This window comes from Triticum aestivum, chromosome 5B (genome assembly GCF_018294505.1).
Source record: "Triticum aestivum cultivar Chinese Spring chromosome 5B, IWGSC CS RefSeq v2.1, whole genome shotgun sequence".
NCBI classification, from domain to species: Eukaryota; Viridiplantae; Streptophyta; class Magnoliopsida; order Poales; family Poaceae; genus Triticum; species Triticum aestivum.
This window is the reverse complement of record NC_057807.1, coordinates 143,767,240-143,839,328: the sequence shown is the minus strand read 5'-3', so window position 1 is coordinate 143,839,328 and position 72,089 is coordinate 143,767,240. Positions and strand designations below refer to the sequence as shown.

Here is a 72,089-nt window from a genome sequence, read left to right as displayed (position 1 = left end):
ACCGGGGTTACTCGTCGGTGACCACATTCCGCGGCGGTTGCTCGCCGGAGAGGCTCGGGTTTCACATACAAGGGGTGGTTCGGGGCGCGGTCGGTCCCGTTGGAAAGCTGGCAGTGCAGCGCATCTAGGGGTGGTGGCGGTTGGTGCTGGAGTCGCCGGAAGAGTGGCCAGCGACGAGGTTCAGCGGCGGCAGCGGCTCAGGTTCGATCGTGCGCGGGGTTGCAGCTTGCTATCCAGCAGGTGAGTAGCGCATGAGCACCATGGGAGCTCCTGGAGCACTACTGCATGCTCGGACGAGAGCAGGTCAAGCTCAGGCCACGGCGGCGATGCAACTCGGCGACGGGAGCTCTCGGCGATGGCGGAAATCGAGCTAACGAACGAAAATCACCATGGAATATGAGGGGAAAGGAAGAGGAGCTCACAACGATCTCGAAGAATAGCTCGCCGGGCTCGGGGAGGTCCTGGTTCTAGTGAATCAACACATGGCCACCGGCGATCTCGGAGACCCGAGGAGGAACAAGACATCGGGGGCGGTGCTTCGGGGGTCTTCCAGTCGCGTGGCTCGGTGAGGGGGTTGGGGACGAGGTGCAGGAGCTCGGGAACAGTTCGGGGCATCGTCGGGACGATGGTTGTCGCGGCAACGACGAACGGCGGCGATGGGCATGTTCGGTGGCGTCATAGGGAGAGAGCAGAGGGGGGAAAGAGGTCCAGGGAGAGAGGAGATTGGTGCAGGGGGTGCTGGGCGTCTCCGTGGCGCGTCTGGAGGAGTCGAGGAGGCGGCAGGCATGCAGGGAGGAGCTGGCGCGGCTCGGCTATGCGCCAGGCACGCAGCTGCTTCTCCTCCTGGCAGGAGGAAGAAGACAACACTGCCCCTGGTGGGCTGGGCCTGTTGGCTGGGCTGCCAGCTGGGCCGGCCAAGTAAGTGGCCCAGGTGGGCTTCCTATCTCTTTCTCTTTCTTATCTCTTTCTGTTTTCTATTTTTTTGTAGTTGTTTGGGCTTTATTAAAAATACCAGAGCACTTCTAAAAATCCCGAAAATAATTGTGGCCACCTTCTGAAATATATGCAACAGCCCATATTTAGTTTCAGAATTATTTGAGCATTTAAATTATTTATAGCATTTAGATGCCCAAATTCAAATACTTTATGAATTAATTCGAAAATCCAAAATGGACCTAGAAATATGTGCACCATTTTTGGCAGAGGTTTTAAACCAATCCAAAAATGATGAACTTTTCTGAAGGCATTTTGGGTTCATTGAGAATATTTTTTTATTTGAACCTAGTTGATTTGATCTGGTGCTAGGGTTTGAGCAATCCCCATTTCAAGTTAAATAAAATTTAAACATGATGCATGCATGAAGCTAGCCTAATGCAAAGCCAGAAGCTAGTGATGTGACAACTCACCCCCACTAAACAAGAATCTCGTCCCGAGATTCAAGACGTGAGGTAAGAAGTCAGAGGGTCACAAGCTACCACGATCTTCATGATCCAAGGTGCACTTCATAAGAACGTTGATTCGATCACCATCTTTGTCTCGATATCTTGCTCCAGGAACTCTTACCACATGACAACAAGAGGGAAAAGAAACTCTAGAAGGATCGATCTTCTCGAAGATCGAGCAACTCAGGATCAACTCACGGAATGAGACATAGGAACATCTCATGAGCTGAGACACAAAGCACACATCCAAAGGAATGGAGTGAAGCAGATGACGAAGGTTCACTAGGTAGACATCAATTTTACGCTTAAGAAGGTGGTGAACGGTTGTCAACGTAGCGAGGAGTTGAGTTGCCATGATACCATAACAAGATATCCTGGAGGAGGGTGATTCGTAGATTATTACCTTGAGTAGCAAAAAGAATTACCTTTGATATAGAGATCATTGAGACTCTCTAAACCAGCCTAGGGCAATTCTCTAGCGACCATTTGGAGTGGTTCGGATGAATGACATACCCGGACTGGAATGGATGATGTGGATTACCTTGTTGAAGACAACGCAGTGGATGATTTTGCTTATCATCGGAAATGGATGGGACCCACGGTAGAACGGTACATTGGCGGTGCAAGCTAGGAACAAAATGCAAATGCTGGGAATGATTCTGGTAACTAGGGAGAAACTCAACAGTAGAGATTGATTCCACTGTGGGAATGGTTATAGCATAATCGAGGAAGCTGGGAGCAATCCCAGTTAGTGTTGATGATAACACCTGGTGCTTGTGCGTGCTCTCAAGAACTTGAGCATTTCCATATTCATCAAAGTTTTACCAATATCCGTGCCGAGGATCCTGGCAACACATCATACTACCATGATGAATAGTGATGGACGATGCAGATGGAAAGGAAGACAACACTTTCTCAGATTTCACCCTTGCAAAGCCAAGGGAACAAAATCTGGATGATCGACCGAGAGACATTTAACACTCCACTTCTAATATTCTCCTTGATGTACTAGCGTATCCCATTCATAGATATGGTTTGATATCTAGAACAGCAAGTAAAAGGTCATACTTCGGAAACCCAAAATCCATAAGGGACAACTAGGGAGTAAATCCTACGAAATCCCTATGGGGAGGTGGTCAACTTCTTCAACCAAGATACTACAATAATAGGCCTTCCGGCTAGGTGCGTTGGCCACGACATCCACGTTACCAGGTTATAGAGAGACCAATATTATAATTCTTGGAACACGTCCCAACCATCATATCTGCCTGAGATTTTGGTCTGGTTGGTGTCCGAATATTCCAGACTCATCAAGTCTAGAAAGGAAATGGAAGTTTGCAATACAAATCGACGAGACGGTGTTGTGTGATTCTCGGGGAATGAACTGCGATAGCAAGCTCCAAAACATGAGCTGGTTCTGCTACAAATATGTGAACATGTTGTCCCAGACAAACATGATCACATGGTAGTCTTACAACAAAACACTATCGAGTTCAGGAGGAAAACCATCAACGAGGATAACAAAGTCCTAACATAAGTCATGATTCTTAAGAAGGAGCTTCTTCTCCTTGAACAAATCAATCAGTGGCTTGGTGTGCTACGGGATACATATGGAGTGGAGGTAATTAATCTACCAAACCATAGTATACTTTGCACATGCATGACTGACTTGGGATGCTTCCAAAGGAAACAAAACAATCTTTCTCGGATCCATGGCAGCAACTTACACCAAGTGCACGTGAATTAGAGGAAGTCACTTCTCTCTTCCGAACATATATCTCATGAATGGAACACGAAGATAATGCTTACACAAGTTTCCAACACTAGCCTGATGTTCATCATGAATTATGGAGGAGATAAAATGTTGCTGAGGGGCTCAACAACAACTCATCGGATTTTCCATATCACTGGACTTCCACCATTATGTGAACAATGTGATAGTATTGGTCAGACCAAAAGATGTAATGGTGTATGCTCGAGGAATCAACCACGAGTAAGACAACATTACAAATATCATTGGTTCTAACTTGATTTGACGATAGCCCACACTCAAATCAAAGTTTTGATAAGGCAATAGGTCCAACAACTGATCACAGGGACCAATGAAAATATCATCTTTCTTCAACTAACACACAAACAGAAGGATATCTCTTTGGAACGAACTATGTTAGGCAAGCTTTTATCTTCCAACTCTCCAAGTTGTTGTGTAGCTTAACCAACTAGCTCAGGGGTATCCAACACAGATTCTTGGAGAAAGGGATGGCTACAAGAAACCAACTTGATCACGAGCTCAACATAGCGGCCAGGTGACAACCTGGTGATACTTCCGAGAAGATAATCGGAAAATCGCGAACCACCGAAATGTTATTAAGCTCGGGAGCTATCTTGCTTTTCAGGGCAAGACGATATGATCGAAAGAGCGAGAGATTGACACAATCCTAACTCATCGATCGAAGAGTGCACCAGGAAATATGGACTAGGTAGCACGATCAACCTTAGGATGATGATTCAATAACCAACACGCTAAGAATGAAATTATTGTCCATTAACTACCAAGCAACACGGTTGCTAGGAGTATTGATTTCACACATCATAGTTCACTTGTCGGCATTCCGGTTCAACAACACGGGGACCGAGGAATGAATAATGATGGTGAGAAGTATCACTGCATCAAGAATTCATAAGATAAGGTGCAATTCTCACGACAATCCTAACATAAAGGGGGTAATACTCCAGGGTAGAATAGAACAAAAGCTGGACTGGCATTGATCTGCGGAGCTCAACTACTTTGACCCAATCCTGGATATGGATGAGGTACTGGAGTTTGTTTCTCCTAGTCATTCCGGAATAGAATGGCTTGACGGACCACAAGAGTAATAGGCATCAATGAACGAAGGCACGCATACTCTTGACTATCAATTGATAGGCGAAGGTCAGAAGACAACTAAAGAGGGACAACTCAAAGGAACATATGCCTTTCTGAGTTGTGGATGCATGGATTAGTATGCCGAACAAATTCAGCATATTTCTTCCGGATAACCCATGCAAAGAGCTAGGATTGGCAGAGTCACAATATAGAATGGGGAACTCATCGAGAGCACTCTTGTTGTGATCTTTTGGTTCAATGAGGAACTTCTGCCAAGGATGGTTCATGGTATTTGTAAGAATGATATACCACAGACCTTGAAGACTATCACAAAGGTTACTAATATCCTAAAGGTACGAGCAACACTATCAACACGAGGTAAGTAGAGTGAATCTTCGGTCAAGAACCCAGGAATACAATGCCTACTAGCTAAGTGGCATCACGGGATGCTTTCAAGAATGATGGCCAGAATCATCACACTGGGAATACAAAGCATTGCTAGATTACTAGGTGACTCCCTAAGACACCTAGGGTCATAATAATAATTCCAACATATATGTCGAGGCAATAGAATAGCTCAACTCAACAATTAGTGTGATTAACCTGGCCTAAAGGAACATCAAAACCAGAGGGAAAGGATTTTGCAAATGCATCAGATTGTTTAGAAACCTAGGACGACTCAGACAGCATAACGACTGTAAAGGCTCAAAAATATTTGAGACAAGCTACAAAAATGGTGGCATAACCACTCGATCATCATAATAACAAGGTTCTGAGATCAACTATGAATACACGGAGATAGTAGGAACTGAACTGAGGCTTGAATTTACCAATCTTATAAGTCTATGGATTAGTAACATGTGATCCTGATAGAAAGAAGAGAAAGCCTATTTCCTTAACCCCGTAGGAAAGATATGATGACTCAGATTAGAAGGGCATAAGGTAAAGGAGTAAAAAGAGCCTTACGTTCCATCCCACAATCAATTCCCTTATATAACTAAATAGTTTCTAGACTCAACTTCGACCAGTTTGGCTTGGTAATGCTACAAGCAGTCAGGCTCTGATACCAAAGCTGTCAGGACCCCGACTCAAAGACACACCGATCTAGCATGTAACACCTCATATCACTTTGCGGCCTCACGCACGGTATTCCCACATGTGTCGCCTTACCTTGCGCGGGACCGTTTGCGCCTTTTGGCACACATATATGACAGTGTCACTAGCATCCATATGACAAGTGATGAGGACATCAATACCATTGTTACACCCACAACCCCTACTGCTACATATACTGGACCAATTACTAGAGCTCGCGCACGTGAATTAAATTATCAGGTACTTCCGTTTCTTGGTAATGATTCTAATGTTCATGAGAATATGATGCTGCCTAAATTGGATACATTTGTTTTGCTTACAAATGAAGGTCCTATCTTGGAGAAGGATGAACATTGGAGCACGAACAAGCATGGAGATGATGGCATGCGCAAGGGGAACAAGAACGGAGTTACAAGCGATGATTTCAGGACTTTGAAGCCACCATAATGGGTGCATGAAGCCTTGGACGGAATATACAAGATGTCACTTCATAAATTTTGTCCGAGGCTATTCTAGGTGCTGCGTCACCTTATTATTGGGCCAGGCCCATGTAATTTCGAAATACATAAGTATATGCTATTTTTAGAGTCCGTATGTGTGGGGAAACAAGAGATAGGGTTGATTTCGGACCCCTCCACCAAGGGCCACGAAATTCCCCCCTCTTCCTCCATATATACAGCCCTTAGGGCACCGTTTAGACTTTGGGTTTTGTTTAGATTAAAAGTTCGCCATAGCTGCAACTTCGCGTACTTCGTTTGTGTTCAACAACCAGACAAAGGCGTCACAGAACCCCACCTTGATCAATAAACCTTTCATCTTATATTCGCAATATCTAGATTGCAATCTCAGTTTCTTGCTTGTTCTTCATTTGCTCGCAGGAAACAGACCCTCGTGGTCAGGTCGATCGTGCTCCGGCGTGGTCAATAACCTCTCGGAGTTGGTTTAGCGATTGCTAAGGCGCGACGTCCTCGCACGTTTGTAGTCGGATCGTCAAAGTCGACTTCCACCAAAGCGAAATCCATCATCTCATCAAAAGATGGGACACCTTTGCCTCTATCAAGTGGTATAAGATTTTCAGGTTGCTCGGTGAGATTTTACAGTTTTTCGTAGTTTAGATCGAGTTTGTTTCTTCATACCTATAGTCCACGAAAAAGCCAAAAAAATTAGGGTTAGTTCATCCTATCCGAACCAATCTGGGCCTTTGCATAATCTTTTCTGTATTTGCGTTGTTGAATTTGCGGTTGCTTCATCGTGTCAAGTTGCTGGTCTTAGCGTCTAGTCTTTAGAGTTTCGAGTTCTGTTCACGGGTATTCACGTTGCCGCCGCACCATCATCATCGCCCTGCCATATACCACCACTGCTTCTCCGCTACTAATCCGAGTCCATATACCACCACCAATCCGAGTCCATATACCACCACAATCCGAGTCCATATACCACCACCAATCCGTGTTCATATACCACCACCCATCCGAGTCCACATATACCACCGTCATATACCATCACCAGTGCAAGTTCCACCAGATTCATCTCCGCCATTAGTCCTAGTCCGAGTCCAGTATTTGTTCCTTTATCTTTGAGTTCCACAGCACGCGATACTACGAATCTTCAACAAGTCGGATTCCCCAACTTCCGTGCTACCCATACAAGAAAAATAGTTCCAGTTTCAAAAAAAAACTAAGTCTGGAAAATTCTGGCAAGGCAGTTTTTAGGCCATTTGTAGACTTTTTCAAAAAAAAATTGTTGCGGAGCAAAAAAAAAGAGGAAAAAAGTGAAAAAAAAAATCAGAGTGTGCTCCTCCCTTGATTACGTGTCGCGCCGTGATTTTGTTAGTGTTCTAGGCTCGCGTCTCTAGCACGGTCTAGCCTAGGACCAGCACAGTACCGTCGTTGAGCGTTTATTCAACTTTGCATCTCTGAATTGATTATTGTTGACCCTTTTTGCTACCATATTATAAGCCTTCCCAGCTCCACATACATCTACGTCGTGCGTTTGACTCTCCCTGGTAATCGCTCTATCCAAGCTTTGAGAGTTTTGACTACAACGGTTGCCGATCACCACCTGCTGCTGGGTAAGAACTGGTAAGAATTTGAGATTCGCTTGACGGATTTGTGACACCCCACCACCACCATATTCCAGTAGTCTGTAGGATCATATTCTTGTCTGTTTCTATTGCTGCTAACTATGGCAGGAACACAAGCCGACGAGATTGACTGGGAGAACATGACGAACAAGGAGCTTCATGATAAGTTTCATCAAATGTTGGGTCAACAGGTGGAAGACGTGATGGCCAGCTTTGGAAAGGCAATGGAGAAGATGGATGACATTGAGAAGTCAATTGACACCAAGTTGGACGCTAAGTTTGATGAATTACTCAAACGTCTCCCACAACCAGCTCTACGCCGCGATATAGTAGGGCGAGCACAGCGTGTTCCTATTGAGCCAGGACAAAATTCTGGTGCCGCTGCTACTGCTGTTGGTGCTTCTGTAGCTCCTGCTGTTACTGCAGAGGTGGAGGACTATTACGAGGATGAGGTTGATCAAAATCAGAACTACGTGCAGCCACCAGCACCACCACCAGCAGGTCGACCTCAGGTATATATTCGCAATGGTAGGCCTGCACCACCACCTCAGGTACGAGATAATGACCATATTCCTAAACTGAAATTGAATATTCCACCATTTGAGGGTAGATATGTTCCTGATATATATCTTACTTGGGAGTTAGAAACTAAACAATGTTTTACATGTTTACAATATCCCGAGGAGAGACGGGTTGCTGCTGCTGTTTGTGCTTTCACTAGTTTTGCATGTGTATGGTGGTCTGAACATTGTAGATTATATCCTATTCCAACTACTTGGGCTGCTTTGAAAACTGCTATGCGTACTCGTTGGGTTCCACCATATTATCAACGTGAATTGCTTCAAAAATTGCAGCGTTTAAGACAAGGGAAAAATTCTGTAGAAGAATATTATCAGGAATTACAAACTGGCATGATTAGATGTGGTATTGTTGAGGAGAATGAAGCTATGCTTGCACGTTTTATGGGTGGATTAAATAGAGAGATTCAGACCATTCTAGAGTATAAGGAGTATACTAATATCACTTGTTTATTCCATCTTGCTTGTAAAGCTGAACATGAAGTGCAGGATCGACAGGCATTGGCGCGAACTAACTTTTCTGCAGGTCGACCTTCATCATGGACACCGCGTGCATCTTCTACTTCCACTGCACCAGCACCTCCATCAGGTGCCACCTACAGCCGTGATACAAGAAAGCAGGCACAACCACCACTATCTGCCAAGAGCGCACCTGTCGGGCCTGCACAGAGCTCTTCTTCTTCCATGGCATCAACAGGGCACACAAGTGATATTATTTGTCGTCGTTGTAAGGGAAGAGGTCATTATGCGAGAGAATGCAAATCTCAGCGTGTGATGATTGCTACTGAGGATGGTGGGTATGAGTCCGCTAGTGACTATGATGAGGAGACTTTGGCGCTTATTACAAGTGAAGAACACGGTGGAGCTGATTTTGATCATGAGACGCAATACATGGCTCCTGAAGACGCTGACAGGTATGAATGTTTAGTTGCTCAACATGTTTTGAGTGTGCAGGTCACACAAGCTGAGCAAAATCAGAGGCACAATTTGTTCCATACAAAGGGAGTTGTGAAGGAACGTTCTGTGCGCGTCATCATAGACGGAGGGAGCTGCAACAACTTGGCTAGCATGGATATGGTGGAGAAGCTATCTCTCACCACAAGACCACATCCACATCCTTACTACATCCAATGGTTCAACAACAGCGGCAAGGTTAAGGTAACACGTACTGTTCGTGTGCATTTTAGTATCTCTACATATGCTGATTATGTTGATTGTGATGTGGTACCTATGCAAGCATGTTCCTTATTACTTGGTCGACCATGGCAATTTGATAAAAATTCTGTACACCATGGTAGAAACAATCATTATACTCTGGTTCATAAGGATAAAAATATTACTTTGCTTCCTATGACTCCTGATTCCATTTTGAAAGATGATATTAATAGAGCTAATAAAGCAAAACAGGAGACAAATAAGAGTGAAAATCAGATTGTGGCAAAAGAATTTGAGCAACAAATGAAGCCTAATAGTAAACCATCTAGTGTTGTTTCTGAAATTAAATTGAAAAGTGCATGTTTACTTGCCACTAAATCTGATATTGATGAGCTAGATTTCAGCAAATCTGTTTGCTATGCTTTTGTGTGCAAAGAGGCATTATTTTCATTTGAGGACGTGCCTTCCTCTTTGCCTCCTGCTGTCACTAACATTTTGCAGGAGTTCGCTGACGTCTTTCCACAAGACGTGCCACCGGGATTACCTCCCATTCGAGGGATTGAGCATCAGATTGACTTAATTCCCGGTGCATCATTACCCAACCGTGCACCATACCGTACCAATCCAGAGGAGACGAAGGAGATTATGCGGCAAGTATAGGAGCTGCTCGACAAAGGTTATATACGCGAATCCCTTAGTCCTTGTGCTGTTCCTATTATTCTAGTGCCGAAAAAGGATGGTACATCACGTATGTGTGTTGATTGTAGAGGCATTAATAATATTACTATTCGTTATCGTCATCCTATTCCTAGGCTAGATGATATGCTTGATGAATTGAGTGGCTCTACAATATTCTCCAAAGTTGATTTGCATAGTGGATACCATCAAATTCGAATGAAATTGGGAGATGAATGGAAAACGACATTTAAAACTAAGTTTGGATTATATGAGTGGTTAGTCATGCCTTTTGGGTTAACTAATGCACCTAGTACTTTCATGAGATTAATGAACGAAGTTTTACGTGCTTTTATTGGACGATTTGTGGTAGTCTATTTTGATGATATACTGATTTATAGCAGATCTTTGGAGGAACATTTGGAACATTTACGTGCTGTTTTTATTGCTTTACGTGATGCACGTTTGTTTGGTAACCTTGGGAAGTGCACCTTTTGCACCGACCGAGTATCTTTTCTTGGCTATGTTGTTACTCCACAGGGAATTGAAGTTGATAAAGCCAAGATTGAAGCTATTGAGAGTTGGCCGCAGCCCAAAACGGTCACACAAGTGAGGAGTTTTCTTGGCCTCGCTGGATTCTATAGGCGTTTTGTGAGAGATTTCAGCACCATTGCTGCACCTCTCAATGAGCTTACAAAGAAAGATGTGCCTTTTCTTTGGGGTACCGCACAGGAAGAAGCCTTCACGGTATTGAAAGATAAGTTGACACATGCTCCTTTACTCCAACTTCCTGATTTTAATAAGACTTTTGAGCTTGAATGTGATGCTAGTGGAATTGGATTAGGAGGTGTGTTATTACAAGATGGCAAACCTGTTGCATACTTTTCTGAAAAATTGAGTGGGCCTAGTCTGAATTATTCTACTTATGATAAAGAATTATATGCTCTTGTTCGGACTTTAGAAACATGGCAACATTATTTATGGCCCAAAGAATTTGTTATACACTCTGATCATGAATCTTTGAAACATATTAAAAGTCAAGCTAAACTGAATCGTAGACATGCTAAATGGGTTGAATTCATTGAGACATTCCCTTATGTCATTAAACACAAGAAGGGTAAAGAAAATGTTATTGCTGATGCATTGTCTCGTCGCTATACTATGCTTTCACAACTTGACTTCAAAATATTTGGTTTGGAGACCATCAAAGATCAATATGTGCATGATGCTGATTTTAAAGATGTATTGCAGAATTGTAACGAAGGTAGAACATGGAACAAGTTCGTCGTTAATGATGGTTTTGTGTTCCGTGCTAACAAGCTATGCATTCCAGCTAGCTCCGTTCGTCTTTTGTTGTTGCAGGAGGCGCATGGAGGAGGATTAATGGGACACTTTGGCGTGAAGAAGACAGAGGACGTACTTGCTACACATTTCTTTTGGCCAAAGATGAGACGGGATGTTGAGCGCTTTGTTGCTCGCTGCACTACATGTCAAAAAGCTAAGTCACGACTCAATCCTCATGGTTTATATATGCCTTTGCCTGTACCTAGTGTTCCTTGGGAGGATATATCTATGGACTTTGTTTTAGGTTTACCTCGAACAAAGAAGGGGAGGGATAGCATATTTGTTGTCGTGGATAGATTCTCGAAAATGGCACACTTTATACCATGTCATAAAAGCGATGATGCTGTTAATGTTGCTGATTTGTTCTTTCGTGAAATTATTCGCTTGCATGGTGTGCCAAATACTATTGTTTCAGATCGTGATACTAAATTTCTTAGCCACTTTTGGAGATGTTTATGGGCTAAGTTGGGGACTAAACTGCTTTTTAGTACTACTTGTCACCCCCAAACTGATGGACAAACTGAAGTAGTCAATAGAACATTGTCTACTATGCTTAGGGCTGTTTTGAAGAATAATAAGAAAATGTGGGAAGAATGCTTGCCTCATATTGAATTTGCTTATAATCGTTCATTGCATTCTACTACTAAGATGTGCCCTTTTGAAATTGTGTATGGTTTCCTACCTCGTGCACCTATTGATTTGTTGCCTCTTCCATCTTCGGAGAAGGTTAATTTTGATGCTAAACAACGTGCTGAATTGATTTTAAAAATGCATGAGTTAACTAAGGAAAACATTGAGCGTATGAATGCTAAATATAAACTTGCTGGAGATAAGGGTAGAAAACATGTTGTGTTTGCACCTGGAGATCTTGTTTGGTTACATTTGCGTAAGGATAGATTTCCTGATTTGCGCAAATCAAAGCTAATGCCTCGTGCTGATGGTCCTTTTAAGGTGTTGGAGAAAATAAATGATAATGCATATAAACTTGAGCTGCCTGCAGATTTTGGGGTTAGTCCCACTTTTAACATTGCAGATTTGAAGCCTTATTTGGGTGAGGAAGATGAGCTTCCGTCGAGGACGACTTCATTTCAAGAAGGGGAGGATGATGAGGACATCAATACCATTGTTACACCCACAACCCCTACTGCTACATATACTGGACCAATTACTAGAGCTCGCGCACGCCAATTAAATTATCAGGTACTTTCGTTTCTTGGTAATGATTCTAATGTTCATGAGAATATGATGCTGCCTAAATTGGATACATTTGTTTTGCTTACAAATGAAGGGCCTAGCTTGGAGAAGGATGAACATTGGAGCACGAACAAGCATGGAGATGATGGCATGCGCAAGGGGAACAAGAACGGAGTTACAAGTGATGATTTCAGGACTTTGAAGCCACCATAATGGGTGCATGAAGCCTTGGACGAAATATACAAGATGCCACTTCATAAATTTCGTCCCGAGGCTATTCTAGGTGCTGCGTCACCTTATTATTGGGCCAGGCCCATGTAATTTCGAAATACATAAGTATAGGCTATTTTTAGAGTCCGTATGTGTGGGGAAACAAGAGATAGGGTTGATTTCGGACCCCTCCACCAAGGGCCACGAAATTCCCCCTCTTCCTCCATATATATAGCCCTTAGGGCACGTTTAGACTTTGGGTTTTGTTTAGATTAAAAGTTCGCCATAGCTGCAACTTCGCGTACTTCGTTTGTGTTCAACAACCAGACAAAGGCGTCACAAAACCCCACCTTGATCAATAAAGCTTTCATCTTATATTCGCAATATCTAGATTGCAATCTCAGTTTCTTGCTTGTTCTTCATTTGCTCGCAGGAAACAGACCCTCGTGGTCAGGTTGATCGTGCTCCAGCGTGGTCAATAACCTCTCGGAGTTGGTTTAGCAATTGCTAAGGCGCGACATCCTCGCACGTTCATAGTCGGATTGTCAAAGTCGACTTCCACCAAAGCGAAATCCATCATCTCATCAAAAGACGGGACACTTTGCCTCTATCAACAAGGAGCCCAGGCTGACATGGCTAGTCGTGAACCCAAAGTGGCACTAACTTACAGGGACAAGCATACATGACCCAGCGACGAACGTGTCGGTCATCACGAGTGAATCCGGGCTGTAGCAACTGGGCTAGCAGGACTCCAGTAAACCGGGTTGTACCAGGCTAACAGGACTCCGGTAGACACCTCGTGACATTTCCCCAAAGGGACAGACACAGGAACGAAGAAGGACACATGCCGGCCAGCCTAAGTGTTCCGGAGCAGTAGCAAGCTACCAAGGCTCAGTGGAAGCACTAGGAGACATTTCCCGGTAAGAGAGGCTACCAAGAATAAACAACTAGATAGTCAGATCCCACACATACCAAGCATTTCAATAACATACACACAATATGCTCGATATGTGCAAATACAACATGTCATCACAACATGACTCTACAACTCAAGTATCTTATTCAATAGGCTCCGAGGAGTGAGATATTACAAACATGGGTCTCATGACCCAACATTCAGAGCACACAAGTCAAAGCACAAAACGGAAGCTTAACATGTATGAGTACAGACATCTACAAATGAAAGACGCTGAGAAGCCTAACTATCTACCAGATCCTGCCGAGGGCACAAGATCGTAGCTGAGGTAACAAGCTAAACGTCGAAGTCTACACGGAACTACTAGCGAGACTGAAGTCTCTCTGCAAAAAACATAGATTAAGCAAACATGAGTACAAATGTACCCAGCAAGACTTACATCAGATCTAACTACATATGCATCATTATCAACAAAGGGTTGGTGGGGTTTGACTGCAGCAAGCCAGCTTTGACTCGGTGGCTATCCTGAACTACGACTGCAAGTAACTCTTTTGAGGTGGCGCACACGAGTCCACATATTCACCATTTCAATACACCACTATGGATCCGCTCCCATCTCCCTACGAGAACGCCATGCATAGCACTCACGCTTATCTTGCGTATTTTAGAGTATCCACTTTCACTTGTCTATGAACTGTACAGGCAACCCATAAGTCCTTTACCGCGGACACGGCTATTCGAATAGATAATGTTAACCCTGCAGGGGTGTACTTCTTCACACACGCTCTCACCACTTATCGCCGTTTACACGACATGTACTCGGCAACCTTCAAGCGAAAGCCCAGTGAGGGTGTCAGCCACGACCTGACTAACCACACAAGTCTCTCATCCAGGCTTATCGCCTATTCGGGTTCCATCAGCAAGGAGATCCGGCCGGGGTGTCGCTCACGACCCCAAACGAAGTGTGCAGGGTTCCCAAGCCCACCATCTGGGTGCCACTTGGTACACCGTGCCACTGTGCCTAGTCTGTCCCAAGCCCACCTGTATCGGGTGCCACTTGGTAGACTACTAACACCACCTACAAACACCAGAAACTAGTTGCAACTCTTGGACAGAGATCGAGTTGATTAATAAGTCGAGAGGGGTCGAGTTACCGAAACCCAATGTGTGGTAGTAACTGTTCATGGATAGCAACACAGAACTCAGTTCCTGAGGACGGTTTCAATGAGACAACCCACCATGTACTCCTACATGGCCTCTCATAACTACCTTTACCAAATCGTGTTCACACACTTTGCTCACACACACAGTAGGACATGTTCATCACTGTTCCAGTTCATCCCTGATGAATCAGACCTGACTCAACTCTAAGCAGTAGCAGGCATGACAAACAAGCAAGTATGAGTAGGCACAACAGGGCTCAAACAACTCCTACTCATGCTAGTGGGTTTCATTTATTTACTGTGGCAATGACAGGTCATGAAGAGGAAAGGGGTTCAGCTACCGCAACATGTAACAGATGAATCGTTGTTGTCCTAATGCAGTAAAAGAGAGCAAGAGCAAGAGAGTGGGATTGTATCGGAATTAACAAGGGGTTTTTGCTTGCCTGGCATTTCTGAAGATAGTATATCTCTTCATCAGTGTCATCGATCTCATCGTCGGAACCACGTCTACTGAGAGGGGACAATTGCTGGCAACAGAGAAGGAAACACAATCAATGCAATGCAACAATATGATGCATGCTCATGACATGGCAATATGCTGTGATTTGGGCTAATGCAACAGCAAGTCATTTGATTGAAGTGGAATTCAATACTACATCAATTCCAACTCCAAAACTATCATCAAAGTTGTCCTATTCATGCTTCATCCTAAAAAGTGAAGTTAACTTGCTCAAACATGCATGCAAATGGTACAAATGGATAGATTGTATTTTTATGATCATTTTTCATATATAAATATTTCATTTGGAGTTACGGTTGATTTTATAGGAATTTTAGAAGTTTTAAACATTTTCTGGATTTTCCTGATTATTTAGAAATTAAGCTAAATTCCAGAAAAGGAATATTGCGTCAGCACTGCGTCAGCATGACATCATTAGGTCAACAGAGGTCAGCCGGGTCAAATCTGACCAGTGGGTCCCACTGGTCAGCGACACAGTGCTGCCCTGGGTCACTGGCAGGTGGGGTCGGTCAATGGCCACATCAGCAAGGTCAGTGCTGACGCGTGGGCCACTGTGATTAGTTAAAACTAAACAGAAATTAAACTATGGTTAATTAAGGGCGTGGGGCCCATATGTAAGTGGGTCAGGGTTTTAGTTACTAGGGTCATTAGTGGCTAATGGGGGTGCCACGTCAGCGGTCACCGGGGTTACTCGCCGGCGACCACATTCCGCGGTGGTGGCTCGCCGGAGAGGCTCGGGTTTCACATACAAGGGGCGGTTCGGGGCGCGGTCGGTCCCGTTGGAAAGCTGGCAGTGCAGCGCATCTAGGGGTGGTGGCGGTTGGTGCTGGAGTCGCTGGAAGAGTGGTCGGCGACGAGGTTCGGCGGTGGCAGCGGCTCGGGTTCGATCGTGCGCGGGGTTGCAGCTTGCTATAGAGCAGGTGAGTAGCACATGAGCACCATGGGAGCTCCTGGAGCACTACTGCATGCTCGGACGGGAGCAGGTCGAGCTCAGGCCACAGCGGCGATGCGACACGGCGGCGGGCGCTCTCGGCAATGGCGGAAATCGAGCTAACGAACGAAAATCACCATGGAATATGAGGGGAAAGGAAGAGGAGCTCACAACGATCTCGAAGAACAGCTCGCCGGGCTCGGGGAGGTCCTGGTTCCAGTGAATCAACGCGCGGCCGCCGGCGATCTCGGAGACCCGAGGAGGAAGAAGATGTAGGGGCGGTGCTTCGGGGGTCTTCCAGTCGCGTGGCTCGGTGAGGGGGTTGGGGACGAGGTGCAGGAGCTCGGGAACAACTCGGGGCATCATCGGGACGGCGGTGGTCGTGGCAACGGCGAACGGCGGTGATGGCCGTGTTCGGTGGTGTCGTAGGGAGAGAGCAGAGGAGGGAGAGAGGTCCAAGGAGAGAGGATATGGGTGCAGGGGGTGCTGGGCATCTCCGTGGCACGTCTGGAGGAGTCGAGGAGGCGGCATGCATGCAGGGAGGAGCTGGAGCGGCTCGGCTATGCGCCAGGCACGCAGCTGCTTCTCCTCCTGGCAGGAGGAAGAAGACAGCGCTGCCCCTGGTGGGCTGGGCATGTTGGCTGGGCTGCCAACTGGGCCGACCAGGTAAGTGGCCCAGGTGGGCTTCCTCTCTCTTTCTCTATCTTATCTCTTTCTATTTTATTTCTATTTTCTATTTTTTTGTAGTTGTTTGGGCTTTATTAAAAATACCAGAGCACTTCTAAAAATCCTGAAAATAATTGTGGCCACCTTCTGAAATATATGCAACAACCCACATTTAGTTTCAGAATTATTTGAGCATTTAAATTATTTATAGCATTTAAATTCCCAAATTCAAATACTTTATGAATTAATTCGAAAATCCAAAATGGACCTAGAAATATGTGCACCATTTTTGGCAGAGGTTTTAAACCAATCAATTATGATGAACTTTTCTGAAGGCATTTTGGGTTCATTGAGAATATTTTTTTATTTGAACCTAGTTGATTTGATCTGGTGCTAGGGTTTGAGCAATCCCCATTTCAAGTTAAATAAAATTTAAACATGATGCATGCATGAAGCTAGCCTAATGCAAAGCCAGAAGCTAGGGATGTGACAAATCATTCATGCAATTTTGTATAAGGGAGAGCCATGAGCTAACATACTTTCTCTACTTGGATCATATGCACTTATGATTGGAACCCTAGCAATAATCCACAACTACTAAAGATCATTAAGGTCATGAAACCCAACCATAGCATTAAGTATCAAGTCTTCTTTACTCCAATATGCCATAACCCACTTATTCGTTTTCAGGCTGCTGTCACCCCGACAGCCGACAATAAGCAAACCATGAAAGTATTGCAACACCCTACAACGGGGACCCCTCACGTTTGCGTGAGACGGAGGGCACCGTAGGACAGCACCATAAATAAAATATACACTCATACCAACCAAGATCACGATTAACCCATAGGACAAAACGGATCTACTCAAACATCATGGGATAACCATAGATCATTGGGAAATAATATATGGAGTTGAGCACCATGTTTAAGTAGAGATTATAGTGAGGAGAAGGGGTGTTACACCACTGCATAGAGGGGAAGAAAGTTGGTATTGACTGTAGCAAGATTGTTGATGTAGATCGCCGTCACGATCCTTGCCCCAACGAGACTCCGGCGCCACCGAGAGAGAGGGGGAGAGAGCCCCCTCCTTCTTCTTCTTCCTTGGCCTCCCGCCTAGATGGGAGGAGAGTTCCCCCTCTGGTCCATGGCCTCCATGGCGGTGGAGGGGCGGGAGCCCCTCCGAGATTGGATCTATCCCCATGTTCTCTTCTGTTTCGTGTTCCTGTTTTCTGGCCGAAAACCGTTTCTTATATTCCCGGAGATCCATAACTTCGATTGCGCTGAGATTTTAACACGATTTTTTTCGGATATAAGCTTCCTTCCGCCTAAAGTAGAGCCCCAACCGACGTACAAGGTGAGCACAACCCACCATCGCGCGCCTGGCCCCTGGGGCGTGCCCTGGTGTCTTGTGGGGGCTATGGGCCCCGTTTGCATTGATTCCAAGTCCCAAAAATCACATATATTCCATAATAAATCTCCATAAAATTTTATTGCATTTGGACTTTGTTTGATATGGATATTCTGTGAAACAAAAAAACATGCAAAGAACAGGAACTGGCACTGGGCACTGGATCAATAGGTTAGTCAAATAAATCATATAAAATTTTGCCAAAAGTATGTGAAACTTGCATAATATTGGCATGAAACAATAAAAAAGTATAGATACGACGGAGACGTATCAGCATCCCCAAGCTTAATTCCTGCTCGTCCTCGAGTAGGTAAATGATAAAAAAGATAATTTTTGATGTGGAATGCTACCTAGCATAATCTTGATCATATATCTAATCGTGGCATGAATATTAAGACACGAGTGATTCAAAGCAATAGTCTATAATTTGACATAAAGACATCAATACTCAGGCATCCCAACAAACAATCATGTTTTTTAAAATATCAATGCTAAAGAATGCTATCCCTACAAAATCATATAGTCTTGTCATGCTCCATCTTCTTAACATAAAGTATTTATCATGTACTACCCCGGTGTCAGCCAAGCAATTGGTTCATACTTTTTAACGCGCTTCAGCCTTTTCAACTCTCACTCAATACATGAGAAAGGCATGGATATAGCACTATAGCTGGAATAGAGTATGATGATAGGGTTAAATATATAGAAGACAAAAAGCAAGAAAGTCTCACATCGACGCGGCTAACCAATGGGCTATGGAGATGCCCATCAATTGATATCAATGTGAGGAGTAGGGATTGCCATGCAACAAACGCACTAAGAGCTATAAGTGTATGAAAGCTCAACATGAAAACTAAGTGGGTGTGCATCTAATCCTATAATGAAAAATTCTCACTAGTATATGGAAGTGACAACATAGGAGACTCTCCATATGAAAAACATGGTGCTACTTTGAACCACAAGTGTGGAATTAGCATGCCCCTTCTCTATTTGTCTCTTTTTTCTTTTTCTTTTTCTTTTTTTTCTTTTTTCTTTTTTCTTTTCTTTTTATCTTTTCTCCGTCTTTGTCCGGAGTCTCATCCCGACTTGTGGGGGAATCATAGTCTCCATCATCCATTCCTCACTGGGACAATGCTCTAATAATGAAAGTTGATGATCATCACACTTTTATTTACTTACAACTCAATATTACAACTCGATACCTATAACAAAATATGACTCTATATGAATGCCTCTGGCAGTGTACCAGGATGTGCATGATCTAGCGTAACATGTATAAAAATGATGAACGGTGGCTGAGCCACAAATACTATGTCAGCTATATGATCATGCAAAGCAATATGACAATGAATGCTCAAGTCATCAAAACGAAAGCGGTGGAAGTTGCATGGAAATATATATTGGAATGGTTGTGGAAAGGTCATAATAGGTAGGTATGGTGGCTGTTTTGAGGAAGATATAATAAGGCTTATGTGTGATAGAGTGTATCATACCACGGGGTTTGGATGCATCGGCGAAGTTTGCACCCACTCTCGAGGTGAGAAAAGGCAATGCACGTTACCGTAGAGGATAGCAAATTGTGGAAAGGTCAGAGTGCATATATTCCATGGACTCACATTAGTCATAAAGAACTCATATACTTACCACAAAAGTTTATTAGCCCTCGAAGCAAAGTACTACTGCGCATGCCCCTAGGGGGGGTTGGTAGGAGTTAACCATCGCGCGCCCCCGACCTCTACGCAAAGGAAGACAATCAATAATAAATCATGCTCCAAATTCATAACATAACGAGAGACTATACGTGCATGCTTCGGGAATCACAAACCTTAACACCAATATGTTACTAAACACGATCATCCACTAGTACCTCCCACATATTCCATCTCTATATCGCAAAACTATTGCAAGGAATCAAACATATCATATTCAGTGATCCACAAGTTTTATGTAGGATTTTATGACTAACCATGCAATAGAACAATTCCTGTTCACTCTCTAAATAGATAAAAGTTAAGCATGAGAGTTTAATTCTTTCCAGAAAAGACCATGCTCTAATAAATATAAATGAAGCAAAAGAGCATTTGGTTTTCTATGTGAAGAGAAACAGACAATCCAAACTTCAAATGATATAAGTGAAGCACATGAAGCATTCTATAAAGCCATACTCAAAAGATATAAGTGAATTGCAATGAGCATTCTATAAATCAACCATGTACTATCTCATACCAGCATGGTTCATAAAAGAAAAGTAAAAACTAAACACAAAAGATGCTCCAAGATTTACGCATATCACATGAACGAAACGAAACCGTAGACATACCGATACTTGTTGAAGAAAGATGGGATGCCTTCCGGGGCATCCCCAAGCTTAGACGCTTGAGTCTCCTTGGGTATTTACTTGGGGTGCCTTGGGCATCCCCAAGCTTGATCTCTTGCCTCGTCTCCTTCTCCTCATATCAAGACTTCCTCGATCTTTGAACACTTCATCCACACAAAACTGAACAGAAAAATTGGTGAGATCCGTTAGTATAGTAATGCAAATCACTACTCTAAGTACTATTGCAAACCAATTCATATCTTATTTTTGCATTTTAGCTACTATATTATAACTTTCCATGGCTTATACCACCGATAGAATCGATAGTTTCATCAAAACAAGCAAAACAATGCATCAAAAACAAAATATGTCTTAAGCATGATAGTTTGTAGCAATCTGAACATCTTCCATACTTATATAATTCCAAAAATTCTTAAAAATTAGGAAAAATAAAACATTCTTATAGCAATACTATGCAAAAAGTTTCAGAAACTTTTGACATTCCAGTAAAAAAATGTAAAATCGCGCACTACAACCAAAGTTTCTGTTTTTTGCACCGCACATACCAACAAGCAATCTACTCATCCTAAAGGCAAATCTTGGCACATTATTTTTATAATACAATGGATTTGTACAAGGGGGTAATTAGTTTTGCAAGAACTTTCATGAAAATTTTACATTGTTTCCATGAGCATGAACACAAGTGTTAAAGGTCGACCCTCATTTCTCCAATGCATCACCTTTCAATCACTTCTCTTTTTGAAAACAAATTTAGGTCCCCCTCTATATTTTTTGTTTTTAAACTTTATAGAAGCACTCGACAGAAATAAATGACTCTCTAAAACTTCTGGGTTGTCTCCCTGGCAGTGCTTTCTTTAAAGCCATTAAGCTAGGCATAAAGTGCTCAAGTAATGGATCCACCCGGATCCCAAGGTATATCAAAGCCAATTTTAGTTAACAATGATTTGGCATTTAGTAGTGAATACAAAGCAACATATATCATGCAATGACGAAGTTTAACTCTCTTCCTATGCATCGGCATGTCATAAAAGAAGAATTCATGCATATCAAGTAAAGGCCAATGCATAGTATAAGAAATTTCTTGCAATTTTATCATGTTGGAAACATAGAGAGGCGGAGATATAGTTCCTCTCTCATAATAATTGCAATTAGGAGCAGCAAGCACATGCATATTATATTCATCAAAATTATCATGTGCAACGATAAAAGGCAACCCATCAATGTACGTAATAAGTGCAAACTTCTCCGATATTGTGTAGTTTGGAGAATTCAAAAAATAATAGGACTATCATGTGTGGGTGCAATAGCAACAATTTCATTCTTAACATAAGGAACCATAGCAAGTTCATCTCCATAAGCATAATTCATATTGTGTAGTTTTTATTTTCTCAGGATTATCAAAGTAGTGTTTAATATTTTTCACATAACGAGCTTCGAGGGTTTTAGGAGGTTCCCCGTCTCCATGAGTAGCAAGTACAATTTTTTGGTGTTTCTTGTTCCATATCCATAACTAAAGATATAGAACAACTTAGAACAGAAAATAAAAACTACTTAGTGATAAAGCAAACAAGCACACACGAGAATATTCACCCCACGCTATTGCTCCACGGCAACAACGCCAGAAAAAGGTCTTGATAACCCACAAGTATAGGGGATCATTTGTAGCCTTGTTTGATAAATAAGAGTGTCGAACCCAATGAGAAGATAAAGGTAGAACAAATAATCCCTCAAGTTCTATCAACCACCGATACAACTCTACACACACTTGACATTTGTTTTACCTAGAACAAGTATAAAACTATTTGGGAAGAATAAAACTACGAGTACTTTGCAAGAATAAAACTAGGGATAAATTGCAAGGTGATACGTCCATTTTGCATCATGCTTTTATATCAATATTTATTGCATTATGGGCTGTTATTACACATTATATCTCAATACTTATGGCTATTCTCTCTTATTTTACAAAGTTTACCATGAAGAGGGGGAATGCCGGCAGCTGGAATTCTGGCTGGAAAAGGAGCAAACATTGGAAACCTATTCTGCACTGCTCCAAAAATCCTGAAACTCCACGAAACTTATTTTTGGAATTAATAAGAATTATTGAGCAGAAGAAACACGAGAGGGGGCCCACACCCTGGCCAGGAGGGTGGGGGTGCGCCCGCCCCTACTGGGCGCGCCCCCTGTCTCCTGGGCCCCCTGGTGGCCCTCCGCTGTCCATCTTCTGCTATATGAAGGCTTTTACCCTGGAAAAAATCAGGGGCAAGCTTACGGGACGAAACTCCGCCGCCACGAGGCGGAACCTTGGCGGAACCAATCTAGAGCTCCAGCAGAGCTATTCTGCCGGGGACACTTCCCTCCGGGAGGGGGAAATCATCACCATCGTCATCACCAACGATCCTCTCATCAGGAGGGGGTCAATCTCCATCAACATCTTCACCAGCACCATCTCCTCTCAAAACCCTAGTTCATCTCTTGTATCCAATCTTGTATCAAAACCACAAATTGGTACCTGTGGGTTGCTAGTAGTGTTGATTACTCCTTGTAGTTGATGCTAATTGGTTTACTTGGTGGAAGATCATATGTTCAGATCCTTAATGCATATTATTACTCCTCTGATTATGAACATGAATATGCTTTGTGAGTAGTTACGTTTGTTCCTGAGGACATGGGTGAAGTCTTGCTATTAGTAGTCATGTGAATTTGGTATTCGTTCGATATTTTGATGAGATGTATGTTGTCTTTCCTCTAGTGGTGTTATGTGAACGTCGACTACATGACACTTCACCATTATTTGGGCCTAGAGGAAGGCATTGGGAAGTAATAAGTAGATGATGGGTTGCTAGAGTGACAGAAGCTTAAACCCTAGTTTATGCGTTGCTTCGTTAGGGGCTGATTTGGATCCATATGTTTAATGCTGTGGTTAGGTTTACCTTAATACTTCTTTTGTAGTTGCGGATGCTTGCAATAGGGGTTAATCATAAGTGGGATGCTTGTCCAAGTAAGGGCAGTACCCAAGCACCGGTCCACCCACATATCAAATTATCAAAGTACCGAACGCGAATCATATGAGCGTGATGAAAACTAGCTTGACGATAATTCCCATGTGTCCTCGGGAGCTCTTTTCTCATTATAAGAAATTGTCCAGGCTTGTCCTTTGCTACAAAAAGGATTGGGCCACCTTGCTGCACTTTATTTACTTTATTGCTTGTTACTCGTTACAATTTATCTTATCACAAAACTATCTGTTACCTACAATTTCAGTGCTTGCAGAGAAAACCTTACTGAAAACCGCTTATCATTTCCTTCTGCTCCTCGTTGGGTTCGACACTCTTACTTATCGAAAGGACTACGATAGATCCCCTACACTTGTGGGTCATCAAGACTCTTTTCTGGCGCCGTTGCCGGGGAGCGTAGCGCTTTTGGTGAGTGGAACTTGGTAAGGAAACATTCATATAGTGTGCTGAAATTTTCTATCACTTGTTACTATGGAAACTAATCCTTTGAGGGGCTTGTTCGGGGTATCTTCGCCCTGACCAGAAGAGCAAAGAGTTTCTCCTCAACCTACTGAACCTACTGAAAATATTTACTTTGAGATTCCTTCGGGTATGATAGAGAAACTGCTAGCTAATCCATTTGCAGGAGATGGAACATTGCATCCTGATTTACACCTTATCTTTGTGGATGAAGTTTGTGGATTATTTAAGCTTGCAGGTATTCCCGATGATGTTGTCAAAAGGAAGGTCTTCCTTTTATATTTGAAGGGAGTTGCATTGACATGGTATAGGCTATGTGATGATACGGGATCTTGGAATTATAAACGATTGAAGTTGGAATTTCACCAGAAGTTCTATCCTATGCATCTTGTTCATCGTGATCGTAATTACATATATAATTTCTGGCCTCGCGAAGAAGAAAGCATTGCTTAAGCTTGGGGGAGGCTTAAGTCAATGTTATATTCATGCCCCAATCATGAGCTCTCTAGAGAAATGATTATTCAAAATTTTTATGCTCGGCTTTCTCTCAATGATCGCAACATGCTCGATACTCCCTGTGCTAGTTCTTATATGCTGAAGACTATTGAATTCAAATGGGACTTATTGGAAAGAATTAAACGCAACTCTGAAGATTGGGGTTCCGACGATGGTAAGGAGTCAGGTATGACACCTAAGTTTGATTGTGTTAAATCTTTTATGGATACCGATGCTTTTCGTGGATTTAGCGCTAAATATGGACTTGACTCTGAGATAGTAGCTTCTTTCTGTGAATCTTTTGCTACTCACGTTGATCTCCCTAAGGAGAAGTGGTTTAAATATAATCCTCCCATTGAAGTAAAAGTAGTTGCACCTATTACAGTTGAAGAAAAGACTGTCACTTATAGTGATCCTATTGTTCCTACTACTTATGTTGAGAAACCTCCTTTTCCTGTTAGGATAAAGGATCATGCTAAAACTTCGGCTGTTATTTGTAAGAGTAATATTAGGACTTATACACCTCCTGAGCAAATCAAAGTTGAACCTAGTATTGCTATGGTTAAAGATCTCTTGGATGATGATTTAGATGGGCATGTTATTTATTTCTGTGGTGAGACTGCTAATATTGTTAGACCAGATACTAAGATACATAGACCTGTGGTAGGCATGCCTGTTATTTCTGTTAAAATAGGAGATCATTGTTATCATGGCTTATGTGATATGGGTGCTAGTGCTAGTGCAATACCCTATGATTTATATAAAGAGATTATGCCTGACATTGCACCCGTTGAATTGGAAGGTATTGATGTTACTATCAAACTTGCCAATAGAGATACTATTTCACCAATTGGGATTGTTAGAGATGTTGAAGTCTTGTGTGGGAAGGTTAAATATCCTGCTGATTTTCTTGTTCTTAGTTCCCCACAAGATGACTTTTGTCCCATTATTTTTGGTAGACCCTTCTTGAATACAGTTAATGCTAGGATTGATTGTGAAAAGGATACTGTTACAATTGGCTTAGAGGGTATGTCTCATGAGTTTAATTTTGCTAAGTTTCATAGACAACCTCGTGATAGAGAATCACCTAGTAAGGATGAGATTATTGGTCTTGCTTCTATTGCCGTGCCTCCTACTGATCCGTTAGAACAATATTTGCTAGACCATGAAAATGATATGTTTATGAAGGAAAGAAGGGAAATAGATAAAGTGTTCCTTCAATAGGAACCTATTCTGAAACATAACCTTCTAGTTGAAATTCTAGGGGATCCCCCTCCACCCAAGGGTGATCCCATGTTTGAACTCAAACCATTGCCTGATAATCTTAAGTATGCTTATCTTGATGAAAAGAAAATATATCCTGTTATTATTAGTGCTAACCTTTCAGAGCAAGAAGAAGAAAGATTATTGAAAACTCTGAAGAAGCACCGTGCTGCTATTGGATATACTCTGGATGATCTCAAGGGCATTAGTCCCACGTTATGCCAACACAAAATTAATTTGGAGGACGATGCCAAACCAGTTAGAGATCCTCAACGACGATTGAATCCTAAGATGAAAGAAGTGGTAAGAAAGGAGATACTAAAGCTCCTTGAGGCAGGTATAATTTATCCCGTTGCTGATAGTGATTGGGTAAGCCCTGTCCATTGTGTTCCTAAAAAGGGAGGTATTACTGTGTTCCTAATGATAAAGATGAATTGATCCCGCAAAGAATTATTACAGGTTATAGGATGGTAATTGATTTCCGTAAATTAAATAAAGCTACTAAGAAAGATCATTACCCTTTACCTTTTATTGATCAAATGCTAGAAAGACTATCCAAACACACACATTTCTGCTTTCTAGATGGTTATTCTGGTTTCTCTCAAATACCTGTGTCAGCGAAGGATCAATCAAAACTACTTTTACTTGCCCTTTCGGTACTTTTGCTTATAGACGTATGCCTTTTGGTTTATGTAATGCACCTGCTACCTTTCAAAGATGTATGATGGCTATATTCTCTGACTTTTGTGAAAAGATTTGTGAGGTATTCATGGATGATTTCTCCGTTTATGGATCCTCTTTTGATGATTGCTTGAGCAACCTTGATCGAGTTTTGCAGAGATGCGAAGACACTAGTCTCGTCTTGAATTGGGAAAAGTGCCACTTTATGGTTAATGAAGGCATTGTCTTGGGGCATAAGATTTCCGAGAGAGGTATTGAAGTTGATAAAGCTAAAGTTGATGCTATTGAAAAGATGCCATGTCCCAAGGACATAAAAGGTATAAGAAGTTTCCTTGGTCATGCCGGTTTTTATAGGAGGTTCATTAAGGACTTTTCTAAAATCTCTAGGCCTCTGACTAATTTATTGCAAAAAGATATTCCTTTTGTCTTTGATGATGATTGTGTAGAAGCATTTGAAATACTTAAGAAAGCTTTGATCACTGCACCTATTGTTCAGCCACCTGATTGGAATTTACCCTTTGAAATTATGTGTGATGCTAGTGATTATGCTGTAGGTGTTGTTCTAGGGCAAAGAGTTGATAAGAAATTGAATGTTATCCAGTATGCTAGTAAGACTCTTGATACTGCCCAGAGAAATTATGCTACTACTGAAAAAGAGTTCTTAGCAGTTGTGTTTGCATGTGATAAGTTTAGACCTTATATTGTTGATTCCAAAGTTACTATTCACACTGATCATGCTGCTATTAAATATCTTATGGAAAAGAAAGATGCTAAGCCTAGACTCATTAGATGGGTTCTCTTGCTCCAAGAATTTGATTTGCATATTATTGATAGAAAGGGAGCTGAGAACCCCGTTGCAGACAACTTGTCTAGGTTAGAGAATGTTCTTGATGACCCACTGCCTATTGATGATAGCTTTCCTGATGAACAATTAGCGGTCGTTAATGCTTCTCGTACTGCTCCTTGGTATGCTGATTATGCTAATTACATTGTTGCTAAATTTATACCACCTAGTTTCACATACCAGCAAAAGAAAAAGTTCTTTTATGATTTAAGACATTACTTCTGGGATGACCCACACCTTTATAAAGAAGGAGTAGATGGTGTTATTAGACGTTGTGTACCTGAGCATGAACAGGAACAGATCCTACGCAAGTGTCACTCTGAATCCTATGGAGGACACCACGCTGGAGATAGAACTGCACATAAGGTATTGCAATCTGGTTTTTATTGGCCTACTCTCTTCAAAGATGCTCGTAAGTTTGTCTTATCTTGTGATGAATGTCAAAGAATTGGTAATATTAGTAGACGTCAAGAAATGCCTATGAATTATTCTCTTGTTATTGAACCGTTTGATGTTTGGGGCTTTGATTATATGGGACCTTTTCCTGCCTCTAATGGTTATACACATATTTTAGTTGCTGTTGATTACGTTACTAAGTGGGTAGAAGCTATTCCAACTAGTAGTGCTGATCATAACACTTCTATTAAAATGCTTAAAGAAGTTATTTTTCCGAGGTTTGGAGTCCCTAGATATCTTATGACTGATGGTGGTTCACATTTTATTCATGGTGCTTTCCGTAAGATGCTTGCTAAGTATGATGTTAATCATAGAATCGCATCTCCTTATCATCCGCAGTCTAGTGGTCAAGTAGAGTTGAGCAATAGAGAGCTCAAATTAATTTTGCAAAAGACTGTCAATAGATCTAGAAAGAATTGGTCCAAAAAACTTGATGATGCATTATGGGCCTATAGAACTGCATACAAAAATCCTATGGGTATGTCTCCGTATAAGATGGTTTATGGAAAAGCTTGTCATTTACCTCTAGAACTTGAACATAAAGCATATTGGGCTATTAAAGAGCTCAACTATGACTTCAAACTTGCCGGTGAGAAGAGGTTGTTTGATATTAGCTCACTTGATGAATGGAGAACCCAAGCCTATGAGAATGCCAAGCTATTCAAAGAAAAAGTCAAACGCTGGCATGACAAAAGGATACAAAAGCGTGAGTTTAACGTAGGTGATTATGTGTTATTATTCAACTCTCGTTTAAGATTTTTTGCAGGAAAACTTCTCTCTAAATGGGAAGGTCCTTACGTTATCGAGGAGGTCTATCGTTCTGGTGCCATAAAAATCAACAACTTCGAAGGCACAAGTCCGAGGGTGGTGAACGGTCAAATTAAACATTATATCTCAGGTAATCCTATCAATGTTGAAACTAATATTGTTGAAACCGTAACCCCGGAGGAATACATAAGGGACACTTTCCAGAATGTTCCAGACTCCGAAAAGGAATAGGTATGTGGTACGGTAAGTAAACCAACTCCAAAACAATTCTAATGGCAATTTTTATCAGTTTTGGAATATTTAAGAATTTTAGGAAGAAAGAAGTAGTCCGGGAAGGACACGAGGCCTCCACGAGGGTGGAGGGCGCGCCCACCCTTACTGGGCGCCCCCCTGTCTCGTGGCCACCTCGTGTGCCTCCCAGACTCCGTTTTCTTGCACGTTACGTATTTTGGTCGGTAAAAATTCATTATATAAATTCCCGAAGGTTTTGACCACCGTATCACGCAAATATCCTCTGTTTTCGTTTCGAGCTGTTTCTGTTTCAGATCTAGAGCATCATGACGTCTCCAAGCACTCCCAAGGACAAGTTTTTGAGAGGGTTATCAACCCCTATCTCGCGGAGGTGCTGCAACACCCTCAAACCATTGAGATGCGCGAGGGGGTGCTGCACATCCGCGATATGGAGGGACCAAGGCGTACCGGAAGCATGGAGACAAAGCTCGAAGCTGTGGAGTAGCAAGTTTTCAAGTGCCAAGGGATGGTGGAGCGTGGACTCAATGCCAACCAGATGATGATCACGGAGTTCACTAACAACCACAAGCTAGATGCCAAAGTCAATGGGGAGACCATCTTCAAGCTTCAAGAGAAAATCGAGCACCTCCAAGCCCAGATCTATGACCTGCAAAACCAGAACTGTGAGTATGAATATAGATTCAAGAGGATGAGTTTGGCTGCAGATTTAAGGATCCCGAGGACTCGATCATCCTTCTATGATGGTGAGCCTATGCCTTGGAAGATGGACGAAAAGCCTACATCATCAACAACTCCTACTTCACCCCCTCCGAGGACATAATTACATGGGTATGGGCACTCCCCTTGGCAACTGCCAAGCTTGGGGGAGGTGCCCCGGTATCGTATCACCATCACACTCCTATCTTTACCGTTTTATTTAGTTCGATCCTTTTAGTAGTATCTTGATCTAGTAGATTGAAGTTTTAGTATCAAGTAGTTTTGAGCTTTGCTTTGTGATCTCTTTATGTAATCGAGTCCGTGAGCTATCTATAATAAAGATTAGTGTTGAGTCAAGGGCTTTGCTATCTTGCCATGATCTTGAGAAAGTAGAGAATAAAAGAGTTCATATTGATCTTATGGTTAGTGATGACTTCACACATAGAAAGTATGAGGCATAAAAGTTGTTGAGAGTTGATAAACGTAGTTTTGGTCATCGTTGCAATTAATAGGAAGTAATAAGGAAATAGAGGTTTCACATACAAATATATTATCTTGGACATCTTTTATGATTGTGAAGCACTCATTAAGTATAACATGCTAAAAGAGTTGATGTTGGACAAGGAAGACAACATAATGGTTTATGTTTTCTCACATCTCAGTTAAAGTATATTGTCATTGACCTTCCAAACATGCTGAGCTTGCCTTTCCCCCTCATGCTAGCCAAATTCCTTGCACCAAGTAGAGATACTACTTGTTCTTCCAAATATCCTTAAACCCAGTTTTGCCATGAGAGTCCACCATACCTATCTATGGATTGAGTAAGATCCTTCAAGTAAGTTTTCATGTTGCAGGCAATAAAAATTGCCCTCTAAATATGTATGACTTATTAGTGCAGAGAAAATAAGCTTTATACGATCTTGTTGTGGAAGCAATAAAAGCAACGGACTGCATAATAAAGGTCCACATACAAGTGGCAATATAAAGTGACGTTCTTTTGCATTAAGATTTCATGCACCCAATCCTAAACGCACATGACAACCTCTGCTTCCCTCTGCGAAGGGCCTATCTTTTACTTTATGTTTTTACTTTATGCTTGAGTCAAGGTGATCTTCACCTTTCCCTTTTTTATTTTATCCTTTGGCAAGCTCCTCGTGTTTGAAAGATCATGATATATATATCCAATTGGATGTAAGTTAGCATGGATTACTATTGTTGACATCACCTAAAGGTGAATACATTGGGAGGCAACACAATAAGCCCCTATCTTTCTCAGTGTCCGGTTGAAACTCCTTGTAGTTGATGCTAATTGGTTTACTTGGTGGAAGATCATATGTTCAGATCCTTAATGCATATTATTACTCCTCTGATTATGAACATGAATATGCTTTGTGAGTAGTTACGTTTGTTCCTGAGGACATGGGTGAAGTCTTGCTGTTAGTAGTCATGTGAATTTGGTATTCGTTTGATATTTTTGATGAGATGTATGTTGTCTTTCCTCTAGTGGTGTTATGTGAACATCGACTACATGACACTTCACCATTAGTTGGGCCTAGAGGAAGGCATTGGGAAGTAATAAGTAGATGATGGGTTGCTAGAGTGACAGAAGCTTAAACCCTAGTTTATGCGTTGCTTCGTTAGGGGCTGATTTGGATCCATATGTTTCATGCTGTGGTTAGGTTTACCTTAATACTTCTTTTGTAGTTGCGGATGCTTGCAATAGGGGTTAATCATAAGTGGGATGCTTGTCCAAGTAAGGGCAGTACCAAAGCACCGGTCCACCCACATATCAAATTATCAAAGTACCGAACGCGAATCATATGAACGTGATGAAAACTAGCTTGACGATAATTCCCATGTGTCCTCGGGAGCTCTTTTCTCATTATAAGAAATTGTCTAGGCTTGTCCTTTGCTACAAAAAGGATTGGGCCACCTTGCTGCACTTTATTTACTTATTACTCGTTACAGTTTATCTTATCACAAAACTATCTGTTACCTTCAATTTCAGTGCTTGCAGAGAAAACCTTACTGAAAACCGCTTATCATTTCCTTCTGCTCCTTGTTGGGTTCGACACTCTTACTTATCAAAAGGACTACGATAGATCCCCTACACTTGTGGGTCATCACAAGGTAATAAAAGTTGATAACTTTTGTCAACAAGAAAGTCATTTGTCCCTAGACAATCAATAACTAGACTGGCAATCATTCATGCAATTTTATATGAGGGAGAGGCATGAGCTAACATATTTTCTCTACTTGGATCATATGCACTTATGATTGTAACTCTAGCAAGCATCCGAAACTACTAAAGATCATTAAGGTCATGAGACCCAACCATAGCATTAAGTATCAAGTCCTCTTTACTCCCATACGCCATAACCCACTTATCCATGTTCAGGCTACTGTCACCCCACCAACCGACAATAAGCAAAACATGAAAGTATTGCAACACCCTACAGCGGGGACCCCTCATGTTTCCACGAGACGGAGGTCAGCGTAGGACAGCACCAGAAATAAAATATACACTCATACCAACCAAGATCATGATTAACCCATAGGACAAAACGGATCTACACATCATAGGATAACCATAGATCATTGAGAAATAATATGTGGAGCTGAGCATCTTGTTTAAGTAGAGATTACAGCGGGGAGAAGGGGTGTTACACCGCTGTGTTTAGGGGGAGAAAGTTGGTGTTGGCAGTAGCAAGATTGTTGATGTAGATCGCCATCACGATCCTTGCCCTAGCGGCACTCCGGCGCCACCGAGAGAGATTGAGAGAGAGCTCCCCTCCTTCTTCTTCTTCTTTGGCCTCACCCTAGATGGGAGGAGAGTTCCCCCTCTAGTCCATGGCCTCCATTGCAGCGAAGGGGCGGGAGCCCCTCCGAGATTGGATCTACCCCCTGTTCTCTTATGTTTCGCATTCCTGTTTTCTGGTCAAAAGCCGTTTCTTATATTCCCGGAGATCCGTAACTCTGATTGCGCAGAGATTTTGACATAATTTTTTCTAGATATAAGCTTCCCTGCGCCCGTAGAGCCCGAACCGACGTACGAGGTGAGCACAACCCACTACCATGTGCCTGGCCCTTGGGGCGCACCCTAGTGTCTTGTGGGGGCTGTGGGCCCCTGTCTGCGTTGATTCCAAGTCCCAAAAATCATATATGTTCCAAAACAATTCTTCGTAAAATTTTATTGCATTTGGAATTCGTTTGATATGGATATTCTGCGAAACAAAAAACATGCAAAAAAACAGGAACTGGCACTAGGCACTGGATCAATAGGTTAGTCCAATAAATCATATAAAATGTTGCCAAAAGTATGTGAAACTTGTGTAATATTGGCATGAAACAACCAAAAATTATAGCACGATGAAGACGTATCAGGAAAACACTACTGCGGAATGGTGCTAACGCGACACATGTATTGGAGACCTTCGACCAAACTGTGTGCTTTGCATGAATCGTAAACGGTATCGTAATAAAACCATCACCAATAAAATGAACTGTGTGCGATGGTGGAGGCGTGAAGCATGATTCAGATTAGAGTCGTGTGTGCGATACAAGACATACAGTTGATCCATATGAACTGTTTATGGTTAGCCAAAACAACAGAAATTGTCAGCCAAATCAAAGTTTGTGCGATAGACGGCATACAATTTAATCGGATTAACTGTTTGCGATGAGCCAAAACAACAAAAATGGCCAGCCAGATCAAGGTGTGTGCGATAGACGGCAAACAGTTCACTCGGATGAACTGTTTGCAATGAGCCAAAGTAAACACAAACAATTTAGGTTAACAAGATATGTGTGATACGCGATAAACAAGTCAATAATCAGAATTGTGTGGAAAGACCGATAATAACACAGACAATTCCTGCTAATAAGCCGTGTGTGTGTGTGTGTGTGTTGTGGGCAAATGATTGCTGGTATGCAATTGTCAGCGATTGATAAAATCATCACCGATGGATTCCATAGTTTAGTTCGTGTGCGATGTGATTTGCTCAGTTGGGCACACACGTCGTGCTAGCTCGTGCTTCCTTCTTTACTAAGTTTTCCATCGATTAATGGCATTTTGTGAACACGCCACCGTTTCCTGCCACTTCTCTATCGGATTCCCGTCAACAGCGATTGCGCATAAGTCTAGGCAGCGCGCGGCACACGGAGGCACAAGCGCAACCTATAGCCTCTCTACCTTTACAAGCATGCCAACCCACCGAAGCGCTCTGCCATCAATTCCTCGACGGGGAAAATGAGCTGGCCGGTGCAGGTGCCACGGCCCGTTGAGGCCGAGGGCGTCCCCGACAACGCGATGGATGACGTCGTGCTGCGCCTCATCGCCAGGGTTGAGCATATCCTTGGCGTAGGGCGCGACAACGCCGATCAAGATATGTGCGTCAGTGCCGAGAGGCTGCAGCTCGCTACACAACATGATCGGTGGTGCGCCGCAGTGCAAGATAGGCGCGTATGCACCGCATAGCGAGACTGATGGAGCGTCGCAGAGCGAGTGGGGTGGCGCACCGCACAATAAAACAGATCCATTGGCACTTGCCTACTGTCGACAGGGCGTTGCAGCTGGGTACACGGCTTGTTAGTAAGGCTAGAACCCTGTAATGAATTGTTGTTCTTATGACATTGAGACAACATGCGCTTATCGTGTCTTGAAATTTCAAATCTTAATTCAAGAAATAGTTCAAAGAACAAAAACGACAAAAATCAAGAGCTCTACAATTCAGCATTGAATTTCTTCTTTTCATTTGTCAAAGTACGACCAAATTTGGATCTGGAATCTTGTGAAATAGTGCAGTAGTATTGCGTCGATGGGCGATGTTCTCAAAAGACTCACAACTTCTAGAAAAAATAATGTGAGAGTACTAATTAGCAACATAGGCGATTTTAGGATAAACTCCAACACGCCGACACAAACGGATGTAGATTTTGACCTTTTTTTGTTTGGGTTGGTCAAGCGGACGAATGTGTCCGCTTTTTCGTTTGGGTTGGCCGGTTAACCCAATGGTGGCCAACGCATTTCTGCGTGGACTTAATAAAAGTTTAAAACATGCGCACAAATTAAACATAATTTAACATTAAAATGGTCGGTCAACGTCGGCCAAAGTCCACTTAAACATAAATTTAAAAACTAAAAAGAAAACACGTGTCTCCCAACCATCCTGCACGCTGCCCTAGGCATCTCCATCGTCCTTAGAGCCGGTGAGCTCAACGAAGTCTGACGGTAGCGTAGCCCACGGGAAGGCCTGCTGCCACGCCGCCCGTGCCGCCTCCTCCGCTGTCTGCTGCACTGGCGGCTCTGTTGCCCGGCGCATGCTCCTCCACCTCCTGCTCTCGGTACCCTCCTCTTCCTTCCATGCCCAGCGGGCACGACGCTCCTCCTCCTCCTCCTCACACTCGTCCTGCATTTGGCGCTCCCAGTCGGCCTGCTCCTCCGCCAGCGTGCGCTGCCTCTAGTGCTTGAGGTACGCGCCTCCTGCTCTGGCGTCGCGCGTAGTGCGATGGTCGATGTGCTCACCTACTTGGGGAGGACGCCAGTCCATGCATACCTTTCCTCAACGGTGGGTGGTTGCAGTACCACCTCCATGTGCTCTGCCTTGGGCGTGGCCGACGCAGGTTCAGGCAGCGGCGGCTATGGCGGAGGCTAGACATAGTCCCCCACTGTCGACAGCTACAACGCCTCTTCCATGCCCAGCCAGCGCGCGTTCTCCTCGCGATGGGGCTCCTCAAGGGCACGCTGGAGAGCCTCCTTGATTGCGGCATGGTATGCCACGTCCGCCTCCTCGTCCTCCTGCGCAACCGCCAGAGGCGGCAGTGCATAGCCAGAGTCAACCTGGACGACGCCACGACCTCACAATTTGTGCTCGATGGTGAACCATTCTTCCAAGTTGGGGAAGTCTGGCACGTACGTTGGGTCGCAGCGCTGCTCCAGCGTCAGGACGGCACAACTCTTGCGCACCTCCTCGACGTGCGCACGTAGCGACCGCATCACCTTCGACACCGGGATGTGGTGCGTGTCGAGTTGCTAGCCGTCGGGCCATGGGAGCGGCATGCGGTACTGCTAGTCGTATTGCACGCAGTGCACTAGGATGTAGAGCCGGTCCCAAGGGCGGCGAGCCCTCCCCGCCCGCGGCACCAAGGTGAAGGCGTCCGACGACGACAACATGTGGGATGAGCCAGCTCCAGCATCGAACTTGCACCTGCCCTTGCCCTTGCTGTTGAAGAATCCCATGGCGGACGGGCGAGCTAAATAGAGTTTCCTATCACCGGCGGGGAAGTGAGGGTGACCAAATGTGGACGGGAGTGGGAGAAGTGGATGAGGCTGCCCCCCCCCCCCCCGCGCTTGCATTTAAGAAATACGTCAACTCCAGAGGCTTCCATACGCTGCCATGCGAGCCCAAGGTAGGTGGACACATTAACTACGACCACGTGGGGTAGTTGGGTGGCCGACACGTGCACACCGAGCGGCCGCCGACGCGTCCATCTTGTATCTATGTGGATGCAAATCCAACACAAATATGAGCCCTCCAAACGAACAACAAGCAGACGGATTTTGGATTTACGTCGGCGTGTTGGGCCGGTGTTTTCGTTAGTTCAAACGAACAAGTACGAACCATTTGGGTTGGCACGTTGGAGTTGTCCAATAAGCTAGCAGTTGGAAAAGGAAGCACGTATTCCCTGCAGTGGTGCCCGACCAAAGGTAGATGCACCCCGCTCAAATTTATAAGACTGTATGTAAGGGCATCTTCAACGGCAACCCGCAGAAAAATTCCCGCATCCGTCCGCGGACAGGGGGGCCAGTCCGCGGACACAGATGCGGAAGGTCGACATCTAACGTTAGCCGCATACATTTTCAAAACAACTCAAACAAACCGAACGAAATTCGTGCAAACATGATGAATTTTTATATAAACATGGCCGATTTCATTGAAAGTAGGATAATTTGTACATAAAGCAGGACGATATTTCGTCCGGTGAACTAAAACCTAAAACTAAAACCCTAAACTATCCTATACTTCATGGTGACCTCGTAGCCAATGTCGGGCTGGCCAGCTCCTCCTCCTCCGTCATTGTCGCCCGACCCTTCGTCGGAGTCGGAGTCATCTTCGTTGGGCTTGGGGCGGTGGAAGGTGGTGGTGCCGCGACAAGGCTTTCTGGCGGCTGCTTGACGCTCGCGGATGATCCTCTCATCCTCCTCCTGCGCCATGCGCAATGCGGCCGCGGCTACGGAGGACATGGGCTGGGGGAGAGGGTGGCGGTCATTGGAGGCGTCGTCTTCGGCGGTGGCGGCGTTCTTGGCGAGGGACCATTCCTTACCGTACCTGTCATCTCCCTGTGCCGGAGACGGCTCTTCGCCATATCTGACGTCGTCACGAGGCGGTTCAGGGCCTAGGCATACTCTAGGTCTGGGTCCGTCGCGATGTGTGGCGGCGGGACGTCGGAGTCCGTGAACTGGGATCGGCGCGGGGTGTTGCGCCTTTCCCGCCGGCGCTGCTCTCGGTCGGCGTACTCCTGCACCATCAAGGCGTTCCGGGACGACGACGAGGAGGAGGAGCCACCGCGGAAGTAGTGCAGAATGTGCCCGCGCGCCTTGGGCAGGGGGGCGAGCGGCGCTCATCCTTGACGACACGGCGAGGCGGTGACGAGCAACGCTCCACCTTCACGGCTCGCCGGGGCAGTGGCGAGAGCTGCTCATCCTTCATGGCGCATGGGCGGCGAGGGGAGCTGCTCTTCCTTGACGGGCGTCCGATTTGGACGCCGCTGCTACGCGGCGGCCGAGAGCGTGGAGGGAATGCCAGCTCCAGCTTCACGGGAAGGACGCTCCCGGTGGCGGAACTGGGACGTTGGTGTGGACGATGGAGTGACGGAGCATCAGCTTCATCTGCTCCTCGAACTCCGTGTCGGTGCCGCCGTAGACCTAGCCTGGCACCGCTGGCGTGGACTGGGGCGGCTGCTTGTCCCCCTCGTCGCCGGAGGAGATGATGATCTCCGCCCGTGCCTAGTCGCTGCCAGCCGACGAGGGTGGCGTCTCCACGAGCTGCCAGATCCCGCCCCAGAACCGCATGCCAGTGCCGACGACCAGGACTTGCCCATCACCGGAGGACGTGGAGGGGGTGCGGCAAGGAGGAGGGAGGAAGAGGAGGATTAAATGTGGCGCAACAGCCAGGCCATGCGAAAGGCCGGTCAACCGCTTCAATGTGGCGCAACAGCCCGAGTTGGTTCCTGGGGAACCAGCATCCGCATTGAAGTGGCGACTGCCAAGAGGTCGCGCCGGTCAGCGCCGCCCTTCCTCCTTCGGTCACATCGCGTCATCAATGCCGGCGTCCGCATGCTCTGGGCCGACATGAATATGGCACGGTAAGCGGCGTGTGCATCGGAAGAAAAGCGTGGGAGGTGCGGGTGACGGGTTTTTGACGGGTCAGGGCGATAAGAAGCGGGCTTGGGAGCGGTCCGGACTCCCGCAACCTCCCCCACTTTTGTCTCTGATTCGTGGGGGAAATCGCATCCGGACCGCTTCGCGGACTGATACAGATCGGTGTTGTATGGCTTTCGCGGTCCGGACAGTACGATCCGAATGATTGCGGAAGGTTTACGGTCCGCTTTAATGATATCATAAGCTATGCGTATACGTATTTACATAAAAAACCTTGCAGTTCTTTGGATATCTCCCGACACAATTTTCTTTTCTTTGGTAAGTCCGCCCCTCTCGACGGGCAGCGGTGCGCGGCAATTACTACGATCTCCAGCACACGCAAGTAGGTGACGGGCAGCAGCTGCAATGAAACCAAGGTGAAGGACGATGCCCTTTTCAATGTTCCATCGTGTACGTGAGCCAAGCCTGTGATGTAGACATAAAATCTGATGTGATAATTTAATAAGAAGGGACAGTAATGTTATGATCTCAAACAAAAACAGTGCTAAACACGTGTAAGTAGGTGAAAGCATAATTTGAGTCTGCTAAGGCCTTTTTCAATGCATGAATGCTTACATGAGGTGCTAAACATATTAAAAAATTTAGCAACTAAAGGCTTTAATTTATAGGTGCTTAACTTGTTGTGGTGAAGTATTATTTGTTTAATGATTTAGCAATTTTTTTTGAGGGGTTAAACCAAGCTTCATTACTCAAAGTCCACATGATGTGAAATACACGGATCATGGGGTAGCCCTAACCAGACATGTCGCCCTATCTGCATCCATATTAGATGCTCTACCTTTAAAAGAGAAATTAAAATTAAAAAATATTGCTCTTTGGTTGATCTCCGTAATGATTGCTCCATACTCTCCACGAGACTGCTTGGCAATGTCATTGATCACTTGCTTTGAGTCAGAGGCTATGACAAAGTAATAATTTAGCAACTAAACTTCTTCATGCATTGGTGGGCTTCTTTCATTTAAGTGTTTTGCCTACGTTTGCGCTCTTGGCATTGTATTTTTCTAAGGTCATCACGCTCATCTCTTTTCTTTTAATTACCTTGCCACATCAGGTTTTTCGTCTACATGATCGCCTTACACATGTACAAAGTGAAGCATTGAAAGAGGCCTAAACAACCATGCATTAGAGACTTGAGATGCTAATCTATTTAATGCACTTAGCATCCATCTAAACATCTTTACATTGGAAGAGGCCTTGACACACTGCCAACTGGCCGCACAACAATCTCAGCTTCGGGCCTCCTAAATTGGACGCTTGAGATACTGAGCCAGGCAACATTTTCAAGAAAGCAATTAAATATCACTAGAGCTATTCTGAAAAAATCTGTTGTGCCGTTCACTGTGGCATATAGTCGGGGCTTCGATCAGGGGCGCCCCTGACTAGGCCGACCTATTTCCTTTTTTGTTTCCTTTTTTCTGTTTTCTTTTCCTTTTTGTAGTATATTTTCTTTTTCAAAAAATGTTATTTTTTAAAATGTCTACTTTTACCAAAATTTAGAAAATGTTACTATTTTCAACTTTTGGTCAGAAATTTCAGAATTTTCTCAAAAATTAAAATTCTGGAAAATGTTGTGTTTTTGAAATTTTTGTTCAGAATTTCAACAAAAATCCTGATTTCAAAATTTGTTCAAAAATTCAAAGAATGATCATATTTTCTTAAAAATATTTTTTTCAAAACTTTTCAAAAGCCTGAAAAATGCTTGACCTTTATTTAAACAAATGTTCAGGGTTTCAAAAAAAACATATCATATTTTCCAAAAAAAATCATTTTTCTGAAATTTTATTTTTAGAAAATAATATATCCGATTTTAAAAAAATTATTCATGTTTCCAAAAAATGTTAGAAATTTAAAAAATTGTTGGCATTTTAAAGTAATGTTCCAAATTTCATAAATTGTACACGTTTTAAGAAAAAATGTTTGAAATTACAATTTTTTTCTAAATAGATTTGGAACTTCAAAAATTCTTTGCATTGCCAAAAAAATAATACAGATATTGCAAATTGCTCAGAATTTGTAAGCAAGGTTAAAAAAATGTTTTAAATCTGCTGCTGCTCTTTATTCTTAAAAAATTGCGCTACACATTAGTGAACAACAATCAAAAGCTCAGGTGGCTAGTTGCATGGGGTCAGTAGTCGGAAGTTCGAGTCCTTGAAAGCGCGCTCTTTTTTGGGGTTTTTTTTAGCGTCGCGCTGTTGCGCTGGACTCACTTCGTTTGGTGCCGAGTGGGCTGGCCCAGCCGCAACCCCATGTGAACACATAGCTCTACACAATCAAAATCACTAATTGAAGAGTACTCATTACGAAGATCACTCCCATCTTTTCAGGTTGCGACAAGTGGCGCTGCATGTGCGCCACTTGTCGCAACCTGGGAGTTTTTCTTTTTTTCGTAGATTCGTTTACTCAAAATGTTTTATCTCTTAAACTGTGCGTCCAAATCTCAAACATTTTCACCGTTGGATTCCCCGCGTCGAGATTTTTAAAACTAGATCCAATGTTGATAGGTTTTGACAAAAAAAATTTCACAAGAAAAATCGGACAAAAAAATCAAACCAGGAGCACGGGTTTTTCCTTTCCGAAAGAGGCACGCCCATGCCTCTCGCGAAATCACAACCATGCCTCTTGCGGAATCAAAACCATGGCTCCAGCGGAAGAAGAAAAACAAAAAACGCGCTTTTTCGTTTTTCGAGAGGCGCGGCCGTGCCTCTCGCGAAAGCACAGCCGTGCCTCTCGCGGAAGGAAAAATAAACAGAAAACACATTTTTTTTCATTTTCTGAGAGGCACGGCCGTGATCCTCACGAAAGTACAACCGTGCCTCTCGCGAAAGAAAAACAAAACAGAAAACATGTTTTTTCGTTTCCGAGAGGCACGGCCATGCCCCTCGCGAAAGCACACCGTGCCTCTCGTGGAAGCAAAACTGTGCCTCTTGCGGATGAAAAAAAAAATAGAAAACACATTTTTTTTCTATTTCCGAGAGGCATGGCCGTGACTCTGGCGAAAGCAAAACTATGCCTCTCGTGAAAGAAAACCCGTGACTCTCGTGAATCAAACAAACACATTTTTTTCACGCATTTTTTTTAAATTTTTTTATCCAAAAGCTAAGGAAGACCGTTGGAAAACCAAAAGGTCAAAAGCTAACAAACCATGCCTTTATTTGTTCTTTCTTCGGGTTCTTTGATTTTCTTTACTTTCCACTGATTTTCTTTGGTTTTCTTCGGGTTCTTTCTATCCTTTTATGTCTTGTTTTTTATGGTTTCATCGTTTTTATTTGGTTTTAGAGTTTTTTATTGACTTTTTCTCTAGGTGTTGTTTCTATCCTTTTTATGTTCATTTTTCATGTACATGTAATACATTTATTTTTATACATGTAAAAATACACAATTAAATATTTTGGGAAACAAATATTTTTGATGTCTGCATTTTTCGTATACATTAAGAACATTTCTATACTTGTTTAACATTTGTTAATAAATTATTAGCACTTTAAATACAATGATTGATATTTCTTTCAAATACATGTTTGATGTCTACTTTTTGCATAAGCATTATACATTTTTCACATACATGTGAAACACTTATTTGATATACATTTAATATTTTCCAAATACACCATTAACATTTTTTTATAATGTTAGTTTTTTTAAACACGGCAACACTGTAAAAATTTCACAAACGAAGTTTTTGTATGCTATCAAAACTTTCATATACATTTGAGAAAAACAATTATACATGTTTACTTTTCTAACATACATAATTAAAATTTTCTCATATATATGTTTTGATGTCTAATTTTTTGCATGCACATTATTTTTTGTAGATACCAGGAACATTTTATGCACATCTAACATTTTTAAGATACATCATTAACAATTTTTTTCATATATTGACATCTACTTTTAACATTTTTGATGTCTACACACACACACACACACACACACACACACACACACACACACATATGTATGTATGTATGTATGTATATGTATTGACGTCTACTTTTATCGTACACATTGTACATTTTTTCTGCATGCATTATAAACATTTTTCCATACACCTTTAACATTTTTCATTCTTTATGTAAAGTGATTTTTTATAGTAGATATATTTAGAAATATAAGCAAAAGTAAAAAAAATAAAGCAAGAAACAAAGGAAAAAAATAAAAAATGACACAAAAGACACCCAACGCCTGCATTCCCTGCTTGGCTGGCCCACGCTGCTTGACGTGAGGCTGCACTGTGTCTCGCTGCAAGCGAGACATAGCCGCACCCACCAAACAGACCCGCATTGCTTGAATTAAGTCAACGGACGACACTCTATGAGTTAAGTCAACGGATAACAGGACAATTTCATGGAGTTATCCTAATCTGTTGAATTTTCAAATTCATGAATTTTTTGAAATCTGTGAACTTTTTCAATTTCATGAAATTATTCAAGTCCGTGGTTTTTTAGAGAAGTCAATGGATGAAGTCATCACTCTATGAGTTAAGTCAATGGACAACAGGTCAAGTCAACAGATCAATGAGGGAGCTTCTCGTGCCATAGAGTGATCAAGTATCTTATTCAGCCGAGCTACCGAATTAATAGCCCGCGGCTTGCTACTCTTCACGTGAGAGTCAATGGCCGATTGGGTGTTTTAAGCACTGCATAGGAGGTCTCCCGCATATGCCATGTTTTGTTTGACCACAAGATACTCATGCATGTTTTGGGCGGATAAATTTGGCTCATTTGGTTGCCTGGGCCACATGAAGTAAATGTCCCGCACGAAACTTAAAGCATTTCATAATATCGAATCAACGTGGCTAAAACATAGCCTTTCCTTAATATCCTTGACCTAATCCTTTCTAATCTACACAACGATGCTTCGATTCATGATAAGCTTTACACAAAAAAGATGCACATCGATGTTATGATTCCATTCCAGCAATCCGTTCCTAGTTTTGTTGCCGATTGGTCCTGAATATCGTGATTATGTTTGGAGATTTTTTTGGATGAATTTTGTCAAATTTATCGCTAAGGTGATCTATATCTTCTTACTGTACAATACTATAACTTGTTAACTAGATCGTTGATGGCGCGCGTTTCTTCTATTTTGAATGTTATGTGAGAGTGTTAGAAATTTATGTACACACATAGAGTTCATGTTAGTTTATACAGATAATAATGTGTTAGTACAAAGTGATAGTGTCTCCCATGAAGCTGATAATAGTTGGTCCACAGGCCTGCGAAGGACTTTATATATCACTACAATATTGCGTTTGATTTCAGTTTTTGTGAGTACAATGTGCAACTGTAACTATTGATGATGCAATAAATTTGTCACGTCAATTGTAGTAGTGTCTCATTGTGGGTGAAAATTTGTCACGTCAATTATAGTAGTGTCTTAATTGTCTTCGAACATTAAGCTATAGCTTCACATCGGGGTTTTTGGTCATTTTAATAAAGAAAGACAAGATCCTATGGAGGACCAATCGGAGAGAAAATATGTTTGGTTATCAATGTTCTATTGCTTAAATCAACTTTACTTTTTTCCTAATGAAGCATGCTTTTTCTCATGTAAGATTACATTTGACAAATCAGATTCAAGGTCCCTGAATCGTTATGGTGAAAACTTAAATGAAACAAGTGAGCTTTCAGACGAGTGCATGTTCAAATGTACCAAACACTTACGAGTACAACACAGAAGGAAGGGCAGTTCAGAGATTTGCAAAAAATAGCATTGGAGCAGCACAAATAACTTCACATACACGATATCTTAATAATACTGGGAATGTATGATTTGAAACATTACACTCATACCTGGGTAGAGAAAATGCTAAGTATTTGGGTAAATTACAGACTTGTAGCCTTTGCGCGACAAAAATATTGAAGGGTTTATTTATTAATATTAGGGCACTCCAAGATGCTATAGTCAATCTTCTTACTGGAAAACTTCACAAAGGCCTTGAGCTTGAAGCTTTATCAAGAGTGCAATGCAAAAGGCTGTTGTCAATCTTGTTCCTGCAAAAAAAGAAAAACCGATTTAGGAAGTTGGAAATCATGTGAAAATCGACAATGTGAACTATGTAATAGTATTATGTTGTGTACTTATTTTTTTGGTTTAATAGCACACTTCTTGCATCTACAAGGGCTTCCAGTTCTCCAGTCCTTGTATTATCAACGGGACTAATAAAAGTGCTTAGGCAAACTTGCCCTGAATCTAGCACTCCAGTTGGCCAACTCCTCCTGCTCGTTGTGCCTCAGGTCGTAACTAAAATAGCCCCTCCCCTGCCGAAGGGAAGTTTGTTATGATGATCTTATGTGATGAACACATGTTACAGGTTCATCCACTTCTTTATGCACACAAATCTGATCACGGACATAGCGGAGAGCATTGAAAAGAACAACCGTTGCCTGTCCGATAGTCTTCACTTATTTACTATATGCCGTGATGTCTTCCGTTGTAAGAAAAATAATGAAATACAAACTGCACTTACTGAACTCTTCCATTGATTTGCTGACATCACTGCCCCCAGACTGAACCAAGTGTATCTTGCCTGACAATATTACATTTCCCATACATCAAGATCTTACAAATGGAAACGAACAAAACCAAAAATTCTGCAAATAATAAGAATGTCATGAATTCAGAGATGAAAGCACAATCTACTGAAAATGACGGGAGTCTAAACTAAGCTGCATGAAAGCTACATTAAAGTCCTTGACTCGATAGGCAGCTCCTAGTTGTCTCTCCTTTTATCGAAAAGCCATAGGAGCTAGTCTGACTCCCAGTAGGTAGGTCCGTTTTCTAACTTTTTTGAGAACTAGAGTAGGATCTACTCTACAGGAGGTACATATTCAGACACCATCAGTGGTCCGAGTCCTTCCGGTACGTTGGCAAAGATCTCCTGATCGCCTGCAGTTCTTGTGGACGCAGCAAGCCCGTGGGCTAGCTCATTGCATGATCTTCCCACATGGTTAAAACTGTAGCTCGCAAGCATAGCAATGGGACCGAGGCTGTCCCCGTACGGCTAGTTCTTTTATGATTGCATGTCAGTCCATCTCCAGTATCAGAGGGCCTCTGTAATACTTTGCTAGAGTAAGCAGCCCAGTAAGTGCAGCTTTCGCTTCGGCCTCCTCGACGCATCGGCTAGCTGACAGGCTTCTGCGGAGTGAGACAACCACATGGCCTTTGTTGTCCCTGGCGACTGCTCCAGCAGTGGATTCGCGTGAATCGGCTTGGAATGCTGCGTCAGTATTCAGCTTAACCGTGTCTTGTACCGGTCCCGCCCACTTCATGCTTTGTCCCCGTAGGCAGCATGTTTTATCCACATCTCCAACCCTAGGCACATTATCAGCCATTGCCGCTGTAACTAACTCCTCGGCGTATTTCTTTAGGAATTGTACAGAGCCCAAGATAGATTCTTTGTCGTCGTGTCGTAGTATGTCCTCTCTCAGGTGCCAGCACCTCGACAGCAGGAGTAAGATTTTTGATCGCATTTCCTCAGGTTCTCTGTCTAGCAGGACCTGCAGCCAGTCAGTTCCTGTATTTCTGAAAGATTTCTCCGATGGTAATGTCCACTCCTTCCTCATGGCCTCTCGGAGGGCCCTGCTCTTTGAGCATGTGATCACTGCATGATGTTCATCCTCCACCCCGTTGCCGCAGATATTACACGTCGAGTCCACCTCGAGTGTCCTCTTGAATTTGTTACTTTTTGTGGCCAGTGTATTTGTGGCTACTTTCCACCAAAAAATTCTAACTTTTTCGGGCACCTTGGCTTTCCAAATGAGATCCCAAATACTCCGGTCACCCGCATCCCTAGTCAAGCTTGAAGGGTTTGAGTTTTCATTTTGGGATAAGGTTGCTTGCAATTTGTACGCACTTCTGACTGAAAACACTCCATTCTTTTCACAATGCCAAGCTATGCAATCTCTTGTATCCGTCCTTGCGATGGGTATCTTGCATATTTCTTCAACATCAAACTGGTGGAATATTTGGCGAATCAAATTTACATTCCATTCCTTCCCATCCTCTTCCATGAGTTGGTTCACCCATCGGAGCCGAGACCTTCTAATAAATGCTGCAGTCTTAAGGCCTTCTTTTCGAGGGATCCATTGATCTCGCTGAATCTGAATATTTTTCTCATCGCCCACTCGCCAGATTAAACCCTTCTTCAGTAGTTCTAGGCCAAATTCTATTGCCTTCCACACCGGGGAGGTATCCAAGGCAAAGACGGTGTCTAGAAGGTCACCATTCGGATATTACTTTGATTTCAGGACTCTCGTGGATAAACTATCCGAGAATTGGATTAGCCTCCAACCTTGTTTAGCAAGGAGTGCTTGGCTGAATAGATGCATGTCTCTGAAGCCTATCCCACCAGCCCGTTTTGTCGGCGTCCTGGACTTGGGGGTATCCAGTCCTGCCTGCCTGCGGCCCACCACGTGGCTCCATCGACGACCTGGTACGGCCCAACTTCAACACCAACACAGCAAGACCCTCGCGAGGGGCCAAGCCTCGCGAGGCGGACGACGCCAAGACCTCCGAAGGAGTTGGCCTCCTTAGGAGGGCTCCTAAGGGGCAGAGAGTTCTATGCAGCTACCTCACGAGGCTCAGCTGACGTGAGCCATGACGATCAAGGTTAGGCGGGCGCCAGGTGGGTGCAGAGCGCATGTTTCCTCTTCGGTGATAGGGAGGCAAGCCACAGGCTTGGAGTTCCGAGGAATCAGCCAAAGGTTTCCATTCCGGTGCAACAAGACCAAGACCGCCAGGACGGCAGGACGGAGGTCATTACCGAGCCCACTGCAGCGTCACGACCAGAGGCTTTTCACAGGCGAAGACTACTTTTGTCAGGATAGACTATACTACTTGTCCCCTTTCAAATCCCGCCGTTGTGGAATCCCTTCCCGCTCATATTTGGGAAGAGGACCAAGGCGACTATATATAGGACTTAGCCACCACCATAGTGGGGGGAGATCCATTCCACCCCGAGCACCACACCAGCTCAAGAACACCTCACCTCCTGAGGCTTGTTCATCCTTTGTACTAGTTCATCCATAGCCCCTCGAGGCAATCCACTACACCACACTGGATTAGGGTATTACACCACAACGGTGGCCCGATCCAGTATAAATCTCTGTGTCTTTGTGTCTCTGTGAGCTCTACACGCTAGGCTAGAGAGGCTCGCGAGTAGGCAGGCTAGGCAGGTTGAGATCTCCGCACGCACCCCAGTGTTCGAACCTCTCACGGGTTGCCGGATCCCGAAATCCGACATTTGGCGCGCCAGGTAGGGGAGGTGGTCGAGGCATTGGCCGAGCGAGGGACGGTGCCGTCGCCGACGGATTGGATGATGCGTGCGCGGTCTGTGAGGATGGCACGGCTAACGCCACCTTCACCATAGGGGTTGGCCTCCCATAGGATCAAGAGGAGGCATTTATCAACTTTCTGCGAGCCAACAAGGATGTATTCGCCTGGGAACCCAAACACCTGGCCGGGATCCCGAGGGGGATAATCCAGCACCACCTGAGGGTATGCCCAAATGTGCAGCCGGTAAAGCAAAAGGCTCGCCGACAGTCCACCGAGAAGCAGGCCTTCATTGTCCAAGAAACCCGTAAGCTACAAGCCGCAGGGGTCATCAGAGAGGTGCGGTACCCAGAATGGCTGGCGAACCCCGTTATCGTCCCCAAGAAAGGGGGAAGGAGCGCATGTGTGTCGACTTCACCAACTTCAACAAGGCCTGCCCTCAAGATCCCTTTCCGCTCCCTTGCATCGACAAGATCGTCGACTCCACCGCCGAGTGCGACCTGTTGTGCTTCCTGGACGCCTTCTCCGGCTACCACCAAATTAAGATGGCCGTGGAGGATGTGGAGAAGACGACATTCCTCACCCCATGCAGGGTGTACTACTACACCTGCATGCCCTTCGGGCTGCGCAATGCCGGAGCAACCTTCCAGCGATTGATGCACATCGCCCTGGGTTCGCAGCTCGGGAGGAACGTGGAGGCCTATGTCGATGATATAGTGGTGAAGTCTCGGGAGGCCAGGACTCTGATAGAAGATCTGGAGGAGACGTTCGCCAGCCTGCGCACGGTGGATCTTCGGCTTAACCCCGAGAAGTGTGTGTTCAGGGTCCCCTCCAGCAAGCTGCTAGGCTTCTTGGTATCGCACAAAGGGATCGAGGCTAATCCAGGAAAGGTCAAGGCAATAGAAGACATGAACCCCCCCAAAGACCCTGAAGGAGATGCAGAAGCTAGTTGGCTGGTAACCTCACTTGGACGCTTCATTTCCAAGCTGGGGGAGCATGCCCTCCCATTTTTCAAGCTGATGAAGAGGAAGGAGCCATTCGAGTGGACCCCCGAGGCAGACGCAGCCTTCCAGGACCTCAAGAGATATCTGACCAGTCCGCCCATGATGGTGGCACCGCGCCCTCTCGAGCCCTTGTTGCTCTACCTGGCAGCAACCCCACACTCAGCAAGTGCCGCCCTGGTGGCACTAAGGAAGGAGCGCCCGGTCAAGAAGCCGCAACAGGATGCACAACCAGCAAGCGAAGTGCAGCACACCGCGGGGAAGGCATCTGAAGTCTCGGCCGGCGCAGCGGTCGACATTCCTCCTGAGGCTACAAATGACCCTGTGGCCGTCGAGGCTCCGGAGCGCAGGCCTCATGAGGCCAAAGGGGACCTGTGTCCTCGTGAAGAACATGATTCTGCTGATGCCTCCCCCCTCATCAAGCACCCCATTTACTTCGTCAGCACAATACTGAGGGAGGCCCGGGCACGCTACCCCATGCCCCAGAAGCTCTTGCTCGCACTTCTAGTCACCTCCAGAAAGCTGAGCCACTACTTTCAAGGCCACCCCATCAAAGTTGTCTCAGCATACTCGCTAGAGAGGGTGCTCCAGAGCCCGAACGCAGCCGGGCGAGTTGCTGAATGGAACATTAAGCTTCAAGCATTTGATCTCGAGTTCAGTACCACCAGGGTCATCAAGGGCGCGGCCCTCGCTGACTTTGTGGCCGAGTGGACCGATGCTCCAGACCACGGAGTAAGCGAGGACTGCTCCCTCTTGCCAGGAGATGAAGACCCGGACGGATGGATCATGTACTTTGATGGGGCGTTTGCTCGACAAGGCGCAGGGGCAGGAGCCATCCTCATCTCACCCTCCAAGGAGAAGCTTTGCTATGCAATACAACTCTGCTTTCAGCGGGGCGAGAAGGTCTCCAACAACATCGCAGAATTCGAAGGCTTGCTCACCGGGCTCAGGGCCGCGGCCGCGCTGGGGGTAAAGCGCCTCACCATCAAGGGCGACTCTCAGCTTCTCGTCAATTTCTCCAACAAGGAATACACGCCTAAGTACGAACACATGGAGGCGTACCTAGAAGAGGTGCGCAAAATGGAGAAGCGGTTCATGGGCGTGGAGCTGCAGCATGTGCCGCGCGGGATGAAAAAGGAAGCAGATGACATCACCAAAAGAGCCTCTCGCAGACTTCCTCAGGAGCCAGGGGTGTTTGAGGAGAAGCTCTTCAAGCCATCTGCGGTCCTGCACGTCGCGACTCCAGCACACCTCAGGAGGACTTACCGCAAGCACCCGAGACAGGCGCTCTAGCCTGCGGTCACCCCTCAGGAGCCGGCTTGCTGCTCACGCTCGAGCCTCAGGAGGGGTGCTGGACAGAAGAGTTGAAGGCGTACTTGCTTCAAGGGACCCTGCTAGAGAGGGAAGAGGACGCTGAGCGCGTGGCCCGTCAACCACCGCGTACTGTATCAATGATGGTGAGTTATATCACAGGAGGCCCAATGATGTTTCATTGCGGTGCATCTCCAGGGAACAGAGGCTCGAGCTGCTGGCGAACATCCACGGTGGGGATTGCGGGCATCACTCCTCGTCACGCACCCTGGTGGGCGAGGTGTTCCGCAACGGTTTCTATTGGCCCACCGCTCTCAACGACGCTACCGAGCTGGTGCGCCCCTGTGAAGCATGCCAGTTCCACGCCAAGCAGATCCATCAGCCCGCTCAGGGCCTCTAGATGATCCCACTCACGTGGCCATTTGCGGTCTGGGGGCTGGACATCTTGGGGCCATTCCCTCGGGCACCAGGGGGCTACCGATACCTCTACGTCGCCATCGACAAGTTCACCAAGTGGGCAGAGGTAAAAGCCGTGCGCACTATCCCAGCAGGATCAACCGTCAACTTCATCAAGGGAATCGTGAGCCGATTTGGGGTCCCCAATCGCATCATCACCGACAATGGCTCACACTTCACTAGCAATCTTTTCAAAACATATGGTGCTAACCCTTGAACGCAGATCTGCTACGCCTCAGTAGCACACCCACGGAGCAATGGACAGGCTGAGAGAGCCAATGCAGAGGTCCTGAGGGGCCTCACGACCCGCACCTTCAAGAAGAAGCTCGAGGCCTGCGGCAGGGGCTGGCTTGACGAGCTGCAGTCCGTGTTGTGGTCCATCCGCACCACCGCGACCAAGCCAACAGGAGAAACGCCTTTCTTCCTCGTCTATGGAGTAGAAGCGGTTCTCCCTCACGAGGTCAAGCATCGCTCCATGCGGGTCCTGGCGTTTGATGAAACGTAGCAGGATGCCACGCGGAGGATGGATCTCGTGCTGGGGGAGGAACGCCGCCGTGAAGCCTCACTCCAGGGAGCGAAGTACCAGCAGGCGCTGCGGTGGTACCACTGCTGCAGCGTCCACTCCAGGACGTTAGATGTGGGCGATATCGTCCTGAGGCTGGTGCTCTCCAAGGAGGGGCTGCATAAGCTCTCTCCCATGTGGGAGGGCCCGTTTAGGGTTGCCAGTGTCTCTAGGCCTGGCGCGGCGTGCCTGGAGACACAGGATGGGGTCCCCATCCAGAACACCTGGAACATCTAGCACCTCCAGAAGTTCTACCCCTGAACAAAGGTCCGGCCTGTGAAGGTCTCCGCTCGTGACACTCTCACGTAATAACGAGTGGGGCTATACACGCCCCGGAGTCTCCTGAGAGTCGCCCTGGGGCCTCATGGGGGCTTCCTCCCACGTCCTAGTGGCAGCACTTAGCTCCACGCTGGTGAGAAGACTAGATTAGGTGCCAGACGCGGCTGTTCATTTGCTTTCTGAAGTTGCATGCAGTTTTCTTGGTAATCTCTCAATGGATTTGGTATTCTCGAATGCTGGTTCTCCGAGTTGTGTTTTCTCCTAAGTTGTTTTGGTCTAAGGACGTGAGAGAGGTGGTAGTCGCCCACCACTTCTCCTCGCGTTCCTCGCGCGTGGGGCTAGGTAGGTGTGCGCGCCCAGGGCCTGCCTTTGCGCATGCACCACGTCAAAACCCCGTCATTTCGGCTTCATCCTTGCGAGGAGCCCTGGATCGACCGCTGGCGATAGAACCCCTCATGTTCGTGCCCCCCGGGCAGCGCGTCGCGGTGCAACAGCTCTGCCCTGCCGCACCTCCTGAGGGCACAAGGCGTACCTCCGGAGGGCATAGGGCGCGCGCCCTGGGGCCCCTGCCAAATACCTAAGGTCAGGTCCTTATGAGGCGAAGGACGACTGCAGGTATCAAGCTAAGCCTTCCTACGTTGACCCGCTCAAATTACAAACACTGCAACACAGCATGAAGGACGGCAACCATAACATAAAAGGCGTAATAGCAGCAGTTCATTACACGCCCTCGCAGGGTACATTCTTCTTTTTTCAATTTGCAGGAGAAAGAAAAGCTAAACAAAGAAGGCCCGAAGGCATGCAGGCTTGGCACCAATGCCGCATCCTCAAGCAGCGGCTCAAGGTCGCCCGATGCTCCACCAGTTCGCCCGAGGAGATCTGGGGCCACCGGCCTTGAGCCCAAGTTCACCGGCCCCAGCTTCAGGCTGGGCTCCTCTCCTGCTTCACTGGAACGCCGCGACGGGACGAGCCACCGACGTCCTCAACACGAGCACGACAACGCGGAGGCCAGTCATAGCCACCGCTACTCGAGCTCTCGTTCGAGGAGGAGCTGCCATCACGAGAGGAGGAGCGCGCGTCGCCAAGGCCAAGTTCGCCATCGCCATCGTCGTTGTCGCTGCTGTCCTCCGGTCAGCACCCCACGCGGTGGCCGTCCCCCCTGAACACCCTCACGTAGAGGGTCGCCAGGCCGTCATACTTGAAGTGGAGGGTGCACCTTCCGCCCTGGCCATGCGCGCCGGCGAAAGTCTGCCAGCCACGGGCCAGCACCATGCTGCTAGAGGCGGAAACCTCAGTGTTGACCCACGAGGCTCTGCTGCAGCACCCATCAACCTGCAGCCAGAGGCCAGCAAGCCCCGAAGAAGGAAGCTCACCGGAGAAGAAGCGAGGGAGCCAGAGCGAGGTGGCAATCGAGCTCTCTGACCACACCACGAACTCGGGAAGCACTTCTAGCGAAGAAAATTGCGTCCGAGGCGAGCGCACAATCACGGCGCGCCTCCCTTCATTATGGGGGCTGCTCTGGGGCCGGTAGCCCGCGCCGCGGGAAGAGGTGCCATCGCGGGCACCCGGCGCAACGCTTCCCTTGGAGGGTGCACGTCCGCGCCCCTGGATGTTGCTGGAGGGACTACAGGGTGCTTGCGGGGACGGCCATGACCCCTCTTGGGAGGTGGAGAGGTTGGCCCCTCCTTGGGGACCTTCCCTTTCTCGGCCGCTAAGGACCTCTTCGGCGATGCCATGGGAGCAAGACGGAGAGGAAAGAAGCAGGCGGGAGCAAGACGAAGAAAAGATGGACAGGAGGCTCTGCCCCTCCCTCACATTTATAGCCAAGGGAGGCCAACCGCCGGCCTCCACGACCTCGCGCCATCATGACCCTCTACATGCCGCGTCGACCAGTCAAGTCGAGCAGTTGCCGAGCAGCATGGGGAAGCGGAGTCGCCCACGTCCAATCAATCACCACGCGTCATCGAGGCCGCAGGCGGTTAGGGCCCGCGGCACTCCGCACTTGCCCTTTGGCTTCGCCTGGAAGCCAAGTCCGAGCGCGCCTTGGGTCCGGGGGCTACTGTCGGCATCCTAGACTTGGGGGTATCCAGTCCTGCCTGTCTGCGGCCCACCACGTGGCTCCATCGATGGCCTGGTATGGCCCAACTTCAACACCATCACAGCAAGACCCTCGCGAGGGGCCAAGCCTCGCAAGGCGGACAACGCCAAGACCTCCGAAGGAGTTGGCCTCCTCAGGAGGGTTCCTGAGGGGCGGAGAGTTCTATGCAGCTACCTCATGAGGCTCAGCTGACATGAGCCATGACGACCAAGGTCAGGCGGGCGCTAGGCGGGTGCAGAGCATAGGTTTCCTCTTTGGTGTAAGGGAGGCAAGCCACAGGCGCGAAGTCCCGAGGAATCAGCCAAAGGTTTCCATTCTGGTGCAAGAAGACCAAGACCGCCAGGACGGCAGGACGGAGGTCATCACCAAGGCCACCGCAGCGTCACGACCAGAGGCTTTTCGTAGGCGAAAACTACTTTTGTCAGGATAGACTGTACTGCTTGTCCCCTTTCAAATCCTGCTGTTGTGCAATCCCTTCCCGCTCATATTTGGGAAGAGGACCAAGGCGACTATATATAGGACTTAGCCACCACCATAGTGGGGGGAGATCCATTCCACCACAAGCACAACACCAGCTCAAGAACACCTCACCTCCTGAGGCTTGTTCATCCTTTGCACTAGTTCATCCATAGCCCCTCGAGGCAATCCACCACACCACACTGGATTAGGGTATTACACCACAACGATGGCCCGAACCAGTATAAATCTTCGTGTCTTTGTGTCTCTGCGAGCTCTACGCGCTAGGCTAGGGAGGATCGCGAGTAGGCAGGCTGGGCAGGTTGAGATCTCCGCACGCACCCCAGTGTTAGAACCTCTCACGGGTTGCTGAATCCCGAAATCCGACACGTTTAGGTTTAATCATGCGCTCCAAGCCATCCAGTGTACCCTTCTATGGCCTTTTTCGTCCCCCCATCAGAAGTCCCTAATCATTCTTTCATATTTCTCAAAGAATCCTTTCGAGAGCTTGAACACGCTCATTGTAAAGGTTGGAAGGGCTTGGACAACTGATTTGATGTGGACTTCCTTAGCTGCATACGACATGAACCTCTCAGACCAATCGTTACATCGTTTCCCAAACCTATCCATGATGGGTTGGAAGTGTTCATCCTTCATTCTCCCTTACAGCGTGGGCAGTCCCAAGCACTTGCTCTGAAAGACCTCCAATTGTACCCCAAGAACTGTCTTAATTGCGTCTCTTGTTTCGGCCGGACATAGTTTGCTAAAAAGGAGCGAGCACTTGTTTGCACTTAGCAGTTTCCCGTGCACTTCTGGAAGGTATCCAGAACCTTCTTGATCGCTTTGGCCTGCTCTATGGATGCCTTGAAAAATAACAAGCTGTCATCGACAAAGAGAAGATTAGAGATTCTAGGGCTGTTACGAGCAATCTTGATAGGATTCACCCTTCCGGCCGAGATCTCATGATTTATAAGATTTACCAGACCTTCCGCCACAAACAAAAATAGGTAGGGGTTGAGTGGGTCCCCTTGCCGTAGACCTCTAGACAGGCAGAATGGTTCCAAAAGCTCATCATTACATCTTACTGAGTATCTCACTGAACGGACACACTGCATCACCCAGTTTGTCCATTTGCTGGAAAAACTACTCGTCCGTAGTACACCTTCCAAGAAACCCCAGTCCGCCCTCTCATATGCTTTGGTCAGATCCAATTTGTACGCACAATGTGTATCACGCGTATTTTTGCTATGCTGGATTTTATGGAAACACTCAAAGGCAATGATCGTGTTGTCCGTAATCAATCTGACCGGGATGAAAGCGCTCTGGGTTTCTGAGATGATATCACCCAGGATAGGACGTAGTTGGTTCACTAGGCACTTCGGCACCACTTTGTAGATGACATTGCACAGACTGATCGGTCGGTAATCTTTCAGGGACTAAGGGTCCTTTACTTTTGGAATAAGCACGATAACAGTGTCATTTGTGCCCTCAGGGAGCACCCCATGTTTAAAGAAATCTATTACAGCCTTGGTCACATCATCCCTGAGGACAGCCCAATTCCTTTGGTAAAAACGTGCTGGAAATCCATCCGGACCGGGTGCCTTAAGCGGACCAATTTGAAACAAGGCGTCACTGATTTCCAATGCAGAGAAAGGTTTGGTCAGCATATCATTCATTTCTTGCATTACTTTCACATCAAATAACTCCATTATTTCAGCATATCATTCATTTCTTGCATTACTTTCACATCAAATAAGTCCATTATTTCATTCGGCGTGACCCCACCCTCCTTCTCATACAGCTCTTTGAAAAAAGAATTTGTCATCTCTTCCAAACCTGATTTGTCCTCTATCCAAACCCCACTAGAATCTTTCAGCTTTATTATATTATTCTTTTTGTTCCTCCATGTTGCTTTACTTTGGAACCATTTGGAGTTTCTATCGCCTTCTCTAATAGAAGTCACTCTTGATCTTGCCTCCACATTAGTTCCCCCCGCAGGAGAAGTTCATCCAGGTCCTTTGATAACTTGTTTACCTCACGCTGCTGTTCATGGGAGTATGGAAGGTTCCACAAGATGCTCAACCGTTTCCTAATTTCTGCAGTTTGTTTCAAAACCGACCCGAAGTCCTTCTGCGCCCAGTCTCGCAAATCTCTTTGCATCGTAGAAAGCTTCTCTCCAACTTGCCGCAGATTTCCAGCTTGGCCTCCCTTCTTCCAAGAATTCTCTATTGCCGGCTGTAGCATGTTCACCCTTTCCCACATTTGTTCATATCTAAAAATCTTAGGTCCATTCTCTTTTTGATCTCCATTCCTGCCTCTTACCAAGGCGCAACAGGATGGGCAGATGGTCAGAATGCGATGAGCATATGTGTTCCACCGTGGCGTTCCTGAAGTGGTCAGACCAGTCCGGGGAGGCGACCGCTCTGTCCAGTCTAGCTCTGACATTCTTCCTACCCTCTTGTTTGTTGTTATATGTCCACGCCGGTCCTTTGAAGCCCAGGTCAAACAAGTTACAGTCAGCAAGAACCGTGCGAAAATTCACCATATTCTTCTCCGATCTATTTGAAGCAGAGAAGTGTTCATACTGTCACATGGTTTTGTTGAAGTCATCAATCATGAGCCACGACATGTTCGCTGAATCCTTTATTCTCCATAGCAAGGTCCACACCTGGTGGCGCTCATGAGCTTTCAGCTCCCCATAAACAAAGGTGGCCCTCCATTGGCAGCCAAGAGGGTTTAACCGGATCAAAACATCGATGTATCTCGCACCCACGACAATCTTTTTTATTTCAATACTCTCATCATAAAATAGGGCAATGCCGTCACCTTTTCCGATGCCGGGTTGCGCGATACAATGCTAGAGGCCCAGCCTCCACTTGAGATTTTTGACGTACTTATTATTTTGCCGAGTCTTGGAAAGGAAGACGAGCTTGGGCTTGTAGGTGTGCACAAGGCACACGAGTTCTTGAAGTGTGCAAGGTTGCCCGAGGCCTCGATAGTTCCAACTTAGCAGCGTCATGGCTCCTGGTGGGCGCCTTCCTCGGCATCCGCCAGTTGACTAGTAGCCCCTATGCCGGTTGCTTCCTCACTGCCACCTGCTCCTCCTGCTGCACTTTCTTCCTCAGATCCTGCACCTTTGATCTTGTTCTTCTGATAACTGCTTGCCCCATCCTTGGTCTTCCCATTTTCTGCCTTCTATTCCCTCTCACGGTCGCCCCTCTTGCCCAGTACTGATGTTGTTATTTCAGGAGCCTTGACATGCTTCTTGGTCCCCTTCTTTTTCTCAAGGAACACAAGGCCGTCCGGGGTGAGGCTCGGTCCAGTCAGTGCAGCATTCTGCATGGCATTCCCCTTTGACTTTGCTTCCGTCAAGTTCAGAGTGGAGCCTACAGCCGCGCCAACAATCGACTGAGACCCCGGTTCAAAACCCGGCTGGTATAGTGGGTCCTCATCCTATGCGTCCTTTGCTATCTGCACCTGCTCTGTTGGCTTCATGGTACATGGTGGCGTCTGAACTGTAGCATCTGCCATGTTCTGCTATAAATCCTCCGGAGGGCTCGGGTCCAGCTTGGCCTGTATCCCGTTCCCCTCTCCATTCCCAGTAATGAGAATAGTAGTAGGCGCCACCGAGGGCACCTGTGTATTAGTGCAGGACCCGCCATTCGAGACCCGCAGTTTGCTCACTACAACAATAGCCGCATGCACCATTGGGTTCGCCAGGGATCTCGTCGGGGACTCTCTCGTACTATGACCTGATGGGGCTGCCTCTGTCTCGAGCCACATCCTTCCCGAAGCTGAGAAGACAACGGGCACTACTAGCTACCGGGGCAACATATCCCCCTCTACTATTGATTTTCTTATACGGGGAGGCATGCATTGTTGCCGTGTACCTCATCTCTTGGAGGTCCACCGGCAACTTACAATCGCGTTGTCCATGCCCGAGAAAACCACAAAAACGGCAAAAATGTGGCGCTCTCTCATACTTCAACTCTAGGAAAAACAACTCATTATTTCCCTTATCATGAGAAGTAAGCTCATCTCTGAGAGGTTCATCTACACCATGTTCCCCACGAACCCGGATGAAATCACCCCAGACCTTACCACAATTGTCTGTGTCAACCTCCAGAACCTTGCCAAGCTTTGCACCCAGCTTCCAAGCCACCCCCTCATCCAACATGATCGGGGGACATCGTGGATGCGGACCCATATTGGCATATAGGCCACCTCCATGTCGCCCGGGGGATGACCGCCATCCATCGCAACCATCAGAAAAGCAACACCATTGTAGGTCCACGGACTGTTGTCGAGGATGAAGCGCCGGTCCCCCTTCCGTTCAAACTCCAGGAGGAAGCAGTTGTTCTTGAGTGGCTTGTAGCTGAGGTGACCACGGAGACCCCACTTTTTTTTAGGGCACTGATCAGGCCCTCATTGCTGTAGGGCAGTGGCGAGAAGTAGAGCCCTACAACGATCCACCTGTACTGCATGGCCTCCCTCTCCTTAGTGAGGTCCAGCTCGACGACATCGTTGACCCGAGGTGCAATGTTGACAGGGAACCTCGGGGCAACAACATCGGCGCTAGCACCGTACCTTCTCATGTTCGCATGACCATCTTGGTTGCGGGAGGATTCTCCACGGAGGAGCACCCTGGAGATGTTGCCAGCACCGCCAAAGTGCGTCCCACCCTTGCCGGCCTCTGGGGCGGCCTTGCCCTTCTGGTTCTAGTTTGCCATTGTTAGAGCAGGCGCACTGGCAAGACAAGGCTCAAAGGATTGTGTGCACCTCTCATATGCCTCTGGGCCTTTTAAGTCCATGATTTCTTGATCTGGATCCGATTGTATCTGGTCGACTCATTTGATAGCAGTAATTTTCCTTTTATGTTGATCCCCTTTCTCCATCTCGGATCTTTAGTGCCCTCCTCCTTTGTCCGGTGGATCCTTGTCCGGCGAGTATGAGATCAGCATCCGATTTGGTTTGGCTTTCCTCTCCCCCAGTCCATGGGCCAGATCCTCTCTCATTGTAGTCATCCTATCCCTGATCTTCGTCACCACATCATTTGCTGGAACAGATGGTTTCTCGTCAGAAACCTTCCTTGCCCAGGCGATCTAATTCCTTTCCACCGCGATCCGCTTGATCGCTCTCCTTGTCTGCATCCATGCCTCCTGCAGGCCCAGGGGATTGCCTTCCATCTGCATCTCTAATATTCTGTCACGCTCTAATCTCTGTCCATCCACGTCGTATGATCTTCCAGTCTTCAGGGCCGGCGGGATCTCGCTCGAGAATCGCCTCCCCGTCGCCTCGACAGGGGCTCTGCAGTTTCCGCTCATTCTATCATTGTAGAGGCCAAGTCGAAATGGGAGCCTTCTTGCATCATGAATTTGTTGTATTGTCTATTTTCTAACTTAGCTGCATTCTGCCTGCAGTGAAGCTAAATCTGCAAGCACAACAGCAAAATTTTCTTTTGGTTGTGTAGCTGGAATAGGTCCATTGTACTGTACTATTATTTTGCCTGATTGTTTGGTCTCCAATGGTGAAATCTTTATTGATTGGAACATAACACTGTTCATGCAAATTTGATGGATATTTTTGTTACCCATTGGTGCGTCGTATGGAGAAAATAGAAGAGGGATATCAGTTGCTACTATTTAGATTTATGTGCAACTAAACACTAAATAACGTATTTTTGCTACCTGATCATGCTTGCTATGGAAAAAGTTAGAGGCATTTCTCCCCCATTTTATTAGTTGGTGGTTCAATCAATGATAATGGATAAAAGTTCAATTCTATAAGTTAGAAAGACCCGCACATGAACATCCCTAAAGATAAAGGCTGCATTTACATGGAAGGCAAAAAAACATGAGCAAATTGTTAAGTATTAGCTTGTCAAGAACTGATAGGTTTTAGTTTTAGGCATGGATCTGAGGTATCTCTAATTGGAGTTCCTTGCACCTTGATTCAATTTCTGTTCACAATATTAATCGAGAAAGAAACTCACCTTATACTTGGAATGATGCAAAGCCTGCACCGTGTCTTGAAAATCCACACACATACTTTCAAATATCTGTAAGATTATTGGGCTTTGCTCACTTCTGCATTGAAGAAGATTCTGAGGCTTCACCCCCCTCTATAACAGTATGGCTACATTCTTTTGCGCATATAACTACAATGTTCCACTTAACCTGTTGCGTACAACAACAAATCGAAGAACCATGATGTGGATAACAGATATATGAGTAATTGATCTTCTATGCTGTAAAAACATGGATGGTAAAACATGAATCGATAAAATGAAATCGGCTAGTCCAAGTGGAGTAATTACCTGTCCAGAAGCCATTAGAACTATCACCTAAAGAATTTCAGAAAAAAATTGCGAGAACCAGTTTCCAATATCTGGCCTAATCTCCCAGTTTGAACAATACCTGTACAAAATTAGATTGGGAGGTTACAATGTAATCGCCGGGTGGAAGAAGCAAATATCGTACATGGATGATAAAAAATAAAGATAGAAGGGAACCTAGAAGAGTACCATGCTGATGGATGTTCTGTTGCCGGAGTTAGAAGAGTGAGCATAGAGGAAGCATATATACACGACGGAAGAATGAGAAACAAAGAGAACTTTCAGAGAAGTGGACGGAGAACTTTCAGACGCGTTCGATGGACCGAAATGTTTCTTAGGAAAGATATCCGGGATGATCAATCAGATTGATCTGCAGTGGCAATTTCGTGATTTGAAATCTTGCGCGCGTGTGGGAGCGGCTGGCGTGGTTAGTGGGAAAAGTGGGGTGCATCTCCTTGATTTCCGCCCCAAAAATCCGCCACGTGTCCTACTTTCTCTGGACAATGAGCGCCGCAGGCGTCGCTGGATCCAGAGATTGGCGGCTGATTATTCGTGAGGCAGATTCACCCGAGAATGGAGACGGCTGATAGCCAACAAGTGCACAAGGTTTAGCTGTAGCCTTTTCGAAGTAAGAGTATTGATCCCACAGGGAGCATAGGAATCAGGCTTTTGCCCCTTGTAGAGAATTATGTAGCTTTGTGCCTGCGGATAATTATAGACTTGGAGCAGAGTGAGGGCAGATTTAAGTAAGGATTGAGTAAAATGGTGACTTGTAACTAAATAGCATAAAAGTAAATTCAAGACAAGGATGGTAAATAACAATGAAACAACAGAATTAAAAAGGGCATTCTCATGGAGTCTGGATTCCCCATTGGTATGTTTCTAGCACTACCATGGATAAGCATAGCATGGAGCGGATACTTAAGCCACTATTGACGATTATGCTGGGTGGAGCCGGGTACAGAAGATAGTCTACTTGTGGTAGACTTAGTGCCACGCATGCCACCATCATAGTCTCCCCCTGAGGGTTACAACTCATGATAATTAAGGGTTTCCCCATGGACGTGGCCTCACTAAGGTTTCTCCGTAATCCCCAGTCACATGTAAAGGTCAGGAGCAGTAGGCTTTTACTGTCACCTCAAATTACCTCCACATCCTAAACCTATGCAAAGACAGGGATATACTTCATGGCCAATAAAGGCACAAATGCTGAGTGGGCCCTTCTTCACAACATTCATGAAGTTATAAAACTAAGCAATCAACAGAGGATCTCATATCCATAACAAATGTTTCAGACCCTACACATACCAAGGTTCATACATATCCCCGAGAACTAGGGGTCTACTCACACATAAGAACAACAATCATCATGGTGATGGTAGTGAAATACATGGGTGAATGATTCAACCGATACAGCGAAGGATCCACAAGGGTTCTTGATGTTGTAGATGATAAGGATGTGGATGATGATGATGATGTAGATGTTGATGATGATGCCGATCCTCGCGCGGTGAGAGCAATTCCTTCTTCTCCTGGTCTATCCTCTCTTCGGATGGGCTCCGAAGGCTAGGGTTCTGCCTTCCGGATGAGTTTCTGGAGTCTATGTTGTTGGGGAACGTAGTAATTTCAAAAAAATTCCTACGCAGATGCATGATCATGGTGATGCATAGCAACGAGAGGGGAGAGTGTTGTCCACGTACCCTCGTAGACCGAAAGCAGAAGCGTTAGAGCAATGCGGTTGATGTAGTCGTACGTCTTCACGGGCCGACCAATCAAGCACCCAAACTACGACACCTCTGAGTTCTAGCACACGTTCAGCTCGATGACATTTCCCGTACCCCGATCCAGCAGAATGTCGGGGAAGAGTTTTGTCAGCACGACGGCGTGGTGACGATCTTGATGTTCTACCATCGCAGGGCTTCGCCTAAGCACCGCTACAATATTATCGAGGACTATAGTGGAGGGGGGCACCACACATGGCTAAGAGATCAAGAGATCAATTATTGTGTCTATGGGGTGCTCCCCTCCCCCGTATATAAAGGAGTGGAGGAGGGGCCGGCCAAGGGGGGTGGCGCGCCCTGGGGGGGAGTCCAACCCCAACCGGGAGTAGGACTCCCCACTTTCCAATTAGGAGAGGGAGAGGGAAGGAAGAGGGGGGAGGGAAGAAGGAAAGGGGGGCCTGGCCCCCCTCCCAATTCGGATTGGGCTTGGGGGGGGGGGCCTCCTTTGCTCTTCTCCCTCCTTTCCACTAAGGCCCAATAAGGCCCATATACCTCCCGGGGGGTTCCGATAACCTCCCGGAGCTCCGGTATTGTCCCAATCTCACCCGAAACCTTTCCGGTGTCCAAATATAGTCGTCCAATATATCGATCTTTATGTCTCGACCATTTAGAGACTCCTCGTCAAGTCCGTGATCATATCCGGGACTCCGAACAACCTTCGGTACATCAAAACTCATAAACTCATAATAAAACTGTCAACGAAACCTTAAGCGTGCGGACCCTACGGGTTTGAGAACTATGTAGACATGACCGAGACTCGTTTCTGGTAAATAACCAATAGCGGAACCTGGATGCTCATATTGGCTCCTACATATTCTACGAAGATCTTTATCGGTCAAACCGCATAACAACATACGTTGTTCCCTTTGTCATCGGTATGTTACTTGCCCGAGATTCGATCGTCGGTATCCAATACCTAGTTCAATCTCGTTACCGGCAAGTCTCTTTACTCGTTACGTAATGCATCATTCCATAACTAACTCATTAGCTACATTGCTTGCAAGGCTTGTAGTGATGTGCATTACCGAGATGGCCCAGAGATACCTCTTCGACAATCAGAGTGACAAAACCTAATCTCGAAATACGCCAACTCAACATGTACCTTTGGAGACACCTGTAGAGCTCCTTTATAATCACCCAGTTACATTGTGACATTTGGTAGCACACAAAGTGTTCCTCCGGTAAACGGGAGTTGCATAATCTCATAGTTGTAGGAATATGTATAAGTCATGAGGAAAGCAATAGCAACATACTAAACGATCAAGTGCTAAGCTAAGGGAATGGGTCATGTCAATCACATCATTCTCCTAATGATGTGATCCCGTTAATCAAATGAGAACTCATGTCTATGGTTAGGAAACATAACCATCTTTGATTAATGAGCTAGTCAAGTAGAGGCATACTAGTGACATTAAGTTTGTCTATGTATTCACACATGTATTATGTTTCCGGTTAATACAATTCTAGCATGAATAATTAACATTTATCATGATATGAGGAAATAAACAATAACTTTATTATTGCCTCTAGGGCATATTTCCTTCAGTCTCGCACTTGCACTAGAGTCAATAATCTAGATTACACAGTAATGATTCTAACACCCATGGAGTCTTGGTGCTGATCATGTTTTGCTCGTGGAAGAGGCTTAGTCAATGGGTCTGCAACATTCAGATCCATATGTATCTTGCATATCTCTGTGTCTCCCACCTGGACTTGGTCCCGGATGGAATTGAAGCGTCTCTTGATGTGCTTGGTCCTGTTGTGAAATCTGGATTCCTTTGCCAAGGCAATTGCACCAGCATTGTCACAGAAGATCTTCATTGGTCCCGATGCACTAGGTATGACACCCAGATCGGAAATGAACTCCTTCATCCAGACTCCTTCATTTGCTGCTTCCGAAGCAGCTATGTACTCCTCTTCACATGTAGATCCCGCCACGACGCTTTGTTTAGAACTGCACCAACTGACAGCTCCACTGTTTAATATAAACACGTATCCGGTTTGCGATTTAGAATCGTCCGGATCAGTGTCAAAGCTTGCATTGACGTAACCATTTACGACTAGCTCTTTGTCACCTCCATAAACGAGAAACATATCCTTAGTCCTTTTTAGGTATTTCAGGATATTCTTGACCGTTGTCCAGTGATCCACTACTGGATTACTTTGGTACCTCCCTGCTAAACTTATTGCTAAGCATACATCAGGTCTGGTACACAGCATTGCATACATGATAGAGCCTATGGCTGAAGCATAGGGAACATCTTTCATTTTCTCTCTATCTTCTGCTGTGGTCGGGCATTGAGTCCGACTCAACTTCACACCTTGTAATACAGGCAAGAACCCTTTCTTTGCCTGGTCCATTTTGAACTTTTTCAAAACTTTATCAAGGTATGTGCTTTGTGAAAGTCCAATTAAGCGTCTTGATCTATCTCTATAGATCTTGATGCCCAATATGTAAGCAGCTTCATCGAGGTCTTTCATTGAAAAACTTTTATTCAAGTATCCCTTTATGCTATCCAAAAATTCTATATCATTTACAATTAACAATATGTCGTCTATATATAATATCAGAAATGCTACAGAGCTCCCACTCACTTTATTTTAAATACAGGCTTCTCCAAAAGTCTGTATAAAACCATATGCTTTGATCACACTATCAAAGCGTTTATTCCAACTCCGAGAGGCTTGCACCAGTCCATAAATGGATCGCTAGAACTTGCACACTTTGTTAGCATCTTTTGAATCAACAAAACCTTCTGGTTGCATCATATACAACTCTTCTTCCAGAAATCCATCCAGGAATGCAGTTTTGACATCCATTTGCCATATTTCATAATCATAAAATGCAGCAATTGCTAACATGATTCAGACAGACTTAAGCATCGCTACGGGTGAGAAAGTCTCATCGTACTCAACCCCTTGAACTTGTCGAAAACCTTTCGCAACAAGTCCAGCTTTGTAGGCAGTTACATTACCATCAGCGTCAGTCTTCTTCTTGAAGATCAATTTATTCTCGATGGCTTGACGATCATCGGGCAAGTCAACAAAAGTCCATACTTTGTTCTCATACATGGATCCCATCTCAGATTTCATGGCCTCAACCCATTTTGCGGAATCTGGGCTCATCATCGCTTCCTCATAGTTCGTAGGTTCGTCATGGTCAAGTAACATGAGTTCCAGAATAGGATTACCGTACCACTCTGGTGCGGATCTTACTCTGGTTGACCTATGAGGTTCAGTAGTAACTTGATCTGAAGTTTCATGATCAATATCATTAGCTTCCTCACTGATTGGTGTAGTTGTCACAGGAATCGGTTCTTGTGATGAACTATTTTCCAATAAGGGAGCAGGTACAGTTACCTCATCAAGTTCTACTTTCCTCCCACTCACTTCTTTCGAGAGAAACTCCTTCTCCAGAAAGGATCCGAATTTAGCAACAAAAATCTTGCCCTCAGATGTGTGATAGAAGGTGTACCCAATAGTCTCTTTTGGGTATCCTATGAAGACACATTTCTCCGATTTGGGTTCGAGCTTATCTGGTTGAAGTTTCTTCACATAAGCATCACAGCCCCAAACATTAAGAAACATCAACTTCGGTTTCTTGCCAAACCACAGTTCATAAGGTGTCGTCTCAACGGATTTTGATGGTGCCCTATTTAACATGAATGTGGTCGTCTCTAAAGCATAACCCCAAAACTACAGCGGTAAATCAGTAAGAGACATCATAGATCGCACCATATCTAGTAAAGTATGATTACGATGTTCGGACACACCATTTCTTTGTGGTGTTCCGGGTGGCGTGAGTTGCGAAACTATTCCGCATTTCTTCAAATGTAAACCAAACTCGTAACTCAAATATTCTCCTCCACGACCAGATCGTAGAAACTTTATTTTCTTGTTACGATGATTTTCCACTTCACTCTGAAATTCTTTGAACTTTTCAAATGTTTCAGACTTGTGTTTCATTAAGTAGATATACCCATATCTGCTCAAATCATCTGTGAAGGTGAGAAAATAATGATACCCGCCACGAGCCTCAATATTCATTGGACCACATACATCAGTATGTATGATTTCCAACAAATCAGTTTCTCGCTCCATAGTTCCGGAGAACGGCATTTTAGTCATCTTGCCCATGAGGCACAGTTCGCAAGTACCAAGTGATTCATAATCAAGTGATTCCAGAAGTCCATTAGTATGGAGTTTCTTCATGCGCTATACACCAATATGACCCAAACGACAGTGCCACAAATAAGTTGCATTATCATTATCAACTCTGCATCTTTTAGCTTCAACATTATGAATATGTGTATCACTACTATCGAGATTTAATAAAAATAGACCACTCTTCAAGGGTGCATGACCATAAAAGATATTACTCATATAAATAGAACAACCATTATTTTCAGATTTAAATGAACAACCATCTCACATCAAACAAGATCCAGATATAATGTTCATTATCAACGCTGGCACCAAATAACAGTTATTCAAGTCTAAAACTAATCCCGAAGGTAGATGTAGAGGTAGCGTGCCGACCGCGATCACATCGACTTTGGAACCATTTCCCACGCGCATCGTCACCTCGTCCTTAGCCAATCTTCGCTTAATCCACAGTCCCTGTTTCGAGTTGCAAATATTAGCAACAGAACCAGTATCAAATACCCAGGTGCTACTCCGAGCATTAGTAAGGTACAGATCAATAACATGTATATCACATATACCTTTGTTCACTTTGCCATCCTTCTTATCCGCCAAATACTTGGGGCAGTTCCGCTTCCAGTGACCTGTCTGCTTGCAGTAGAAGCACTCAGTTTCAGGCTTAGGTCCAGACTTGGGTTTCTTCTCTTGAGCAGCAACTTGTTTGCTGTTCTTCTTGAAGTTCCCCTTCTTCTTCCCTTTACCCTTTTTCTTGAAACTGGTGGTCTTATTGACCATCAACACTTGATGCTTCTTCTTGATTTTTACCTCCGCAGCCTTTAGCATTGCGAAGAGCTCGGGAATAGTCTTGTCCATCCCTCGCATATTATAGTTCATCATGAAGCTCTTGTAGCTTGGTGGCAGTGATTGAAGAATTCTGTCAATGACACTATCATCAGGAAGATTAACTCCCAGTTGAATCAAGTGATTATTATACCCAGACATTTTGAGTATAAGTTCACTGACAGAACTATTCTCTTCCATCTTATAGCTATAGAACTTATTGGAGACTTCATATCTCTCAATCTCGGCATTTGCTTGAAATATTAACTTCAACTCCTAGAACATCTCATATGCTCCATGACGTTCAAAACGTCGTTGAAGACCCGATTCTAAACCGTAAAGCATGGCACACTGAACTATCAAGTAGTCATCATCTTTGCTCTGCCAGACGTTCTTAACGTCGTCAGTTGCATCTGCAGCAGGCCTGGCACCCAGCGGTGCTTCTAGGATGTAATTCTTCTGTGCAGCAATGAGGATAGTCCTCAAGTTACGGACCCAGTCCGTGTAATTGCTACCATCATCTTTCAACTTAGCTTTCTCAAGGAACGCATTAAAATTCAACGGAACAACAACACGAGCCATCTATCTACAACAAACATATACAAGCAAAATACTATCAAGTACTAAGTTCATGATAAATTTAAGTTCAATTAATCATATTACTAAAGAACTCCCACTTAGACAGACATCTCTCTAGTCATCTAAGTGATCACGTGATCCAAATCAACTAAACCATGTCCGATCGTCACGTGAGATGGAGTAGTTTCAATGGTGAACATCACTATGTTGATCATATCTACTATATGATTCATGTTCGACCTTTCGGTCTTCGTGTTCCGAGGCCATATCTGTATATGCTAGGCTCGTCAAGTTTAACCTGAGTATTCCGCGTGTGCAACTGTTTTGCACCCGTTGTATTTGAACATAGAGCCTATCACACCCGATCATCACGTGGTGTCTCAGCACGAAGAACTTTCGCAACGGTGCATACTCAGGGAGAAACACTTCTTGATAATTAGTGAGAGATCATCTTAAAATGCTACCGTCAATCAAAGCAAGATAAGATGCATAAAGGATAAACATCACATGCAATCAATATAAGTGATATGATATGGCCATCATCATTTTGTGCTTGTGATCTCCATCTCCGAAGCACCATCGTGATCACCATCATCACCGGCGCGACACCTTGATCTCCATCGTAGCATCGTTGTCATTACGCCATCTATTGCTTCTACGACTATCGCTACCGCTTAGTGATAAAGTAAAGCAATTACAGGGCGTTTGCATTTCATACAATAAAGCGACAACCATATGGCTTCTGCCAGTTGCCGATAACTCGGTTACAAAACATGATCATCTCATACAATAAAATATAGCATCACGTCTTGACCATATCACATCACAACATGCCCTGCAGAAACAAGTTAGACATCCTCTACTTTGTTGTTGCAAATTTTACGTGGCTGCTACGGGCTGAGCAAGAACCGTTCTTACCTACGCATCAAAACCACAACGATAGTTCGTCAAGTTAGTGCTGTTTTAACCTTCGCAAGGACCGGGCATAGCCACACTCGGTTCAACTAAAGTTGGAGAAACAGACACCCGCTAGTCACCTGTGTGCAAAGCACGACGGTAAAACCAGTCTCGCATAAGCGTACGCGTAATGTCGGTCCGGGCCGCTTCATCCAACAATACTGCTGAACCAAAGTATGACATGCTGGCAAGCAGTATGACTTGTATCGCCCACAACTCACTTGTGTTCTACTCGTGCATATAACACCTACTTATAAAACCAGGCTCGGATGCCACTGTTGGGTAACGTAGTAATTTCCAAAAAATTCCTACGCACACGCAAGATCATGGTGATGCATAGCAACGAGAGGGGAGAGTGTTGTCCATGTACCCTCGTAGACCGAAAGCGGAAGCATTAGAACAACGCGGTTGATGTAGTCGTACGTCTTCACGGCCCGACCGATCAAGCAACGAAACTACGGCACCTCCGAGTTCTAGCACACGTTCAGCTTGATGACGTTCCCCGTACTCCGATCCAGCAGAATGTCGGGGAAGAGTTTCGTCAGCACGACGGTGTGGTGATGATCTTGATGTTCTACCGTCGCAGGGCTTCGCCTAAGCACCGCTACAATATTATCAAGGACTATAGTGGAGGGGGCACCGCACACGGCTAAGAGATCAAGAGATCAATTGTTGTGTCTATCGGGTGCCCCCTCCCCCGTATATAAAGGAGTGGAGGAGGGGGCCGGCCAAGGGGGGTGGCGCGCCCTAGGGGGGAGTCCAAGCCCAACCGGGAGTAGGACTCCCCCTTTCCTATTAGGAGAGGGAGAGGGAAGGAAGAGGGGGGAGGGAAGAAGGAAAGTGGGCCCAGCCCCCTCCCAATTCGGATTGGGCTTGGGGGGGGGGCGCCCTCCTTTGCTTCTTCTCCCTTCTTTCCACGAAGGCCCAATAAGGTCCATATACCTCCCGGGGGGTTCCGATAACCTCCCGGAGCTCCGGTATTGTCCCAATCTCACCCGGAACCTTTCCGGTGTCCAAATATAGTCGTCCAATATATCGATCTTTATGTCTCGACCATTTCGAGACTCCTCGTCAAGTCCATGATCACATCCGGGACTCTGAACAACCTTTGGTACATCAAAACTCATAAACTAAGAATAAAACTATCAATGAAACCTTAAGCGTGCGGACCCTACGGGTTCGAGAACTATGTAGACAAGACCGAGACTCGTTTCTGGTCAATAACCAATAGCGGAACCTGGATGCTCATATTGGCTCCTACATATTCTACGAAGATCTTTATCGGTCAAACCGCATAACAACATACGTTGTTCCCTTTGTCATCGCTATGTTACTTGCCTGAGATTTGATCGTCGGTATCCAATACCTAGTTCAATCTCGTTACCGGCAAGTCTCTTTACTCGTTACGTAATGCATCATTCCGTAACTAACTCATTAGCTACATTGCTTGCAAGGCTTGTAGTGATGTGCATTACCAAGAGGGCCCAGAGATACCTCTCCGACAATCGGAGTGACAAAACCTAATCTCGAAATACGTCAACTCAACATGTACCTTTGGAGACACCTGTAGAGCTCCTTTATAATCACCCAGTTACGTTGTGACGTTTGGTAGCACACAAAGTGTTCCTCTGGTAAACAGGAGTTGCATAATCTCATAGTTGTAGGAACATGTATAAGTCATGAAGAAAGCAATAGCAACATACTAAACGATCAAGTGCTAAGCTAAGAGAATGGGTCATGTCAATCACATCATTCTCCTAATGATGTGATCCCGTTAATCAAATGACAACTCATGTCTATGGTCAGGAAACATAACCATCTTTGATTAATGAGCTAGTCAAGTAGAGACATACTAGTGACATTAAGTTTGTCTATGTATTCACACATGTATTATGTTTTCGGTTAATACAATTCTAGCATGAATAATAAACATTTATCATTATATGAGGAAATAAATAATAACTTTATTATTGCCTTTAGGGCATATTTCCTTCATCTGTCCCTCCCCTTCATGATCCGTTTTTATGGGGTGAAAATACTGACCCCTCGGAGGCGACGACATGCCAAACGACAGCTCATGCGAGCGCGCGCGGTCGCATGGAACACTGTCGTTTGCTCTGGAAGCACGATAGCGGCTGTTTCTTTGGCCTTCCTGCTTGATTTTTGTACGGGGAGTGTTTAGCACCTTTAATACGTGCTTCCACTGACATTTTTGAGGGTTTTCTCCATTTAATGAATATGGCTCCAAAAGACGTCACCTGAAGGATTATCAACAAAAAGAAGTGCGTGAATGCGGTAAAATTCCACAAAGCCCACCTTGTAGGCACAAACTTGTAGGAAAAAATCATGTAAATTAGACTCATCAACTCCCCCAAGCTTAAGTCTTGCTCATCCCTGAGAAAGTACCATGGCTTGTAATGAGGTCACCCTTGTGCTTACAAGATACATATATCAAAAGGTATGAGTCCAGTACTCCCAAGAGGGGCATTTGTTGATGAGTATATATGTGCAAACAATAGCCCATACTTACTCTGGTGATGATGATGCAGGCATCCACATCCTGTTATTTAATTTTACTGAGGACAAGTAGCAACTTCATATCCTAGTTCATTGTTGTTTCAACGAGGCAAATAGTTTTCTCTTTCCTTTATTTTTCTCATAGATTTTTTTATTAAAAAGGGTTCACTCTCCCCTCATTGAATCATACGGAGGCTCAAGAAAAACTTTAAGTGCAAGCGAGCCTTATTTCTCATAGAGACTTCATTTCCCAAGTTATTTTTAGAAGAGGATTAATTTATTTGCTTGCCCTTAAGTAAGTCGAACCCTTCAATGAACTAGCATATATAGTTGTTTTATCTCCCTTAAAAAAATTACACAACTAAGATGTGGGGGACTTATTTAGGTCACAACAACCATCAAGCATGTTCTTCAAAAGAAAGCAATGATCTCACACATCAAGATATCCCTAAACTCATTGGAAGGGGTCATCCCTTATTCAAGAGAAAAATTTGATATAAAAAATAAAGCTTATTCTCTAATCTTACGGAAAGGTAAATTCATAAAGGGTAAAGATACAAATGAAGGGGAATGTTGCATGAAAATCAATTTTTTTCCTATGAACACCCAAGATCTGATCTAGGAGATGCATAGCAATGAGAGGGGAGTGTGTCTACATACCTTCGTAGACCAAGAGAGAAAGTGTATAGAACACAGTTGATGTAGTCGTACTCTTCACGATCCAACCGATCTAGTGCCGAACGGACGACACCTAGAAGTTTCGCACACGTGTGGCTTGGTGACATCTCCTCCTCCTTGATCTAGCAGAGAAGGCGGAGAAGTAGATGGGATAACAACCAACACGACATCATGGTGGTGATGGTGGTGGTGGACTCATAAAACCGGCAGGGCTTCGCTAAGCGCTACACGGGCATGCAGTTTGCACGAAGGTAGAGAGGGGGCAGTGGGGTTGTGGTGTGTCTTTGGTGCGCCTGTCGGTGTCAAAACCGGCAGATCTTGGGTAGGGGGTCCCGAACTTTGTGTGTGAGGATTGATGGTAACCAGGGACAAGTGGGACACAATGTTTACCTAGGTTCGGGCCCTCTTAATGGCGGTAAAACCCTACGTCCCGCTTTGTTGTATTTGATGAGTATAGGGGTTACAAGAGTTGATCTACCTCGAGATCGTAATGGCTAAACCCTAGCTGTCTGGCCTATGAGAATTCTAATAGCCTCTATGGACTAAACCCTCCGGTTTATATACACACCAGAGGGATCTAGGGTTGTATGAAGTCGGTTTGTAAAGAAGGAAATAACATATCCGGACACCAATCTTGCCATCCACGAATATGGGAGTCCTACCCGGACATGGGGGGAAAGTCTTCAACTTGTATCTTCACGGCCCATCAGTCCGGCCCATATCAAATAGCTCGTACACCATAGGACCCCCTAATCCAGGACTCCCTCAGTAGCCCCTGAACCACTCTTCGATGATGATGTGTTCGGCACATAGATTGTCTTCGGCACTGCAAGGCGGGTTGCTTCTCTTGAACACTTTAGGATA

The 72,089-nt window shown here is 45.2% G+C and overlaps 1 long non-coding RNA gene across 1 annotated transcript; it reads right to left on the bottom strand.

Annotated features, from left to right (window-relative positions):
- Window positions 1-53,634: 53,634 nt before the first annotated feature.
- LOC123110862 (uncharacterized) lies at window positions 53,635-60,008 on the bottom strand. The gene is made up of 3 exons (XR_006453762.1): window positions 59,920-60,008; window positions 59,713-59,812; window positions 53,635-59,572 (listed from the first exon to the last, which is right to left on the bottom strand). It is a non-coding gene; the product is annotated as an uncharacterized lncRNA (long non-coding RNA).
- Between the last annotated feature and the right edge of the window lie 12,081 nt (window positions 60,009-72,089).